Raw genomic sequence first — 70848 nt, forward strand, 5'->3', positions numbered from 1 at the left:
TAGAAGGGCCTTTAAATCAAATGCAATCAGCAAACTTGTCTCTTGCACTTATTCCCAGCTTCACTCCCTGGAATTTGGCACTTGATGGATGCTGGATCTGACTTAAGGCTTTTTCCAAATCCGAGACTTGGGGAATTTTGTTAACAGTGCAATAAAATAACTTCATAGTGTTATAGGAGGCACATTAAAGAAATTGTGTGTGTGCTGCTCTCTCTCCTTAAAAAAAAAAAAAAAAATACAGACAATGTTTCTTTAAAAGACTCCATCTGCAAATCCCATTAGATGTGCATATAAGGTTTCTGATGATTAATAGTTGCCTGCTCGGGTTTTGGTTGGAGGGGATGGTGTGTGTGCTGGTTAACCCCTCCCTCTCCTCTCTCACATTTCACTTCAGAAATTTGTCACTCTCTCCCCACCGCAGGATTTAAAAGTGTGTCTCAGCAGCCCTGGACCAGCTCTCTGCAGGCGTTTGCTGCAGGCTCCAGGACAAGCGCTCTTTAGCTGGTGCGTCTGGGCTGGGACAGTGAAAATGTTGAGTGTCATCAGCGACACATACACGTACAGGGGACCCCAATAGGCAAGCTGGTGCGTCGGGGGGGCCAGGAAGCCAGGAGTGAAGTCTGATAGAGGTGTGTACACACGTGTGTGGAGCCAGCCACCTGTGTGCGGACCGTAAGGAGCGACTTTAGTTTTGGTGTTTGTTTGGGGTCCTGGGTGGAATTTTTCTGTTGAACATTTTTCTCTTCTGTTTAAAAAAAAAAAAAAAAAAAAATTTTTTTTTTTTTTTGCATTTTTAACAAATTGAGTATAAAGTATACCAATCCAGCCTTTGAAAGGACTGAGACGTGGGGCAGACGACAGATGGATCCAGTGGCCAGCAGCTGCATGAGGGGCCCCCACCCCCCAGCCCCGGTCTGGGGCTGCCTTCGAAACCCCCACTCAGAAGGCAGCGGGGCCTCAGGGCTCCCCCACTACCCGCCGACCCCGTTCTCCTTCCACCAGAAACCAGACTTCACAGCGACAGCGACGACAGCGTACCCTGACTTCTCGGCCTCCTGCCTGGCGGCCACCCCGCACAGCCTGCCCCAGGAGGAGCGCCTCTTCACTGAGCAGCACCCCGCCTTCCCACAACCCCCTGACTGGCCCTTCCCTGTCTCGGAGGCCCGGCGGAGGCTCAACCCAGGCCCGGCGGGGGGCTCCAAGGAGATGGGGGCCCGCAGCCCAGGCCTGGTGGACACCACGGGTGGCCCGGGCGAGGACTACGAGGTCCTTGGGAGCAGTGCCAATGAGACGGAGAAGAAGTCAACCAGACGGAAAAAGGAGAGTTCAGGTAGGTGGCTGGGGAACAGCTGACGTTTCCTTTACTGTGTGATCTCGGGGCGGTTGCTTGCCCTCTCTGAGCCTAGGTGCCCTGACCGTAAATTGGGATCTAACCTAATCAGAGGCGGGGACTAGACCAGTTACCTCGGAGTTTCAGGAGTCTCTGGTGATGGGGGCTATGACTATGTCCCCAGCCTTCCTGGGCCCCAGAAAAATGTGCCAGCGAGAGAATGAAACAGGATCCACATCGAGTTGGAGGGCATGTGGGAGGGAGCCTCTGGGTAGAGGCTGGCAAGGGCCGCAGAGGGGCTTTCCTGCATCTGGGCTGCCTCTGGGTCATGCTTCTCCCCACCACACCCCAGCCAGCTCCAAACAGTCCCAGAGCCCCAGGACTTGCTCCCAGGGGCATCAGCTAAAACCGAGACTTGGAAGGTTAAGATCAAGGCTGGGACCCTGGGCAGCCAAGCAGAACCAGAACTCTGTGTGTCCAGGAGGCAGAGGAGCAGGCACAGGGCGGGGATGCAAGAGGCAAGCACTGAGCTTTGGGGCCGACCACCCAGGAGGTACCACCCTACCCAGCAGGCCAGGCCCAGGCCAAAGGGTCAGCTCAGCCTGCTAAGGTCTGGGTGACCCCCAGGGCAGGCTGCCCCTCTGAGGAGCCCTCCAGAGAGAATCAGGGAGGCAGGCAGCAGAGGGCAAGCACTGGATCTTGGCGTGAAGGTAACGCCCAGCTTGGTGCTGGAGCCCCCGAGGCCAGAGGCTGGAGCTGGGCTGCTTGCTAAGATCCCAGCTAAAGTCCATCTCCTCCCCGTGGTGGGGACCTGTTTTTTCCTCATCTCCCAGTGGGACCCCCCCTAGCCCCCCACCACGGGCTTCTCTCACCTCCTGTTCACCTTTGGCCTGGATCCCTCCCCCATCTCACACAGCACAAGACAGTGCCCTGGCCTCCTGCCCCTTCTGCCCCATTGTGTCTTCCTGACAACTGCTTCGGGGTACATCTGACTGTCTGAACCTACAGAGGACCCTTCTTGGGGCTCACCAGGGGCAGGCTGAAAATGAGAGGAGCAGCCAACCAAAGAAAACATGCTCCGCTTTGCTTTACAAAGCGCTTTCAACGTAGCACAGACTTCCCGAGCATCTTCTCTTTGCCAAGAGGCCCTGGGGTTGCAGAGATGAAAAGGCGGTCTCACTCCCACCTCCAAAGAGCGCAAACGGAGAGGGAGGGGAGGTCAGCAGGTGCCTGTCTGGCAGTGGATGTGCTCTGATTCAGGGGGTTCGAGGTGCTGCAGGAAACATACCATAGCTCTTTTGAGTCCCACAGGTTTTCGAGTTTGATACAGCAGGTCTTATCAGTGACTTGATTCTTTAGGCGTGGAAAAGGAGAAACTTAAAAGTTTGAGGGGAGCACTGCTAGCAAGGAGTCAAAACAGAACGACCCATTCATCTCAAGGAAGCCAGGACTTTTCCAGTTTTAGCATTGAAAGTTCAGCACCCCAGGGACAGTTAGTCACCCAAGAAGAAAACTCAAACCCCAGACTTCAGACCCCAAACCCACCCCCTTCGGTAGATTTCAAGCACAATTCTTCATTTTGAAATATTGGGTCTCCAGGCTTGAAGAAGCCTCTCGGTGTGCTTGCAATGAATGATAAAAACCACAGCCCTCCAGGCTGCTCAGTAGACGGGCCCTTTAAGTCCCCAGTCGGCTAAATCCTGACCTATTCCTAGGCTTGGCTGGAGATGTGCCGAGAACGGGGCATTTCTGCTTCTCCTCTCCAAGAAGCTCTCAGCCACTTGGCTCTGCACCTCGTTGAAGAGCCCTCCCCTCTGTGGCGCCTGCCACCGTAGCTCCTCCATCTCTGCCCACATCCACCTTGGCTGCATCCAGGGACCTGGGAGCCAAGGGCACTGGGAAGACTCGGGCAAAGCCAAGGGCTGGATGTAGGCAAGATCATTCCGTGTTTTGGCGAGACCCAAATGTACCGTCTCTCCTTTCGGCGAGTGGCCCATGGATGGCGCTGCTCATGTGCTAAGCAGCTGGCCACCCCAGGGCACAAAGACACCTTCCTCAGAGGGTCTGTCTTTGGTCGGGGGAGGTTCCCAGCCAGGAGGGGCCCTGGGTTCTCCCTCCAAGTCCCCTCAGAAGCAGCAGAGGAGCAGCAGTCACAAAGCAGGGCACAGCAAGTTGACTCTCATTCATTCTCGGGGGGTGGGGGGGGCGCTCCAGACCCGCTCAGGTCAGCATGGAAATCCTCATTGCCCGTGACTTGCATCTTCCTTTGCAATTTAACCGAACGGGAAGGAGGCAAGAAAGATCAGCTTTGAAAGCGCCTGAAGAAAAGGGAAACCAATGAGCAGGGCTCACAACCAACTGCAGGAATCTGGAATTCAGTTCACGAGACACAAACCCACAAAGACTCCCCCACCCCCACCCCACCCTTCCAATCCTGAGCCATTGGCTGGATTCTCTATTCGAAATTTTGACAGTCTGTTCATGGTGGACTTTGGGTATTAATTTTGATTTTTTTTTAAATTTACATTAAAATATTCTTTCTCTTGATTATGTGAGTGCCTCTCGCGCCTCACCCTGGCCCCTGCTAACTATCTCTGGAAGGCTAACCAGCAGTGAGCAGAAACGTTTTTTCCATGGTGCTTCATAGTCAGGCAGCCAAGCTGCAGGATCAGCACGGTCCCTTTGACTGCATGACTTTGGGGAAGCTCTTAACTTCTCGGAGCCCCTGTTTCCCCAGCTGTAAAATGGGACTCTAACGATATCACTTTCCCCATGGAGTCACTGCGAAGGTCAAATGCTGTGATTCCTAAGATTAACCCTGTGCCTGGCATGTGAGTTCCATAAACTGAGTGGTATGAGGTCCATATGTGCAGAACAAGTCAACACTGAATCTGACAGATAGCCCTGTGTTTATGGGGATGGTGCAATTGAATATTTCAAATATGTTGTCTCAGAATTTCCTGAGTCTGGGACGTAAGATGGGGGAACTTCTTGCCATCATTATTGTCCTGAAATCCAGTGGCCACCAGTTAGGAGCCTGGAGCTCAGCGATCTGCTGGAGCGGTTGGGGTGAGGGGGTGAGTTGTGCCAGGTAAATTCATCCCACACCGGCTGACCTGGCCAAGGAGGGTGCATAACGGAGAGGTGTCTCAAGAGGAACGTTCTCTGCTCTCCCCTGTCCTTTGTCTGACAGTCCCCACTGTCCCCCGTCATTGCCTGGCAGTGGAAGTAAAGCCGATTTGCTCAGGAAAGTGGGGCTCCCTGGCCCCCACCCTGAGACCTTCTGTCAGTTCACAGCACAAGACTGATTTAAGAGACTGGTGGATGTTAACTCAGCCCAACCAGTCCCTCCCCAGGGCCAGGGGGGTGTCAAAGACCCCTGCTGGCAGGGACAGCTGCGAGGCCACTATCGTTTGCCCCCAGCCTGTCGTGGCTACCGTGGTCATCCTGAATTTATGGGAACGAAGGATTTCGCGGTGATTTCCTGATGGGGTTCAAGGGAAGGTCGCTCGTGATCAGTTGGGCTCCAGGTGAACAGATCACCCGCCTGGGAGGGCTGGATACCCGGGCTCCGTGCAGCTCTGATCACCGACGCTCTCATGTACTCACTCTGCCTTCAGCAGACTAGCTTTGTCCCCTCGGCAGCTCCAACACGTGTGTCCCCCAGGGCTCCTCCTTCCCCGATTTCCTCCCCACGAGATCTGATCGCCACTTGCACCTGCCCAGCTACGTGCACCCTTTTTCCCCTGAGGCTGAAAAACCCTTCACAGATTGGCCTCTTTCCTACCTGATTTCCAACTCCAGGCTACCCTCCCACTTCCACCTCCACTCACCTCGCTGAGCAGCCTTGCAAACACACCCCGATTTTTCTCCCCATCACACTCCTGTTTTCTCAGTGCTTCCCTCTTACTTCAAACACCCTCTGCCCACTTATTTTGAAAGCCACCTACTCCAAGAATCCATCCTTCCTTCCTTCCTTTCTTTACTTGTACATAGCATCATTTCCGTGAAAGCTGCAGTTTGGAAGTTTCAAATTATTGGAGTTCCTGTTGTGGCTCAGTGGTAAGCGAACCCGACGAGTATCCAAGATCCCTGGCCTCACTCAGTGGGTTAAAGATCCGGCGTTGCCACAAGTAGGGTCACAGACAGGGCTCGGATCCCAAGTTGCTGTGTCTGTGGCTAGGCTAGGCCAGCAGCTGCAGCTCCAGTTTAACCCCCAGCCTAAGAACTTCCATAGGCCAAGGGTGCGGCCCAAAAGAAAGAAAGAAAGGGGAAAAGAAAGTATAGCATTGCTAGAAACTGTACTGATTTTATAAATACAGCTTATATCTTCATAAAGGAGCTCTCCTAAGATTTCTTACCATTGGACATCATGTATTTGAAATCTTTTAAAATTGCAGTCAAAAACACATAATGTAAGATGTACCATCAGAATCTTTTCTTTTTTTGCTTTTTAGGACCTGTGGCATATGGAAGTTCCCAGACTAAGGGTCGAATCTGAGCTACAGCTGCCGACCTACACCACAGCCACAGCAACACGAGATCCTAGCCACCTCTGCAACCTACACCACAACTCACGGCAATGCCAGATCCTTAATCCACTAAGCAAGGGCAAGGATCGAACCTGCATCCTCATGGAGCCTAGTCACAACCATCAGAACCATTTTTAAGTGAACTATATGCATACCGGTTGTGCAACAGATCTGTGGAATTTTTCATCTTCCAAAACTGAAACTATATCCACTGAAAAGCAACTCCTCTTACCCTCTCCGCACAGGCCCTAGCAACCAGCATTCTACTTTCATTTCTAAGAATTTAACTACATACATACCTCATATAAGTGGGAGCAAGCAGCATCTGTCTTTTCGTGACTGGCTTGGTTTACTTAGCACAATGTCCTCAAGGCTCAGCCATGTTGTAGCGTACCATAGGGTTTCATTATTTGGGAAGGCTGAATAATATTCCATGGCATGCATAAACCACATTTTCTTTGTTCACTCATCTATCAATGGCTTGCTCTCTTGGCTATTATGAATAATTCTGCAATGAACGTAGGTATGCAAATATCTCTTCCGGATCCTGCTTTGAATTCTTTTGGATATATACCCAGAAGTGGGATTGGTGGATCATACGGTAATTCTACCTTTAATTTTTTGAGAGCCCTCCCTACTGCTTTCCACAGCAGCTATATAATATTTACAATCCCACCAAGAGTGCACAAGAGTTTTAATCCCTCCACACCCTTGCCAGCATTTGTTACTTTCTGGGATTTTTTTTTTTAAATATTATTGTAGCCACGCTAATAGGTATGAGGTGACATTTCACTATGGTTTTGATTTGTATTTCCCTAATGATTGGTGATTTGAGCATCTTTGCATATGCTTATTGGCCACTTGTATATCGTCTTTGGAGAAATGTCTATTCAAGTCCTTTGCCCATTTTTAAAGTGGATTGTTTGATTTTTTTATTGTTGACTTGTAGGCCTTCTTTGTATATACTAGATATCAACCCCTTAGCAGATATACGAGCCACAAATATTTTCTCCCATTCATTCCATAGGTTGCCTTTTTATTCTGTTGATTCTTTCCTTTGAGGCACAGAAGTTTTTAAGTTTGACGTAATCCTACTGGTCTATTTTTGCTTTTGTTGACTGTGCTTTAGGTGTCGTATCCAAGAAGCCATTACCAAATTCCAACGTCATAAAGCTTTCCTCCCATGTTTGCTTCTAGGAGTTTCCTAGTTTTAGGTCTTACATTTTTAGGTCTTTAATGCATTTTTTGGTGTCTTCTGTCTTTTTAGGGCCGCACCCACCACCTATGGAGGTTCCCAGGCTAGGGTTCTAATCGGAGCTACAGCTGCTGGCCTACACCAGAGCCACAGCAATGCCAGATCCAAGCTGTGTCAGTGCCCTACACCACAGCTCACGGCAACGTCGGATCCTTAACCCACTGAGCAAGGCCAGGGATGGAACCTGCAACCTCATGGTTCCTAGTCAGATTCATTTCCACTGCGCCATCACGGGAACTCCTTTAATGCATTCTGAATTAATTTTTATCTATGGTATAAGATAAGGATCCAGCTTCATTCTTTTGCATATGGAGATTAGTTTTCTCAGCCATTTGCTGAAGACTCTCCCTTTCCCAAGTGAAGCCTTGGCATCTTTGTTAAAGATCATTTGCTCATCTATGCGAGGGCTTACTTCCCAGCCTTTTTTTTTTTTTTTTTTTTTTTTTCCTGTTCTGTTGATCTGTGTGTCTGTTTTTGGTGCCAATACCATACTCTTTTGATTACTGTAGCTTTGTAGTATGTTTTGAAATCAAGAAGCATGAGGCCACCTGCTTTGTTTTTTCCTTCTCAAGATTGTTTTGGATATTCCAGGTTCTTTGTAATTCCATACAAATTTTAGGATAGCTTTTCTTCTATTTTTGCAAAAAAATGCCATTGGGATTTTGAAAGGGATTGCACTGAATCTGCAGATCACTTTGGGTAGTAGGGACATGTTAACAACATTAAGTCTTTCAATCCATGAACGCAGGATGTCTTTCCATTTATTTGTGTCTTTAATTTCTTTCAGCAATGTTTTATAATTTACAAGTTTTTTGCCTCCTTAGTTAGGTTTATTCCTGGGTACTTTATTCTTTTTGATGCTTTGTAAATGAGATCATTGTCTTACTTTCCTATCGGATTGTTCATTTTTCATGTATAGAAACACAAGTGATTTGTATGGGTCGATCCTGTATCCGGCAATCTTGCTGAATTTATTTCTTAGCTCTAAGAGGCTTGTATGCAATCTTTAGCATTTTCCACATACAAGATGTTGTCATCTACAGAGATCATTTTTCCACCTCCTCTTCGATTTAGACACCTCTTCTTTCTTTTTCTTGCCTGATTTCTCTGGCTAGGACTTCCAATATTATCTTGAATAAAAGTGGGGAGGTGGAGTTCCTGTCGTGGCTCAGTGGTTAACGAACCCGACTAGGAACCATGAAGTTGCGGGTTCGATCCCTGGCCTTGCTCAGTGGGTTAAGGATCCGGCGTTGCTGTGAGCTGTGGTGTAGGTGGCAGATGAGGCTCGGATCCTGCATTGCTGTGGCTCTGGCATAGGCCGGTGGCTATAGATTCAATTTGACCCCTAGCCTGGGAACCTCCATATGCCGTGGGAGCGGCCCAAGAAATGGCAAAAAGATAATAAATAAATAAATAAATAAATAAATAAATAAATTTTTAAAAGTGGGGAGAATGGGCATCTTTTTCCTCATCTTAGAGGAAATGATTTCAGTTTTTCACCACTGAGTATGACGTTAGCTGTGGGCTTTCCATAGATGGTCTTTATTATATTGAGGTCATTTCCTTCTATTTCTAGTTTATCGAATGTCCAAGGATCCTTTCATGGCCCGCCTCCCCACACCCATGCCTTGTTGCTATCTCTGTTTTAGCATCAAACCACAGTTGGCCTGTATCCAGAGTTATAGATGCAGATGGCTGCCTTTTTCCTTAAACCCGAAGTGTCTGGAGGGCCGGAATGCCACCTTCCTCGCCTGTGCAGGCTCCCTCGCACCTGCTGAAACATTTTCGCACAGGAGACGCTCACTCAATAGCTGGTCAATAACCTCTGCACGGCAGGCTGGCATCGACTCATTCATCTTCTCACTTTTTGAGATTGGCTCCATCAGCCGGCATGAGGGTTTTCACCATGTGTGATGTGCTTCTGTAAAATGCATCAGGAACTTTTATAGTCTCACTCATGAAAAAGTGTGCAGAAAACCAGACTTCAATCATAAAACCAGCGCGGGGTCAGGGTGAGTGTGAGGGTCAGAAAGATGCATAAACACACCCACATGCAGGCTGGGCTGACTCACAGGAATCCCTCACGGGGTCCTGGGGTCAGATCCCAAGTACTGCCATGGCTGGGAAGCACATGGAGCTGCTGTGGCTGAGCAATAAAGGTGACCCACCATGGCCAGGCAGTTGGGGAGGGGGTCGCTCACGGCGGGGCAGCTAGAGGCCCAGCTGCCACAGGGACAAGGGGCTGTGCTCTCCAGTCTAGAGGCAAGGGCATCTTTTTCTAATTTGCAGAGAGGTCCCTGTGGGCTTGAGTCAGCCTTGCCAAGCACCCCCGTGGCCCTGCTCCCTCTGGCTCCTCAGTGGTAGGCACGGCTGCTACAGGGAATCGGGGGGGCATCTTAGTTTGCTTGGGCTGCCACAACAAAATACCCCAGACTTGGTAGCTTAAACAGCAGACACTTATTTTTCCCACAGTTCTGGAAGCTGGAAGTTAGAGATCAAGACGTTGGCAGGTCTGGTTTCTCCTGAGGCTTCTCTCTTTGGTAAACAGTTGCCATCTTGTCATGTCTTCAATGTGGCCTTTCCTCTGTGTGATACTTCCTCCGTGTTTCTCTTTGAAGACATTAATCAGATTAGATTAGGGCTCACCCCTACAGCACCATTTTTTTTTGTAACTTTTAAATTTTGGGGGCCACACCTGAAGCACATGGACGTTCCCCGAGCCAGGGATCAAATCCCCACCCCAGTAGTGACAATGCCAAGTCCTTAACTGCTATGCCACCAGGGAACTCCAAACCCCAGCCTCATTTTAACTTAGTCACCTCTTTAAAGACCCTGTCTCCAAATATGGTCACATTTGGAGGTACACTGGGGCTTAGAATATCAGCATATTGATGGGGGGGGGCATGATTCAGCCCATCAACAGAGGGTACAGGGACAAGGTGCTAGCAGTGGCACAAATGCTCCAGTTAAAACCCCCTCTGTCAGCCCCTCAGAGGTGCCCACGACCTCAGAGCCAGCCTGGGGTCCTCTGACCCTCCAGCTGTTCCATTCACATGCAATATTGTTTCTGGCTACAAGCAGCTCCCCGCACTGTTATCTAACACCCGTAAGGAGAGAAGAAAAAAGTGGTCTTAGGAGGGACTCTCTAAAGAAGCAGACAGTTTGACAGAGGAAGAAGGAAAGGAGGTGATAACGAAATAAATGGACAACCCCAGTGAGTGTCACCAGGTCACGAGCATGACACTGAGTACCAGACTGGGTGACCTCAAATACACACCCACTCCCTTCCGAGGGCCAGGACTCAAGGCCCCCGAAGACCCCCTGGGACCAGCTCCCCCAGGGCCCACTCTGCTCACAGAATCACACTGCCCTGGCCTCTGGCCAAGATTCCTCTCCCAGCTCCCTCCTTGTATATGTCACGTTTTTCCTTGAATTCAGTGGTGGAGGGACAGTGTAAGCCGTGGGGCCTGGGGCCTGAGGCCTACCCTTCCTTTGGTGACAGCTGAGGTGACATCTGGAACTTATAAACACAAACAAAGCCCAGCGCTGCCCACGCCTCCCCCGACCATCTCGGAAGTTTGCTGCTGCTCCCACCTCTCATCACCACTGCCCTCGACTCCCTCCACGCCTCTGCTCCCCTCTTCTGCCAGCCCCACTCCCCACCTCCTCACCCAGCCCACCCTACTCGCCCTCACCCCCCCACTGCTCCCCCCCCCACCTGGCACTTAAGCCAAGAGGACTTTTTAGCTCTAGGCATGCCCATCCCAGCAAACATTCCTGAATCCCCCAACCCTACTGCTAGGCTCCTCGCAGAGGCTGAGAGCCCTGCCTTGCCTCTTCAGATCCCCAAGGGAGGGGGAAAGGGCCAGGACATTGAGGTGGGGTGGGACCCAGAGAGAAAGGCAGGCCAGTCCCTGGAAGCCAAGGGGGTCTGGATGCAAACGCCCAACTGGCCTTGGGCCTGGCTCTTATCTCTTTTGAGGGTTTGACTCCTCCCTCTGAAGTTGAAAATATTAACACTGGGAGCTCCCACTGAGGCTCAGGAGGTTAAGGACATGATGTAGTCTCTGTGAGGATGTGGGTTCCATCCCTGGCCTCACTCAGTGGATTAAGGATATGGGGTTGCCATGGGCTGCACCATAAGTCACAGATGCAGCTCAGATCTGGTGTAGCCTTGGCTGCGGTATAGGCTGGCAGCTGCAGCTCTGATGCAACCCCTAGCTCGAGAACTTCCACATGCCACAGGTGCAGCCATAAAAGGAAAAAGAAAAAGAAAAAAATATATATATATATAAATTAGTGAGGACATGAAAAGTCTGCACTGTGACAGCCAAGGAGGCTACAGACACCATTTTCAGAGGATTTGCCATCATGCCCCAAATATCCCCTCACACTTCCCTCCCTGGGGAGTCCCGGGAGACCAACCTGGACCCAGACCCAGATAGCATCTCTGAAGCAAGCACAACTCCATAGTCACCAACCCCACAGCGCAGTGTGATATATGTGGTAGCTGTAGTCGGGACTGGTCCCAGGGGACAAGCCATTTCGTCTCTGCATCTTACTTTCTTCATCTGTTCAATGGGCTGATGTATACCTTACCTTCCTCGCAGAATAATTAAGAGGATCCAATAGGAAGCTGCCTAATATTGTGGAAATAGCTTCCTATCAAGGACCCCTGCATTCTCAGCCCAAGTCAGCTGAGAATTTGCTGTGCACCTTCAGGCAAGTCTCTTACCGTCTCTGGGCTGGCTTGTAAAATGACAAGGCCACATCAGGTCATCTCGAAGCCCCCTTCCTGTTCTACTGTTCTATGATCCTGTAGTACACAGGGAAGCCCAAAAGCGGTTCAGGTCTGGGGAGAAGAAATCCACTGTGGACTACAAAGTGCTCCTCGAATACGGGACATGTTCTGTCTCTCGGGGCTTGGATAGAAATTTATGTTAAATGGCTGAGAGGGCTGCGGAGTAGGAATACAGGACTCCAAAAAGACATGTTCCCCAAGGTCTGTCTGAACCTCCTCGTGGTTCCGATAAAGCTGTCTGCTAACTTTAAGAAGGCCTGCCAAATGTGACAGCTATGTATGAAATAATTTTCCTTGGATAATGGTAGAAACCGCAATCACACACACACACACACACACACACACACACACACACATCCTGTTTGCATTTCTCTGCGCGCTGTGGATCGTTCCATCGTGGCTGTGCTCCCTCTGAGGGTGTGCGGGGCGGCGGCGGTGGGGGATGTGGGGGGTGGCCCCTCCTTAACCAGAGCAGCAGCCAGCTCAGCGCCAGCCTCCTCCTTCGGCCATCCTGGAAGAGGCATCCTGAGGAAGAATCAGGGGGACTGATGGGGCTTGTCACTCTGATCAGTTCTGGTCACTGTGCCTGGAAGTGACAGGGGCCAGAGACCCAGATTCGAGCACAGACGTGACAAAGCAGTGAAGGAGGGAAAATAGTTGAAAAGCCAGATATTTCAAAGGCATCCTGGAGTTCCCTTTGTGCCTCAGCGGGTTAAGCACCCGACTAGGGTGTTCCCACCGTGTCTCAGCAGTAACGAACCTGACCAGGATCCATGAGGTTGCCGGTTCAAACCCTGGCCTTGCTCAGTGGGTTAAGAATCCGGCATGGCCGTGAGCTGTGGTGTAGATCACAGGTTCGGCTCAGATCCTGCATTGCTGTGGCTGTGGTGTAGACGGGCAGCTGCAGCTTCCATCCAGCCTCTAGCCTGAAAACTTCCATATGCCACAGGTGCAGCCCTAAAAAGAAAAAAAAAGGCACCCCTTTCCCCCAGCTCTGGAGACAGGGTGCCTGGAGAAGCATCAAACTTTACTTCTGCCTGAGTCATCACTCCCACATCATCTCCAGTAGAACCTCTTCTGATGGTTCTTTCAAAAGGCATCTCAACTGTGTGCCAGGCACTGTGCTAAGTGCTAACACATGTTACCCGCCTCCTTCTACCTCCGCAGCAGCCTTCTGATCACAGTGGGCACAGCTATTCTGTTTTACAAATGAGGAAACTGAAGCTCAGAGAACTTTAAGGGACTTGCCCAAGGTCAGAGAGCTCTTTCTTGGAGCCAGGGAAGGCCCAGGCTCTCTAACGGGTCCTCAGAAATCTCTGCAAACACAGCTCTCCTCCACACAGCTCCACGCTTAGGGAGATTTGTGTGTCAGAGGGAGAGAGAAATTTCCCAGCAACAGCCCTGATCTTTGGGCGGAGGATGTGGGGAAGGCTGCTGAGGGCCTTGGGACGAGACACACACACACATGGGGCCAAGACAAGACTCTCTGAAACTGGGGAGTTCCCAGTGTAGCTCAGTACTAACAAACCGGACTAGTATCCATGAGGACATGGGTTCAACCCCTGGCCCCGCTCAGTGGGTTAAGGATCTGGCACCACCGTGAGGTGTGGTGTAGGTAGCAGATTCAGCTCAGAACCCAAGTGGCTGTGGCTGTTTTGTAGGCTGGCATCCACAGCTCCGATTGGACCCCTAGCCTGGGAACTTCCATATGCTGCCATCCTAAAAAGCAAAAAAAAAAAAAAAAAAAAAAAAAAAAACTACTGACACTGGAAGAGACCTCGGATTCCATGCCAGGCATTCTCAACAGAAGAGGGAGTAGGGAGAGAAGAGGGAGTCAGGGTTGCACACTGGAAAAAAACTCTGACGTCAGCTCCGCAGGAGAAAGACAGCCCAGCCCAATCCCATGCTTCACCCATGGGGAAATTGAGGCCCAGAGAGGAGAGGGGGGTCCCCAACAAACGTGTACTCTCCTGGGATCAAACCATCTTGGGGTTAGTGTGCATACACGCTGTGCATGTGAGCAGGCAGAACCCACGCTCCCTGGCCAGAAGTGGCATGAAAATGCCCATTGTTTTTCTTTCCTTTTTCCTATTTTGATGAAAATGTTGCCGTTTCCTATACTACTGCAGAACCAAAAGAACCATAACTTCCACTTCCGTTGTCCTAGCTTGCTTGCCATACTTCTGGCCCTTTCGCTCTTTCTTTCTTTCTTCCTCTCTTACTTTTTAGGGCCATATTGGTGGCATATGGGGGTTCCCAGGCTAGGGGTCGAATAGAATTGGAACTACACCTGCCGGCCTACACCACAGCCATTGCAACTTGGGATCCGAGCCGCCTCTACGACCTACACCACAGCTCACGGCAATGCCGGATCCTTAACCCACTGAGCAAGGCCAGGGATCCAACCTGCAACCTCATGGATCCTAGTTGGGTTTGTTAACTGCTGAGCCACGAAGGGAACTCCCCTTTTGTCATTTCTTATAATGACAGAAATTCTTATCTTTCTGGGCAGCTGATGAGGGACAAGGCCTTTAGCAGGTGTTGCCCTGAGGTTCACACAGGGATTCAGAATTTGGTTCCCCGCTCACGCTGAAGCCTCAGTACCTAAATCAGGACAATAAAAGATGGGAGTGGAGAATGGATGGAGAGGGTGTGGCCTGGCTGATAATGGTCAGCTGTCCCCATAACCCATCCAAGACCAGCTCCAAAGGGCTCCTCCCCCTATGGGCCCTCCTCTCTCTGAGGAATATGAGCAGGGCTCTGGAGGGGGTTGGGTTGTTTGGGAGGATCCCACAGGCAGCTGTGCTCATCTGAGCAGCCTGGGGAGAAGGGGAGGGTGGGTGTGGGCATCAACCCAGGACAGGACACCCAGGAGCCCTGGGGGTACAGACAAGCAGGGCTGCATGGTCCAGGTCCAGCCCCCAGCCAACTGGCCAAAAGATGGAGAACCTGACGCCAGAGCAGATGGACTTTGCTCTAGGCAGGCGGATCTCAGTGCTGCTGCCCCTTAGCTGGCTGGCACACTGGGCAAGGTCCTGGGCCTCTCTGGGGCAGCTTCTGCCTCTGTATACAGAGAAGGATTTAGCAAGTACCTCCTGTGTGCCAGGTACAGTAGCAAGTGAGAAAAAGCAGTTACATCCCCTGGGAGAGAGAGCTATTAATCAAATTATCACACAAATCCACCCAAGAAAGCCAAAGGGATAATAATAGTACCTACTCCTACGGGTGTTGTGTGGGGAGGATTAAAACCCTGACTGCATCTTAGCTAAGTGGAAGCCTTCGAGAAAGGACAGCTGCTCTTATTCCAGCTCCTTAGATGGCTTCTCAAGGAACTGGAGAATCGAAAGAATAGTTTATATTTGTCCAGCTCTTTGAAGTTTTAAAAGCATTTTCCGCAGCTGGTCCAGGCTTCCCAGCAACGCTGAGAGGTAGACTTCTGGCTGAGAGGGCTGACGCTCAGACTTCTTCAGAGGCTCCAGCAAGAAGGTCCAGGATTCAAACCTCGGCACAGGGCGGGGGTGGGTCTGACACCCCTGCTGCTGCGAAAAGGAAGCGCTGGGCAGCCCTGAGCCCCCAGACAGGGGCGGATGGCAAAGGAGCTGTGTGTCCCGACCTTGCTCTGGGCCCGCAGGCTGGCATGTGCCCCGCCCATGGTCGCCAAGGCTGAGGACTCCTGGGGGACCCGGCCCGGCGGCGCGTACTTCCCTTCCAGCCCCCGCTCCGCTTCCGGAAGGGTCTGGGCAGGCTGCCCCGCCGCGGAACTCGCCCCCTTCCTTCCCGGCCCCCGGGCGCGCCCAGCAGGTGGCCCACCCAGACCGGGGCGGCGCGGGGAGCCAGGCATCGGGGCTGCGGGGGTCGGGGGAGGGGGGGCGCCTTTCTTCCGCCTCCTTTGCTCCCCCCGGGGACGCCGGGCGGGGGCAAGCGTCTCCCACTTCTCTGTCCCATGCGCCTCCTGCTACTCCCCGCCCTTCTCCCTGGCTCCCCGCGGCGCGTAGCACGTGGGCGGAGGACGTGCAAAAGAAAAAATCAAGGGGACAGGCCCGGCTTGCTAACGTCCCCAACGCGATTGCGATTGCGGGGTGGACGAGGGGGGCTCCACATCCCCACCTCTCTCGGCTGCTTCCCTGTCTGTAAAACAAGGGCAATGAAGTGAAAGATTTCTAACTTGCAGAGAGCCCTGCGTGAAAAATATTTCCTGGAGCCCTTCCCCGGCCACGTGGCACGCATCCGTAGCGAATTGTGTGGGTGTGGTCGTCTCGTTCCTGGACGCCTCTCCCCCCACCGCCACCACCAAAGTGAAGTAGAGCCGCCCCTTACCCTGCTCCGGAGATCACCATACCGTCACTTCTGTGTATACCACACTTTACAGTTTGTAAACCCTTCCTGCATATATTTTATCGGAACAGTGTGGGTGTCAAACTGCCTGAGTGTGTATCCTGAGCCTGTCCCTCACTGGCCAGATGAACTGGATGAACTTGGACAACTTGCTTCACGTCTCTGGCCTTGGTTTTCTGGTCTATAAAATGGGGCTGCTCCTAGAACTTAACTGGCTGAGTTATTGCGAGGATTCCGCGGCCGATACATGTAAGGTGCCTGGTCCCTGCAGCCCTGTTAGCAGCTATGATTGAGCCCCTGCGGGGTCTAGCTCAGAGCTTCCTTCATGGATGAAGTTTCCAGACTTGGCCCCTCCAGGTGTCAAAGCCGAGAGAAGGAGAAGAAACATAAAGCAGTTCTTCTCTCTCTCTCTCTCTTTTTTTTAAGGGCTGCACCTGTGGTATATGGAGGTTCCCAGGCTAGGGATCGAATGGGAGATGCAGCTGCTAGCCTATGACACAGCCACAGCAATGGGGGATCCGAGCTGCCTCGTGACCAAAACCACAGCTCACAGCAACGCCAGATCCTTAACCCACTGAGCCAGGCCAGGGATCGAACCTGCATCCTCATGGATACTGGTCAGGTTCGTTACAGCTGAGCCACAATGGGAACTCCGCAGCTCTTCTCAATTTACCAATTTACATGGGCACACAACTCCCCTGGGGATCTTGCTAAAATGCAGATTCTAATTCAGTAGGTCTGAGGTTGGGGGGACAGGGCGGAGTGGGGGCGGGGGAATCCTGTAAGTCTGATCAGCTCCCTCCAGGCCCTGTTGCTGTTGCCACAAGAGCACCCTTTGAGTAACAAGGTCTTAGAGCAGCGGCTTGTAACCTTGACTTTGTGCCAGAATCATATGGAAGGCTTGTTAAAACTAGTAGCTGGGACCCACCCCCAGAGATTCTGGTTCAGCTGGAGTGCAGTGAGGCCCAAAGATTTGCATTTATGAGTTCCTATATGATGCTGATGTTGCTGAGGACAGAAAACCTTTCTTTTAGAGCATCTTGTGCCATCGGCTTAGAGCCACTACTAATGTCAAGCTGGGTGTGGCCTGAGTGGTAGAGATGGTTAAACAGCCCAGGGCAGCTTCTTGTGTTTTGGGAATTAAAAATAGTTTTGGGCCAGGACACTTGAAGTTGGGATCCAAAAAATGTTCTAATTCTCTGAGGGTTAAGACACTGGAAGGAATGATAAAGGGACTCTGTGGGTGCTTTCGAAGCATCCTTTAAAAATAAGAGAGACGGGGAGAGGCTGTGCCATTACTTGAGGACAAAAGACAGGGAACTAAGGTCCCTGTGGCTCACATCTTCCTGTTTGGGGCCCTCTGCCCCTAGACAATCAGGAGAACCGAGGAAAGCCAGAGGCCGGCAGCAAGGCTCGCAAGGAGCGGACGGCCTTCACCAAGGAGCAACTTCGGGAGCTGGAGGCTGAATTTGCTCATCACAACTACCTGACCCGGCTCCGGAGATATGAGATCGCCGTGAACCTGGACCTCTCCGAGCGTCAGGTGCAGCCCAGGGGACCCCCCTCCTGTTCGTTTGGTTGTTTGTTTATCTGTCTTTTATCTTTTTAGGGCGGCACCTGTGGCATATGGAGGTCCCCAGGCTAGGGGTCGAATTGGAGCTGTAACTGCCAGCCTACACCAGAGCCACAGCAACGTGGGATCCAAGCCACATCTGTGACCTACACCACAGCTCACAGCAGTGCCGGATCCTCAACTCACTAAGCGAGGCCAGGGATCGAACCTGCATCCTCATGGATGCTAGTTGGGTCCGTTAACCACTGAGCCACGACAGGAACTCCCCCTTTCTCTTCTGACTATCCCTCCTTTCCTGTGCATTCTCATCCTCCTCCCCACTCCCTCCTCCCAGAACCTTCTTCTTTCTCTTCTTCCTATGCCCAGTCCAGTGGTTCTCAACTCTTGACTGTACCTGAGAATCACCTGTGGACGTTCTAACAGCACCAGGGTCTTGGGCTCCACCTGAGAGATTGTTTTCATTGGTCTGGAGTGGAGTCCAGGCATCAGAATTCTTCAGGGGTCCCCCAGGTGATTCTCACATGCAGCCAGAATTGGAACCTCTGAGCTGGTTAGCCCCAAACTTGAGTGTGCAGTGGAATCACCCAGGCCCTTGTTTAAAATGGAGATTCCAGGAGTTCCTGTTGTGGTTCAGCAGTTTAAGAACCGACTAGTGTCCATGAGGACGCGGATTCGATCTCTGACCTCGATAGTGGGTTAAGGATCCGGCGTCACCGCAAGCGGCAGTGCAGGTTGCAGATGCAACTCGGATGTGGTGTTGCTGTGGCTGTGGCGTAAGCCAGCAGCTGTAGCTCCAATTCAACCCCTAGCCTGGGACCTTCCATATGCTGCAGGAGCAGCTGTAAAAAACTAAACCAAACCAGAGATTCCAGAGTTCTGGAGAGCGACCTTGCAGTAATGATGATTGGAACTAGGAATCTGCATTTCTGCTAAGTTCCCCAGGTCATTTCGATAAGCAGCTTGTTCCTGGGCACACTCTGAGGGGAAAAAAAAAAATCCCTAACCCCTTGTTTGGGGCTTCCCCTCAGAGCTTTTCACCCATACTCACGGGACCCTGGGACCTCTGGGACATGCCTTCGCCTCACCTCTCTGGTCTCCATCTGTAAAACAGGGTCCTAACCCCACCCTGCAGCTTTACCTGCAGGGAAAAGCTGAAGCTCCGATGAGAAAATTCCAGACCAGAGCTATCTAAGCTGAAAAGTGCTTTATCAATGTGCCTAAGGGTGAGGCTGGGGATCCTCTGCTCCTAGACCCTTGGGTAATCGAAGCTAGAGGGAGGGGGTGTTGGCAGAGGAGGGGCGGGGCTTGTGAGAGGGGGTGGGGCCAATGCAGAGCAACTTTCGGAACCCATCCTTCTGCCTGTCAGGTTTCCTTTTTCTGGAGACAGCAGACAGGTCTTTGGTCAGATTTGTGGGTCCTCCCTTTGGTCTCAACTCCTGGCACCTTTAGAGGCATGGGGAGGGACAAGCAGAGTTTCCAGCTGGAGTCCCTGGGGCTGCACCCCAGAGCGTCGGCATAAGGAGGTGGTTGCCCCTGCCCTGAAGTGACTGCGCTCCTGTCTTTCCTTCCTCAGGTCAAAGTGTGGTTCCAGAACCGAAGGATGAAGTGGAAGCGTGTGAAGGGCGGTCAGCCCATCTCCCCGCAGGGGCAGGACCCCGAGGATGGGGACTCTGCCACTTCTCCAAGTTCAGAGTGAGATTCTCCAGGGAGAGAAACACACTGAGGACTGAGCCCCCTACCAACTCTCCCCACCCAGTCCCACCTCCACCTTCTCCCCGTCCAGTCAGGGCAGCCCCTCCTCATAGTGCAGTGACTCTTGGATAGGAAGCTGCCCAGGGTTCCTGAGAGCCTTGAAGTTTCCCAGGAAGTTCCATCCAGCATTGCTCTGTCTTAGCAGCCCTTCCCCAGGGCCTTTGCTTCCCACCATGCTCACGGGGTCAATCATACAGCAGCCAGATCGGACCTGAGTAAATCCGAGGAACAGCTCAGGGACACTGTTTCTTGGTGTCTTGGGGTCTCTTGGCAGCCGCCCATACCACCTCTTGCCACCTTCCTGCTCCACGTGTGGATACCTGGCCTGCTGGGACAGGAGCCTTGGGAACACCTGGTGATTCACGAAAGCAGATGCCCTCAAAGAAAGGAAAAGAGACACTTATTCCTCCTGCACCACCCTTCCTTTCTGCGTCCTGTAACTGAGGCTGTGGGGGCCCTCAGTTATCCTCAAACTCCAGGAGAAACCACCGTGAGGACGTTTGGAGACAGAAACGTAGCTGCTGCACATCAGAAGCCATCCCTGTCTCTAAGCTTGCTGGCTACGTGGGCGAGTTCATGAGCCCTGGCTGGAAGCAGACAATCAGGGGACCAGCCTGGTGGAGGTCTCTGTGGGTCCCCAGAGACCTGGCTTGACTGGGTGACTGAGAATGGACCCACAACAGCACCTACTTCTTGAAAACCCATTCTGAGCTACCCCTGGGACTGTTGAGCAGGGCCCCAGAGCCCTGGAGCAGCTATTCCTTTTAAATCTCTCATTTCTGGACTTGAAAAACCTATCCCGATGCTCACACCCTTGAGATGAGGCCTGGAGGGGGGAGCCATCAGAGTAGGGCTGCTGGGTGAGGGCCTAGAAATGTGGAACCCTGGAGTGGAAGGTTCTAGAAATGCAGTATCCTGTGCTTCAGTGAACTCTTACTACCGAACAGGAACAACAAGAAAAAGTCCCTGTCTCTCTATGGGATGCATCCGAGCCCCTCTGACATGCTCCACAAATGCCATTGTTATGGGAGGAGCTGCCAAGTTTAAGTGTGTGAACTGCCCAGAAGCCCTGGGGTGCCACTCCTGGACTGTCGGCCAAACAACCTGAGGTAACTGAAGCCTTGAGAGAGGCCCTCTGCTCTGTCCCCCAACACCAGCTGGTGTTGCCGAGGGAGGTCAGCAAGAGTTTGGAGCTCTCGTGTGTAGACATAATCACTCACGGGTGAAAAGAACCCCACCTCCCCATCCCAAAAGGACAGACGCCGTGGGAAATGATTGCCTAATGAGATGGCTGCTTGGAGCATGTGTAATTTTTTCTAAAGCATACTTCATCTATTTTCTTTAGATTACATCAAGTTAACTGTGTAAGGTCAATTCACTTAGTAAGAAAACTCTTTGAGAAATAAAATCAATAAAAAAAAAAAGCCACGTTCCCAGGCCTTTTTGCTGGCAGCGCACACAGCTCTGTGGGCCAATCTCTGATGCTGGTGTAATGATGAGCCGGAAAGATCTAGAAGCAATGAAAAAAAGGAAGAAATCCTCTAGATCGAGGTATCCCTTGGTTTTTCAAAAGGTGGGGGTGCAAATGTAATTGATGTAAAAACAAGAAAACTTATTGTCCTTGCAACTCTATTGTCTTCGTTCCCCTTTGTAAAATTTTAGCTTTCCGTCTCCCTAACCTATGGCTTATCAAATAGTCCAAGTTTTGTAAGCAAAAGGTGAACTCTTGTTCATAAAGGAATCTTGACCATAAACTAACCATCCCTAATTTTTAAATTCAATGGGGGGGTTGTTTTTCAAGGTGCAGCAATATACACCAACGGTAATAAAAATGAGATATGAAAAAATGTCCTCAATCCCACATGCTTTTACTTAAAAAAGATGGGTCTCAGCAAGCTGTCCGGGACTGGCTAGAGAGAGGGGAGGGAGGGAGCTCACGGAAGAGACCCGGCTGGGCTTTGGCACCGAGGCAGTCTGGGCTCATTGTGGGCGGTGCCCAGCAATGACACCATCAGGAACTGGCAGAGGAAAGCAGACCCACCAGAATCAAGGTGCCAAAGGGAAGGTCCAGGTTCAAAGCCAAGAAGGCAGACACCCTCAGGCGCTCCAACACCCCTTCCTAAATCAATTCCTGTGGCTTTAGAGGACATCTTCTTGTGGTTTTCTTATCTGTCTAGAAGTTTCCTTCTCTGTCTCGCATGCAGACTCAGTCTCCCGTTCTCCGTGCTTTTGCCCCCACTGCTGGTTCCCAAGCTTTCCTTTTTCTGCCCACTGCTGTTTTCCCCTGCTTCTGGCCCTCCCCAGATGATCCCATCTGCCCACACTGTTTTAATTGTGGTAAAACGTACCCAACAGAAATATTTAGCCTTTTGGGGGAGTTCCCTTCACGGCTCAGGGGTTAACAATCCCGATTAGGATCCATGAGGAGGCGGGTTCGATCCCTAGTCTTGCTCAGCAGGTTGAGGATCTGGCGTTGCCATGAGCTGTGGTGTAGGTGGCAGACACTGCTCCAACCCTGCGTTGCTGTGGTGTAGGCTGGCGGCTGTAGCTCCAATTCGACCCCTAGCCTGGGGACTTACATATGCTGCAGGTGTGGCCCTAAAGAGAAAAAAAAAAAAAAAAATGCCGTTTTTAAGTGTGCCGTTCTGTGGCATTGGGTACTTTCACACTGCTGTGCAACCACTGCCGATACCCATCTCCAGAACGTTTTCATCTTCTAAACGAAACCCTATACCCATTAAGTAATAACCCCCTTCTCTCCTCCTTTCCATCCACCTACATTTATACAGTGGTTATTCTGGGTTGGGCACTGTTCTTAGTACTTTACACATACAAACTAAATTAATTCCCTAACAATCCTGAGAGATAGGGCTGCTATTCCTGTCTTACAGATGAAGTAACCAAAGCAGAGAGAAGTTGAGAAAACCCCAAGAGTTTTTATAGCCCATTAGCAGCTGTCGTAGGTCACTTGGTGGGGCTCAATTATTTTCTTCCCTCTCCACCTGGGAACCCTGACCATTGCCACATCTGTCTCTTCTGTGGAAACAGTGTGTGTCCACACCCCAGTGGCATCAGCCTTGTCCACGTGACCTGTTTTGGCCAATGGAATGTGAGCAGAGTGCCTGTGCCCGGTCGATGCAGAAGCTTTAGAGTCATTGTGTGGCTCTGCCATTGCTCTTTTCCTTTTGTGTGAGGCTGAGAAGGGGGTTCCACCTGCGAATCCAGAGTGAGAAAGATGTGGAGAAAAGCCAAAACCAGCCCGCAACCTTCATCTATGTCAATGAGGATATGAAAGTTTTCTGTTATAAGCCAGGGTCTTTTGTCACTGCTGCACCACCTCACCGACACTGACCACTCCAGGGATGACACTGGAATTTACATCTGGCATTCTGGCACCAGACCCACTTTCCGCTACCCCTGATCTGGGAGCTTAAAGTTTCACATTCTGTGGCCTACTGCCCCTTGCCACCGAGATGACGACAAGCACCTCAACTCAAAATATCTGCAGGGGAACCCTCCCTTCCCGGGATTAGGCTGGCTCTCCTGCCTGCACTCTGAATCCTCTGTTTTAGTTGGCAACGCCACAACCTACCCATTCACTCATGCTAGAAACCGCATTCACTCTTTCCTTCTTTTTTTCTTTTTCTTTTCTTTTCTTTAACATCTGAACCTGTGACGCATAGAAGTTCCCAGGCTAGGGATCAGATCTGAGCCGTATCTGTGACCTACACCACAGCTTATGGCAATGCTGGATCCTTAACCCACTGAGTGAGGCCAGGGATTGAACCCATATCCTCACGGAGACTATATTGGGTTCTTAACCTGCTGAGCCAGGATGGGAACGCTCTCATTTCGTCACATTAGAAACCTGAGACACATCCTTGGTAGACACGTCCTCTTTGCTCTGCGGAACCAATCCATTACTGGGTCCTGCTCAACTCGATTCCCGTGTGGCTATCTCTCACACACACTGCATTCTTTGTCTCCCCATCGCTACTGCCTTTGTTCAGACTGTCAACATCTCACACTTGAATTACAGCCCCTAATAGCTCTCAAAATCCATTCCCCAGAGCACTCACACACAATCAACCTTGTCACCCCTGATTTAAAGTCTACCAGGGAGTTCCTCTCGTGGCACAGGTGTAACGAACCTAACTAGTATCCATGAGGATGTGGGTTCAATCCCTGGCCTTGCTCAGTGAGTTAAGGATCTGGTGTTGCTGTGGCTGTGGTGTAAGCCGGCAGCTGCAGTTTGGATTCAGCCCCTAGCCCGGGAACTTCTATATGCTGCAGATGTGGCCCTACACACACACACACACACACACACACACACACACACACACACACGAACAAATAAACAGAATCATCACCTACAAAACAAAGCTCTAAACCCTTTATAATCCTGCAGGGTCCCCATGCTCTGGCCCCTGCCTACCTCAACAACTTTGTCACACCACCCTCTGCCACACACCCCAAGCTCCAGCAATACCAAGCCACTCAATACTCAAGCACCAGCAATACCAAGCCACTCACCCTTCCATGTAGGCATACTATGTGATTTCTTGCCTACATTCCCATGCTCATTTCCTTCCATTTGGAAAGATCTCCCAGACCTGGACCCCCCAAGGACTTAGGCATTCCATGGGCACCGAAACGGACGACGTGAAAGGCACACAGAGGAAGTAAGGCCTGATTTTCAACAGGAGGCCGATGCCTCACATCGGGAAGCAACATTATCCAATTTCTAAAATCAGTAAAAAAGAATCTCTTTCAATATGAGAATTTTAACTTCGATAAGAGTTAATAAGTCCATCGAGGAGAATCTGATTACGAAATTAAGGTACTGGAGTTCCCGTTGTGACTTAGCCAGTTAAGAATCTGACTAGGGGAGTTTCCATCATGGCGCAGCGGAAACAAATCCGACTAGGAACCATGAGGTTGCAGGTTCGATCCCTGGCCTCACTCAGGGATCCCACGATACCGTGAGCTGTGATGTAGGTTGCAGGTACGGCTCGGATCTGGCATTGCTGTGGCTCTGGCATAGGCCGGCAGCAACAGCTCGGATTAGACCCCTAGCCTGGGAACCTCCATAGGCCATGGGTGCAGCCCTCAAAAGGCGAAGGACAAAAAATTTAAAAAGAGAGAGAGAGAATCTGACAAGTATCCATGAGAATGTGGATTTGATCCTTGGCCTCGCTCAGGGGGTTAAGGATCTGGCGTTGCTGTGGCTGTGGTCTAGGCTGGTTCCTGCAGCTCTGATTCATTCCCCTAGCCTGGGAATGAACCTCCATATGCCACTGGTGAGGCCCTCAAAGGGGGGGGGATTAAAATCACATTCATCAACTGAATTTTCTGCTTTCTTTTGAACACTCCCCAACCCCTCCCACTCTTCAGTGTTGGCATTTGATTGACAAGTCCTGGGTGAAGAGTAGATGGGACCAGCGGCTCCTCACGTTGGTAAAAATCCTCTGCTTTTTTCCTCAGGTGCAAAGTAGTAGGAGGGAAGCAAGGCCACCCGCTGGTGACTCCCTGATGGGAACCAGTGACTGTGACCAGAGCTGGTGGCTGGGTAGGAATCAAAACAACCAAGAATTTCCAGACAGTAACTTCTCATTAATGGGTTTCTCCATCCTTGGGAGAGCATCATGGTCAAACAAGGATGCGGCTGCCCCTTGGGAGAGAGGCGGAGAGAGAGGGGGCAAGGCCTTGAAGCAAGTAGGAAACCCACTTCCAAATGAAGGTCCTGGGAGTCCTCAGGGCTTCAGAAATCAACCCACATGCCTGGGCCAATGCCGGTGATGGATGCATTTCTTTTTCTTTCTTTTCTTTTCTTTTTTTTTTTTTGTCTTTTTAGCACCGCACCGTGGCATATGGAGGTTCCCAGGCTAGGGATCGAATCAGAGCTGTAGCTGCCAGCCTACGCCACAGCTACAGCAACGTGGGGGTCCAAGCTTAATCTGCAACCTACACCACAGCTCACAGCAATGCCAGATCCTTAACCAGCTGAGCGAGGCCAGGGATCAAACGTGTGTCCTCATGGATACTAGTCAGATTCATTTCTGCTGAGCCGCAATGAGAACTCCTTTCTTTTTCTTTTTATGGCCATACCTTTTTTATGGCTGCCTTTTATTTATATATATGTTATATTTTATATGTAATAGTATTATATATTGTATTTTATACATTTTTGTGTTTATATATATATATACAGATATATATATATATATATATATATATATTTTTTTTTTTTTTTTTAAAGGCAGCACCCACAGCATATTGAAGTTCTGGGGCTAGAGGTTGAATCAGAGCTACAACTACCTATCTACACCACAGCCACAGCAATGCTGGATCCAAGCCGCATCTGCACCCTGCAACGCAGCTCACAACAATGCCGGATCCTTAACCAATGGAGTGAGGCCAGGGATCAAACCTGGATACTAGTCAGATTTGTTTCCAATGAGCCACGATGGGAACTCCTTTCCTTTTTTTTTTATAGCAACACCTTTTTTATGGCTGCCTTTTATTTATATGAATATAAATATATTTTATATGTAATATTTTTATATAATGGTATTTTATATAAAAACATTATATATATGTGTGTGTGTGTGTATATATATATATATATATACACACATTTTTTTAGGGCAGCGCCCACAGCATATTGGAGTTCTGGAGCTAGGGTTCGAATCAGAGCTGCAACTACCTATCTACACCACAGCCACAGCAACATTGGATACAAGCCACATCTGCAAAGTACACCACAGGTTACAGCAGTGCCAGATCATTAAGCTACTGAGCGAGGCCAGGGATCGAACCTACATTCTTGTAGACACTATGCCGGGTCTTCTAACTTGCAGAGCCACAAAGGGAACTCCATGGATGAATTTCTGATAGCTCTTCCATTCAGAGAGAAGAACCAGTGTCAGGCAGGGATCCACTCTTTCCTGCCTGGACCTCCAAAATGTCACAGCTCCAATAACCAGGAAAGCCCGTGATGGGGTGGGGAGGGGGCTTTCTTTCCTTCCATTAAGTAGAAATGTTTTCCACTAAGAGCTATATCTTCTCTGGCCAGGCAGAGGGGCCTGTACCAGCTAATCTCATTCAACGTCACCAACGTGGAGATTGCAAATGGTGTCCTGTCTTGGCCACCCTAGTACTGGGCTCTCATCACGTTTCTTCTCTCACTGGTTGTGCCTTCTCAGTTCCATTTGCTACAAAGACTGAATAAACCTTAAAAAAAAATAACTCAAGTCCACGCCCTTCTCTCTAATGCCATCATCATCCTTGGCTACGTCTATCCTTTCATCTGTGTCATCTCAATTTATGTGGGTTTCTTTATGGCTGTTACCACAATTTATAATTCTTTTATTTGTTGTTTGCTTATTTATCCGTGGTCTGTGTTCTAAGTTGGAGGGAAGAAAACAAATTATATTTATCTTGCCATTTTATTCCCAACTACTAGCATAATCCATGAAATGCAATAAGTGTTCACTAAACAGTTATTGTGTGGGTGGACAAATGGACAAATGGATGGATGGATGGATGGATGGATTCAGGGATGGGGAATTGTTAAATTAGTGCTGTCGGTCGGCTTCTCAGCTCACAAGTGCCCATTGCTGGCCACATGGACCACATAGCAGAGTCTCTGGCCAAGATGCTGTCAGCCTGGCTGGCTTGATGCCAGACCATTAGTGCCCACCAAGTCTGGCAGGCTACGCCCTTGCCCAAAAGCAGGGCACTGGACACCCTCTCTGTTTCTCCGGCTCAGCGGCCCTGTCTCTGATTCTAGCCACAGGACCAAGATACTCTGTCCCTCACTGTCCTTCTCCCAGCCCTGAGCCCTGAGATCTAAAAGGGCTGCTTCCTTTGACCCGCAGCGGACAAAGACATAGCGTCCAGGGCCAGCCACAGACAACAACAGCAAGACTCAGAGGCACGCCTGATAAGAGGTTTGCGAGCAGCTCCTGGGAGCCTCTGAGGGTGATGCTTAATAGCTTGAAGGTGACATCAGGGTCGGGACTAATATCCGATTGAACAGAAAGAGACATGACCTAACTCGTCTCTCACCATGGGTCTGGCTACGAGAGCTTCTCTTTCTTTATTCATTTCCTAACCGGAGCTGCTGGCTCAGGACTACAGCCTGTCCCCAGAGCTGGGGCCCACGCCTGGGCTTACCTCCAGTGTTACTGGGAAGGGAGCAGGCTCGGGGGGTCTGGGAGCCCTTGTGAAGGGCGTCCACCATGGAACCTGCTCATCTTGGCCAGAGCCCAGTGCTTGGTTTTCTCCACCACACAGCAGATTTGCCACACTTCGAGAAAATCCAGTAGGGCAAATTTAAGTTTCTAAAGAATTCTTCATGGTACAGGAAGAAAACGTGGCTGCAGCCTCCCATCAAGCTGCAGGCGTCACCAGTGTCTGTAGAGGTTGGTTTTATTTGTCTGTCTTTCTTTCTTTCTTTCTTTTTTTTTTTTGGGGGTCTTTTTAGGGCTGCACCTACAGCATATGGAAGTTATAAGGCTAGGGGTTGAATAGGAACTGCAGTTGCCGGCCTATGCCATAGCCACAACAACGCAGGATCTGAGGTGTGTCTTCGACCTACACCATGGCTGATGGCAATGCGGGATCCTTAAGCCACCAAACAAGGCCAGGGATCGAAGCCACATCCTCATGGCTACTAGTCAGGTTCATTACCATTTAGCCACAACAGGAACTCCTATTTGTGTTTTTAAAAATGATTTAAGGGAGTTCCTGTTGTGGCTCGCCATAACGAACCCAACCAGTATCCATGAGGATGCGGGTTCAATCCCAGGATCTGCTTAGTGGGTCAGGGATCTGGTGCTGCCGTGAGCTGAGGTATAGGTTGCAGACGAGGCTCGGATCCTGTGTTGTTGTGGCTGTGGCGTAGGCCAACAGCTGTAGCTCCAATTCGACCCCCAACCTGGGGAACTTCCATATGTGCCCTAAAAAGCAAAAAGATTTAAAACCACTTTTCCAGGAACACAAATCTTGTCTAAGGCACCTAGAACACCTAGCTAATCCGTCCACCTCTCTTGTGGGACCAGGTTCTCTTTGTGTTACTTTCTTCTAATATGCTCTGCATTGCAGGAGAAATCTCTTACTCCTCATCCCCTTCTCTGCTGCAGCTTCCACCTCCCTTATGCCACACACACACACACACACACACACACACATCGTATTCTAGACAGAGTTTTCTTCTCCTTCTACAGAGAGGCTGCAATCCAGTGACAACAAAAGCACAGAGCAAGGAGATTTTAGCAACCGCTGTCCTATTAGTTTGCTGTGTGACTTTAAGCAAGCTGCTTACCCTCTCTGGGCCAATTTCCAGATCTGATTAAAAAAAAAAAAAAAAAAAAACAGAGCTCTGTTTTGAGCACAAAAGATAAACAGCTATCATGGGCAAAATGTTTTCAAAGCACCAAGCTCTCCAGATAAGAAGCACTGCTGAGGGCAGTCGGGATAGCGTTGAGGGTCGAGGACTTACAGGATGCTACGTCTAGGTTTGCTTCTGATATGCTGGTCCAGAGCAGAACCCCTGCCCACTGCCACACTAGGACCATACCCAACAGCCCCCAAGCAAACCTTGTGATAGTGATTCAGTCATGAAAGCCTCCTTCCCCCCTCCCCTCACCCCAACACATACCCTCCATGGGAGGTATCACTCAGAGCTTGACCCAGTGGCCTGGCACCTGGGGAGGAGCAGCCTCTTTGGAGGGGACAGGGGATGATGGGGCTCTCCTGGGAAATCTTGCGGCGGCTCTCGGCCCCATCAGCCCCTCTCACCAGCCCTCTCTCCGCTCAGCCAGGACCAGGCTCTTTCTGCTCAAGAATCTGTGGCCTGCCATGCAGGATGCGGTGCCTTCACCCCCGAAATCCCCTCTGAGCATCCCCCCATCGGATCTCTGTGGAGCAGATGCCGGGGTGTGGAGAAGGACACAATGGCCCTCTTTGTGGGGGGATCTGGGCCAGCAGGCAGGGGAGGAAATTAGACAGCGCTCCTGACAGCAGGCTGTGTCTGGGGTGTCTGTGAAATATGGGCCAGAGGGGCTCCTTCCAGAGACCAGTTCAAGGCTGCCGACCACCCCCACCCCCGCTGTGGGCAGAGGACACTGCCTGTTTGGAGAGAAATGATATACGACACCCAGCTTCCTTCCCTCCTCCCCGAGGGGCTTAAGGGAGCTCACGGTCTCTCCTGGGAAGTGCGGTTGTATGTGCACGTGCGTACACCTCCATGCATGGGGGGGTGTGTACAGGCATGTGCACGAGTGTAAGGGTGCATAAGTGTGTGCATTGGTTTTGTTTTCTCTGTATGTGTGTGTGTGTCTGCTAACTCTGCGGCCAGAGGAGAGAGTTCAAAATGCTGGACACCCCCCCCCCCCGCAAAAAAAAACACCAATGGAGTTCCCTTGTGGCAAAGTGGGGTAAGGATCCAGTGTTGTCACTGCTATGATGCAAGTTTGATCTCTGGCCCGGGAACCTCCACATATGCCATGGGTGCAGCAAAAAACCAACCAACCAAACAAACAAACTGCTTGCAAAGATGGCCTGTCTCAAGCACAGCTGTTTTTGCCCAGACCGGGGTGAGCGCCCTTGGGACCCAGGGCCTAAATGAATTTATCTAGAGAGCCGTGCTGTGAGGGGACTGGCGGGCAGCTTACTGAGCTGAGCCCCTGCCCTCTGATTCTTCTGGGGGAGGCTCCCAAGCCGGCCACCGCCTGCGGGGCCTCCAGTGGCCCTGGAGCCATTTGTCTTCAGGAGAGGAAATAGGAGGAGGTTCCTACTCACCCACCTCCTTCGTAACCAGCCAGCCCTCCACATCTGGGCCGCAGCTGGTGGCTGAGCTGCCCTTCCAGGCCTGCTCTCTCCAAATGACAAGAAGACAGAGAGCTGTCAGCAGAAGGGCTCTGAAAGGCACTGCAACTCCTTAGCCAGCTGGGAGCCATAAAAGAGCAGCCTCAGTTTCCCCATCTGTAACCTGGGGCCAAAAGGCAAAGGCAGCCCTGCCCTCTGAAAGGTCTGTTGGGAGAATGAAAGAAAATAAGGTGTGGAAATATTCAGGAAACTCTAAAGGGCTGTCCAAAGGGTGGTGACTAATTTACACCCAACAGGTATCTGCCAGGCTGGGCTAGAGTTGCCCCTGGGCTGGGCGCTGTGAGCGTGTAAGAAAGATGCTGATGCTCTATTTTAACATCCGAGCCAAGGAAGTCTCTTCGCTGTTGCTGCCTGTTGAAGTGGGAGGGTGATCTTACACACGTGGTGCAGATGAGGAAACCGAAGTTCTGATTGTTGGAGAAACTCACCCAAGGTCACGTGTCTACTCTGTGTGGGAAAAGATGGCACCTTGCCTTGTGTCATTTGGGCTGTTGTGCAGGAATCGTTGCAGAGCCTTCGGCAAGCCAAGCTGGTCCATGAAGCTGGTCATGACCTGAAATGAGGAACAGAACAGGTGTGAAGTCACATGCAAGGAACCTGGGCTCAAGTTCGTTACAGTCATGCCCCAGCTGTCCCACTTCCCATCCTCTGCCCGGGTCAGCCAGGGAGTTAGGTCTTCAGAGCAAGATCCAGAGTTCCCATGTGGTACACAGGTTTAAAGATCTGGCGTTGTTACTGCAGCAGCTCAGGTCGCTGCTGTGGCTCGTGTTCGATCCCTGGCCCAGGAAGTTCCACATGCCTCAGTCTTGGCGAAAAAAAAAGAAAGCACGGTGCCATGGTTTGCCAGCTCTGCCATTCTGCCTCCCCTGTTCTCAAGTTGCCTGGAGCCTCCCTGCCGAAGGAAGAACCTGGATGGCTCAGTGACACAGGAAGCTGTTATACGACGCAGTGGTGAGAATCTGACCTTAGAGTCAAACCCATCTGGTCTGAATTCTGGTTTCATCTCTTCTTGGCGTGGGAGCTTGGCCAAGCCATGGTTTCTTTTTCTTATTTTTCTTTTTAGGGCTGCATCTGGAGCATATGGACGTTCCTAAGCTAGCGGTTGAATTAGAGCTGCAGCTGCCAGCCTACCCCACAGCCACAGCAACACCAGATCCCAGCCACCTACACCACATCTCAAGGCAACACCGGATCCTTAACCCATTGAACGAGGCCAGGGATTGAACCCACATCCTCATGGATACTAGTCAGATTCATTTCTGCTGAGCCACAATGGGAACTCCCTAAGTCATGGTTTCTAAGCCTCATTTTTCTCATCTGAAATGAGATTCGTCCGTGGCTCTGAGCTGCTAATGTGTGTGAAAGAGCCCAGCTGAGTCAGTGCTCAGGGGGAAGGGACTGCCTTTCTCTTTCTCCAGGGAAGAAGTGGCAGAAGAGATATGACTAATGAGCCCAAGGCAGGAGGCAGGTGAGATCTATTGGCTCTTCCAACCAAGGGGAAAGGGCCGGAAGAAGGAAAAGGGGTGATGCTTCAGTGAGAGGGGCCTAGAAAAGACGGCAGAGAAAACTTTTTGTTTGTTTGTTTGTTTTTTAGGGCATTTGGAGGTTCCCAGGCTAGGGGTTGAATCGGAGCTGCAGCTGCTGGTCTACACCACAGCCACAGCAACGCAGGATCTGAGCTGAGTCTGCAACCTACACCACAGCTCAAGGCAACTCCGGATCCTTAACCCACTGAGCAGGGCCCGGGATCAAACCCGCATCCTCATGGATATTAATTGGGTTCACTACTGCTGAACCACAACAGAAACTCCTTTTTACATTTTTAAAACGTTTTTTTATTTTTATCAGATAAGATTTCTGACGGGGGCTGTGAGTCACCAGGAGAAACAGAATTTTCCTCCCTGGTGGAGGAATCCTGTGAACAAACACCACTGTCTGGCACCGTTGATAGGATCTCAGAGACCAGCACATCCAGCAGCTTTAATCCACAGGGAAACTGAGGCCCAGAGAGAAGGACTAGGTCAAGGTCATACAAAGCGTTCATGACAGACTCCTGACTCCCTCCAGTGCTCAGCTCACCTGCCAGGAGCCCTGGGTGGGGCCCGGGGAGATAACCTGCTCCTGTTAGTCGGAAGTTCAGGCGGGGACAGGAGAGAGAACTGGACCAGGGACCACTGCCAAAGCCTGAGCTCCTGCCCTCTGTCCAGGGCCCCATGTCCTCTTGACGGGTCAGATCTGCCCGAGGACACTGGCTGGCCAGCCCTAGAGGTCCCTATCTGTCTAGACTGCCTGCTGGCCCAACCCACTGAGAAACTCAAGGCAGGCTGGGGCAGGCGGGATGGGCTCGGAGGTCCCCGACAGCTCCGGAAGTCTGCACACAGAGTCTCTGGAAGACTGAGAGGTGTTGTCTCTGCAGAAAAGCCGTCGGACATTTCTGTGTGACGGTGACACAAACCATTCCTTCCTCCATAATCACCCTCGCTGCAGGGCTGGCTCAGGGCAAGACAGCCTGCCATGAATGGGCTTTATTTTCAAATCCCTCTTGCTTTTTTTAAATCCCCCTGAATGCCTGAACGCCCAGGCAGAGGAAAGCGCTCAGATCTGTCCTTGAGTGTGCTGGCGGTGATGTGATGGCTCAGACGGGACCCTCCGAGCTCTGCGGCAGGAACAAACCCCCTGCTGATGTCATTTAAAGGAATAACCTCCCAATTTTCTCATCTCCCTTTGCTGGATACACCTTATCAAATGACAAGAGAAGCCAATGTTTGGTTAAATGGTTCAGAGGTTAATACTCAACAGATGGGAGTTTTTTTTTTTTTTTTTTTTTTTTTTTAACATTTCTTTTCCCCCTTGCAGGAGATCTGGTCTGTTCCTCTTGCTGGATATATGAGGCTGGGGAGGCTGCGGGGACCCAGGGGCATTCTTCCCATCATGCCCTTCGAGGAAGCCCATCTCCCCCCAGCCTCCACTGGCCCTCAGGGCATCTCAGGCTCCGTCCACAGCTTCCACAGAGTCTCCCCGTGGGGGCAGGGCCAGCCAGGGCTGGCTGCGCTCAGGAAATCGAACTGTCTGCCCTTCGAAGTAGCAAGGTGGGACACAGGGCAGGAAACCAACCCATCTCCCCACGACCACAGGAACGCTATTCTCTTGGTTTACTCTCAATTCAGCTATTGTAACTACCCCTTCATTGAACCTGAGTTGGTCGGGGATCAAGGGGTCTCCATCTTGCTTGAAGCCCAAAGGTCCTCAGGACCCTCAGGTCCCTTTAAGCCAAATCGGGACCCGTCTACAAAACACCTACTAGGTGTCAGAGTTTGGCCTCTGAAGATGAACACAGCCCAGACCCTGCCCTCAGAGGTGTCCCATCCCCTGGGGAAGGAGACACAGGACGGACACCGATCATACAAGCCACAGCAGGTACAGGGGAGCAGCTGTGGTTTTGGACTCCAAACTCCTGTTCCCAGTCCCAGATCCACCAGATACCTTTGCAGGAGTCATAACTCTCAGATCACAAACTCCAACATGGGAGAAGGAAAGCTTTCTTTTCTGTAATTCAACTCAGTACCTATTCTCAGCACCTGATCCTGACAGGCTGCGGGGAACTTCAACCTCAGCGTTTCCATTGTCTTCCCCAGGTGCCCAGGTTTTGTGCAACAGACTCAGCCTCTTACCAGGGGGAAGTGGGGCACGTGGACTTCAAACGCCTGTCCTCCCATGTGCCTGCTGAGACATCCATTCTCTCAGTGCCAACTGTGCCCGTGGCACCCTGGAATCTCCACCCGCAAGAGCCAGCTTTCTGCCCGGGGCTCAGCCTCTGCAATGGCCACCCTCTCGGGAAGTTGTTAAAAGACAAATCCGCTGTGGCTCAGCGGATTAAGAACCCGACATAGGATCCGTGAGGATGTGGGTTCAATCTCTAACCTCGCTCAGTGGGTTAAAGATCTGGCATTGCCACAAGCTGTGGCGTAGGTTGCAGATGTGGCTCAGATCTGGGGTTGCTGTGGCTGTGGCTGTGGCTGTGGCTGTGGCGTAGGCCGGCAGCTCCTGCTCCAATTCAACCCCTAGCCTGGGAACTTCCATACGCCACAAGTGTGGCCCTAAAAAAAGGGAGGGGAAAAACTCAGATATTAGAGACACTTGCTGGTTTATAATGGCATTGTGATTTGGGGGAGAGAAATTTTATTCTTGGAAATGTACACTCAAGTATGTTGGAGGGAATTATCATAGTGTTTATAATTATCTTCTTTGAAATGGCTGAAATAGTTTGGCTGTTTCCTGTAAAGTTAAACTTGTACTCACCACATGACCTGGCAACTGTACCCCAGTATCTACTCGAAGTTTCTACTCTAGAGAAAGGAAATCTTGGGTTCACATGGAAACCTTTACACGATTTTTCTAGCAGCTCTATTCACGATTGCCAAACACTGGAAACAACCCAAATCTCCTTCAGGAGGCGAATGAAGAAACAAAGCGTGGTACCTCCATACATTAGAGGACAGCTCAGCCATTAAAAAGGAAAAGCTTTTGACACACTCACTTGGATAAGCTCAAAGGTATTATGCTGAATGCGAGGAGGCAGCTTCAAAAGGTCACATACTGGGGAGTTCCCACTGTGGCTCAGCAGGTTAAGAACCCAACATAGCCTCCACGAGGATGAAGTTTCAATCCCTGACCTTGCTGAGTGGGTTAAAGATCTGGCATTGCTGAAAGCTGCAGCATAGGTCACAGGAAGGGCTTGGATGCCACGTTGCCGTGGCTGTGATATAGGCCAGGAGCTGCAGCTCCAGCTCCAATTCAACCCGAGGCTGGGAAGTTCCATATGCCCCAGGTGCGGGCTTAGAAAAAGAGGGAGGAAAAAAGTTACATACTGTGTGCTGTTTCTCTTTATATGGCCTTCTCAAAAACACAAAATTATAGGAATGGATCAGCAGTTGCCAGAGGTTATCAGTGGGGGGAGGGGATGTGTATACAGTGGTGACACCAGGGGGTTTTTGAAGTGATAGAACTCTTCTGTATCCTGATTGTATTGTGGCTACACAAATCAGTATGTGTGTTGTAATTCATAACTGTACACCAGATTAACTTTGTGTGTGTGTGTGTGTGTGTGTGTTTGCCTTTTCGAGGGTTGCTCCCACAGCACATGGAGGTTCCCAGGCTAGGGGTCAAATCAGAGCTGTAGCCACTGGCCTACACCAGAGCCACAGCAACGTGGGATCCGAGCCACGTCTGCAACCTACACCACAGCTCACAGCAACACCGGATCCTTAACCCACTGAGCGAGGCCAGGGATTGAACCTGCAACCTCATGGTTCCTAGTTGGATTCGTTAACCACTGAGCCACTACAGGAACTCCTACACCGAATTAACTTTAATGTATGATTTGTTAAAACCTATCCAGCTGTCTAAAGAGAGAGAGAGAAGGAAAGTGAACGTGGGAGTTCCCATCGTGGCGCAGCAGAAACAAATTGACTAGGAACCATGAGGTTTCGGGTTGGATCCCTGGCCTCACTCAGTGGGTTAAGGATCCAGTGTTGCTGTGAGCTGTGGTGTAGGTCACAGACGCAGCTTGGATCCTGAGTTGCTGTGGCTCTGGCGTAGGCCGGCAGCTACAGTTCCAATTAGACCCCTGGCCTGGGAACCTCCTTATGCCGAACGTGCAGCCCTAAAAAAGGACAAAAAGATAAAAAAAAAAAGAGAGAGAGAAAGTGAATATGGCAAAATGCTAACTGCCGTCAGGTTCAAGTGGTGGGATGCTAGCGGTATTATACTCATTTTTCTGTTTTTTTCTGCGCATTTGCCATTTTTCTCATACGGAGGAAGACGAGGTGGAAGAGTCTCTGTGAAGAGCCAGCCTGGCTGGGTCTGACTCTGCAACACTGGTTCCCTGTCCCCAGGGAGTACAGGGGAGGCAGCCGTTCCACCCAGGGTTCAGCAGGTGCAATGTCTCAACCTCACCCCTTAGCCCCCAAGAACTGACAAAGTGCTTTCCAGGTCAGCTGCTCAGCGTTTGATCAGAATCTTCTACGGCCAGTGCCTGCCTGGTAGAGGCTGTAGGAATATATGTCTATCTGGCCCCTTACTTTTAACATGCTCGTGCCAGAGATCAGATGGATCATTGTATGATACTTGCTGGGGGGCGGTGCTCCCCCAGGGCCACCCCCCTCCACGCTCCCATTTCACTGGACACACACATGCCCATGGCATTTCTCATTCTTCAGGGTCCCTGCCTCTGGAACAGGAAGAAAACATCCTTATTCCATGATGGGGCTGCTCTCTGGGTGAGCCCTGGTGGAGACAGAGCTTCCCAGGGTGCTCTGCGGCCTGCCTGCCTCACAATCATCAGATGCTGATTAAAAGGCAGCTTCCTGGAGTTCCTGTAGTGGCTCAGCAGTAATGAACCCAACTAGTATCTATGAGGATTTGGGTTTGACCCCTGACCCCGCTTAGTGGGTAAAGGATCTGGCATTGCGTGAGCTGCAGTTTAAGTCACAGACACAGCTTGGATCCTGCGTTGCTGTGACTGTGGTGTAGGCTGGTAGCTGCAGGTCTGATTCCACTCCTAGCCTGGGGACTTCCACATGCCATGGGTGTGGCCCTAAAATAGATAAATAAATCTATCTATCTATCTATATACATATAGAAATTCCACATGCCGTGGGCATGGCCAAAAATAATAATAATAAATAAAATAAATAAAATGTAAAAAACTTTTTTTTGGCCATGCCCGTAGCATGTGGAAATTCCCAGGCCAGGGATCAAACTCACATCACAGCCACGACCCAAGCAGCTGCAGTGACAACACTGTATCCTTAACCCACTGCACCACAAGGGAAACCCTAAAACCCATTTTTAATAGAGATAGGAAGTATATGAATGATTGCTTAGAACTAGGGGAATGGGAGTGGGGAGTGGTGACTGTGAAAGGGTATGGGGTTTCTTTCTTTCTTTTTTTTTTTTTTTCTGCTTTTTAGGACCACACCCACAGCGTATGGAAGTTCCCAGGCTAGGGACTGAATGGAAGCTATAGCTTCTGGCCTACGCCACAGCCACAGCAATGCCAGATCTGAGCTGCATCTGCGACCTATGCCACCAGCTCACAGCAACTCAGAATCCTCAACCCACTGAGCAAAGCCAGGGGTCGAACCTGCATCCTCATGGATACTAGTCTGGTTCATTACTGCTGAGCCACAACAGGAACTCCTGTTTCAGAAATATTCTAAAATTGGAGTGATGAAATATTCTAAAATTGATGGTGGTGATAGTTGCACATATCTGTGACTATACCAATGTATATATATGTATGTATCATATATATATCTTAGCTTCTAGACTGTACGCTTACAGACAGCAGGCAGGGTTTTGCTCCTGATATAGCTTGCTGATAATAAGAAACATTTAACCTAATAAGGCTGAATGCTCCACATAATAAGAAAACACTGTAGGGGTTGGGGGTGTGGGGTAGGTGGAGAGAGGAGATGGGAGGAAAGATCTGGAGGAACAGCTTGAAGACAGACCAATGTCTACACCTGAGAGCTAGTTAAGCAGGCAGGGAATGGCTGACAGCTGTCCAGGTCAGGGGTCCCAACCTACGGTCCATGAACCAAATCCCACCTACCACCTCTCTTTGTAAGGCCTATGAGTTAAAACTGAATTTTTCTTTTCTTTTTCTTTCTTTTTTTTTTTTTTTTTTTTTTTTTTTTTTGGCTGCACCTGCAGCATAAGGAAGTTCCTAGGCCAGAGATCAAATCCCCAGGCTGTGACCTATGCCACAACTGTGGCAACACCAGGTCCTTAACCCCCTGTACCACAGCAGGAACTCCATTAAAACTGACTTTTACAGATGATTGTCTGCAGTCAGTTTGATAATAGGGAAGGCTGACTTTGAATATCAATTAAGCAAAATACTATAACCCCCCCAAAAAAATGCCATTCTTCTCGTTAGTAGACCTGCGTTGCAAAGAAATTGACTCAATTATTATGCTTTGAATTTCTTTAATAAAAAAAAATTATGAAATACGCTTTCTCTGTCATTACATAAGTATATACATAGTACGCTTGATTTTTGCCTGTTGGCCCGCAAACATACAAAATATGCATGATTTGGCCCCTCACAGAAAAAGTTTGTGGACACCTGGTCTACCAGTAGTTGATTTTCAATTTCAAATGGCTTCCTGTCTGGAAACCCCATATCATCTCAAACCTGGTATGAGAATCTGTGAAACAAATAGCAGCCCCACATTAGTGGAATTTTGGTGACCATGGGCAAGTTGAAGGAGGCCCCAGAGAGAAGTGGGCAGAGTCAGGGGGTGGAGCCAGGAGAGAGCCCGGAGGGACGATGCTCAGAGAACCAGGTGACCCAGGAGCCCAGGGAGACAGCGCACTCGTCCTGAATATTCTAGAGGAAGCTGGTTCTGGAGGAAGATCCTCCTGTTACCTGAATGGGAACAGAGAGTTGATTACTTTCCCAGGAGGTCAGTCCCCCAAAGTGGGAACTGTGTCTTACTCATCTGTGTTTCCACAGCATGCCCAGACTGGCATTTAATCAACATTGGATGGGAGTTCCCAGCACGGCTCGGTGGTAAGGAACCTGATTCGACCCCTCGCCTGGGAATTTCCACATACCATGGGCATGGCTCTAAACAACAAAATAAATAAATAAATAAAAATGAAGAAGCATTTGGTTGAATGAGTGAATGAACTGTTAGATTTAGTTGGCCTGAGTAAAGAGATTGCTTTGAGGGTGACTTGAACTAGCCTCTTATATGTGCTCCCAGCCCCTCTCCAAGCCACTGACAAGTTTTAATAGCATTTCCCAACTTATGGCTCTCAAGATGTTAAAAGGTGAGGGAAAAAAATGTTTTGAGAATAAATCTGTTTATAAAGCACTGTCTAATGATCCCTTTCCTGGACATACCTTTTTTTTTTTTTTTTTTTTTTTTGGCCTCGCCCTCAGCCAGGGATCAAACCCAGGCCACAACAGTGACAACGTCAGATCCTTAACCTGCTGAGCTACCAAGGAATTCCTGGACAGTCTTGATACAACTACACATCAGCTTATTAAAGGCCCTGAGAAGTCCTGCACCCCAGCAGTTTGGACTGTCAGAGGCATCTGGGACTGTTTCTCAGATTCCCAACCTACCTGCCTTAGTTGAGCACTCACTCATTGCCCCGGAAGTTCCAGAGGGTCCTGAGGCCCCCATTCCTGAAATTCAGGCAGTGAACATCAGATTGGTTCTCAGCTTTCCCCAGAGCTGGTGTAAGATTTGTTTTCTTTTGCTGCATAGTGTTTCCTCTCCTGCTCGTCTTACTCTTGTGGGTTCGTGCCTTAAAAACAAACAAACAAAAAATGTATTTAAAGCGGGATTTGGGTCTGGGAGGGAGCAAAAGTTGGTATGTGTGCATTCATCTGCCACCTTGAAACAGAAGAGAAGGGGTCTGCAGGAGGGTCGTGTCAGGCACCAGGAAAAGCCTGGGAGACAGGGTTTGGGAGGAGAAGCTGTGCCCGCCTTCCCTGAAGCACATGGAATGGTGGGGGCGGCAGGGGTCTTTTAGGCTGATTGGCCAAGTGCCCTCGAAGAGCAAAAATGTAAAACTATGAAGACGATTCCTCCTTCAAGGGTTTAGTAGGTGAGAGGTAAGTGGAGGATGAGGGGGAAAGTGATGGATGCACTTGATAGAGACAAGCTGAGGGGGCTATAGGAGCCCCTCCGAGAAGTGTGTGTGTGCGTGTGTGTGTGTGTGTGTGTGTGTGTGAAGGCTTCCTGGAGGAGGGAAGGCAACGGGAGCCACATTTTGGAGGCAAGGGACAGCAGCACAAGGAGCACAGGGCCACTGGACAGTGCAACACAAAAGGACACTGTGACACCAGAGGTGGGAGAGGATGCCGTGGAAGCACAGGAGGGCCTTGGGCACCACCTGGGAGCTCGGGCTTTATCCCCTGGAAGCTCTGAGTATGACTCAGTGGCTAGCTTGGGCAGCTGGGTGGAGGATGGGCCCGAGGCAGACGGCTCGGGAGTCCAGGAGGCCACTTAGGCAGCTGTCACAAAATCTGGTGAGAAACACTGAGGCTCGAACTCAGGCAGTGAGTGTGCTCATGATGGATCACCAGGAGCAGAGTCAAGGAGCTGAAATCCGTGCTGCGCGGGCTGGGGCGAGGGAAGGGGCGGGTGGCCACCTGGAAGTTGCCCAGGTTTCCAGCTCTTGATGGCTGCTGCGGGGAGGGGACGGCTTATCCCTTCCAGCACCCCCGCTCCTCCTCCCCAAAGCCCAGCCTGTCCCCCCTAGACCATGAAAAGTGCGTTGGCTCCCCTCCCTGCCCCATCTTCCCTCCTCCAACTGTTTGCCTGGAGTCCCCAGAGAGGAGAGAGAGAAGGAGATGAAATCATGGAACAAAGAGGATTAGAGACGCATTTCTTCCCTTCTCTACAATGGAAAACTCTAGGTTTGTTGGGAGAGGGGAGCCTTTAGGGGGGCAGAGGGGGAGCTTGATGAGGTTATGGTTTTGAAATAGGAGCTGTGGGGAACTGCCAATCTGACAGGCGACAAGCTTCTCATTTTTCTTTCCTCTAAGTAGGCGCTCCACTTGGCCGACCCCCGTTTAGAGCCTCCTCTGCTGGGCTGAGCCTGTCCGCTGTATTCGCAGCCTGCATGCGCCCCTTCCACCTGGCTCCCCGCTCAGCCTGGGCACCCACGGGGGAGCAAGGCACAACCTTCTCAAAGAGAAGGGGCTCCCATGGCAGGAAGGGGGTTCAGGGAATAGGAGGAACCAGACGTGGAGTTGGAGAGTTTAATTTCGCATCCAGATTCTGCCACTTTCCCCAGCGATACAGACTCGGGCAAGTGTCTTAACTTCCCGGAGCCTCCGAGTCTTCATCTGTAAGTGGAAATGATCAGACTCAGCTCACAGGCTAAGAGCGGATAAGAAGTGCTTTGGAAACCAGTTCCCCCCACCCCACCCCTGCCCCCAACAATTGCAGGGCCTGGGGCAAAAGTATGAGGGGTGGCGGGCACCTGCATGTGTCTAAATTCTTGAGCTAAAAAATCAAGCGTAACAAATTCATAAATGTGACACATTTTATCCTCCAACTGTAATTTTTAATATAATTTCATAACCTAGAAGGCCGGGTCTGAATTCAGAGTTCCTGGATCCCTCGGAGTTCAACTGGGAACACCACAGCATGGGGACGCCAGTCACTGCCTGCTCCCCCTTCCTTTCCCCCCGTGATCCCATCCTGCACAGTGGGGACTGCAGAGTGAGGGCTTCATGCAGATGCATGAGGACAGCCCAGCCCTAACCTGGAACCTGCACACACACACAGACACACAGACACACACACACACGCGTGCGCGCATACACACACCACACTGCAAACACCTCTGGACCTAGAGGTCCATGCACTGAGGACACCTGGGAAGGATGGATTTGAGGAAGAAGCCCATGCAGATCCTGGGAGAGGGTTTGGACATTCCCAGGTCCCAGGTACACCCAGAATGGTGCAAAAGTGTGACATTAGTGCCAGGTGTGCGTGTCCCCTTGGTCCCACCCACTGCTCATCCCATAGAGAGGAGTGTGGCTGGGGGAAGCTGAGCACACAGATCAGGGGCCCCTTTAGCCTGATCTAAGGTGGCAGGTACTGCTCTAAACTCTAAAGTGACTACGAATAGGAGGAATTATTATTATCTCCCCAAGGTTTTGGTATTTCTTTCCTCCCTCCCTCTCTCTCTCTCTGGTTCCCCACTCTTCTCTTTTCCATTTCTTTCCTTGGGAAGAATTGGGGGATGATTTACACGCCAGCTGGTAAGAGAAGTGGGAGAGAAGATGCCTTAAGGGACAGTTGAGCCAGGATGCCAGCAACTCTTGGGTAATGTCCAAAGCTTCTTCAGGCCTCACTGTTGCTAAGCTTCTCCCTTCCCACATCTCTGGAAGACTTAGAGGCTTGTAATTTATTGTCTGAAAACAGGGAATCTTTAGAGCCTTAGACAAGAGCATGGCCAAAAACCTGGGGGGGGGGGGGCGGGAATGCTCCAAGCACTCACCAAGCACAATGAAATACACAGTGCTGATCGAGGACATTTGGAGAGGCTCAGTGACGCCCACCTGGACAGGAGATCCAGGAGGAAGGCTCCGCTCAGACCCTTCCTGTCCCTGCCCCCACCTCGGGTGAGCTGGAGCACCCAGGCCCTGGCAAGCCTGGAGTCAGAGGAAGAGGCCACAGGGAGCAACACAGGAAGGACTGAAGTCTGGACCGGGAATCAAAAACTCCAGTGCCCGGAATTCCCGTGTGGCTTGGGGATTAAGAACCCAGCATGGTGGCTGTGGCGTAGACCGACGGCTACAGTTCCGATTAGACCCCTAGCCTGGGAGCCTCCATACGCCGTGGGTGCAGCCCTAGAAAAGACGGAAAAAAAAAAAAAAAAAAAAAAAACCAGCCTGGTGTCTGTGAGAATTCAGGTTCGATCCCTGGCCTCACTCAGTGGGTTTAGGATTCGGCATTTCCATGGCTGTGGCATAGGTCACAGATGCAGCTCCGATCCAGTGTTGCTGTGGCTATGGCTCAGGCCAGCAACTGAAGGTCCGAGTTGACCATGGGCCCAGGAACTTCCATATGCCTCAATTGCAGCCATTAAAAAAAAAAAAAAAGATCCAGTGCCTGGGCCTGGGTGAAGGGCTGGTGATCCTTGCGGAGAAGAAGATCACAGACTCCAAGACCCCAAACCTTATGCCCAGCAATGCTCATCCCAGCTAAGCCAAGTCCCTTCCCTCTCTGCGCCTCAATTTCTTCATCTGTAAAATGAGATAAAGGGTGGGTTTCGTCACAGAGCAGCGTGAGGTTTTAATTAAAGCATGAGATTGGCTGAGCCATGTGCCTGGAGTGGAGAAAAGGATGGGTCCGTGTGAACCACGTGAATGTCGCTTTGATCACAGAGCCTGGAAAATACACGGCAAATGCTAGTAGAACTTGGATGACTTGCAGCAGATCATGTCCCATTTAGGGGCCTCGGTTTCCCCCTTTGAAGGATTTCTTTTCTTCTCTAGACACAGTTCACTGTCAATACTCAGAGCTCCCTTGACACAAAGAACAGCTAACACTGGCAGAGCACTGGCTGGGGGCTGGGCCCCGTCCAAAGCGCTTCACATATGTGGCATCATTTCACCCTCCCCATCCCCTTTGAGGGGTCTTTTATTATTTTCCATTTGGCAGATGAGGAAGCCGGGACAGAGAAAGGTTAGGGAATTTGCCGCATGTCACCCAGAAAGACTCAGGCAGGCTGGCTGCACTTTCCAGCCTGGGATTTGAACCCAGGTCTCTCAGTGAGCCATCCTGATGGCTAATCTGTCTTCCTCCCTGGGCCAGATGTGGGCCATGCCCACGATGGCGCCACCAGGCAGCACATTTTGGCCAATCCCGCCTGTCAATCAATCCAGTCCACTCGCTGGTTTGGCTGGTATTCCCCACACTGAAAAGTTATGGGGCCAAATTAGTCATTTTTGGCCCTTGAGTCAATGATTCTGCTTCTTCAACGTGTTTAGACTTTCTGACAGTGACACGTCCCTCCGCCTCTGGGTTTGAGAGACTCGGTGATAGAAAACACTGATTTTGAATGAAAGTGGGAACGTGGCCATTCCTGAGAAAATACTGACCCACCTGGTCTCCTGGAAGACTCGCCATCATGCAAGGAGATACACAGGCTGGGAGGGTCACCCCATCTCACTGATGAGGAAACCCAGCCAGGACAGAGGGGTGCAGTCGGTTGCCTGGGATGGCACAGCCTGCTGGCCGGCGTGGAGCAGAGGCAGGATCTGAACCCAGGTCTCCGGATGTGCCTTCCAGCATATACCCTGCGGCCTGGACCATTCCGCTAATAAGATTCTCTGCAGGGTCTGGAGCCCCCAGGCGCTCGTGGCATCACCGTGAAGGGTGGGAATGGCTGCAGACCATTTGGCCGGGCCGTTCCCATTTGCTCTGCCTTTTGGCAGCGATCTGCAAGGCTACATTAAGCGTTCTTTTCTGAGTTGTTTGTGGGCAGGAGAAGCCTGGAAATTACAAGGAACTAAGGCACCTGGCTCCCTGGGGACAATTTCGGAGTCCGTCTCCTCACCTTGTTTATTTGTAAAATGAGAACACAGACACAACTGGTGTATGTTTTACATTAAACCGAAGAGGAGCTTGTGGCGTTTCTGTCTGCACTTGAGACATGTTTATACTGCTGGGTCCATTATGAATCTGTTTAATATCCTCCCAATTCTCCGAGTCCTTCCATCCCTGCAGCCAGGAAGTGGGTAATGTGCACATAAGGGAGAAATTTCCAGGCACTTAGGTCTTTAGGTAAATGAGGACTTTTTTTTTTTTTTTTAAGGAGGAAAAAATAACCTGATACAGAAAAATTAAACTCTTCCTGTTCAAAATGATTTTTCCAACGACCCTTTCCTCATAGGAAATCTCTCAGGTCCTAAAGAGATACCAAGGGAGCCCCCCAGCTAAGGGTACCTGTGGTCCACGGTAGTGAGAGCAGCATCCCTTTGCCTGGAGAGGGCCAGGGAGGGGGACATGCAGATGAGGGACCCTCCAGAGCTGAGAAAGACAGCTGCGATGTGCAGCCAGAAGCCTGAGGTCATCTCAGAGCTGCCTTGCCTGCTGGGGGGCTCCTGAGAAGCCAGCATGAGACTAATCCTGCCGGCCTGGGGACAAGCTTCCCACAGGACTGCTGGCAGGAGCAGCTCCCTGCTTGCTGGCAGAACAGAGAGGTATTATTTTAGGGAGAAAAATGAGAATCCTGTTATTGCTTTATTCCTCCTACAGAAATGTTGGTGTGTCCCATCCAGCGCCAGGATGGGATGCGCGTCGGTGCCAACAGAAGAATGAGCTCATCGCATGTGGGGATCTGAGGTGTTTCCAGCAAGGCACAGAGTGGAACAAAAAGCTCCCTGCCTGGAATCCCAAATCCCTTGTCAAAGCAGAACCCTCTGACCCTCCCCTCACCTCCCTCCTCTGTCAGCTGGTCTGTCCATCACCTTCCCTCTCCATCATCTCCCTCCTGCATTATCTGGGTCCACTCCCATTGCATCACTGTAACTCCCAGCATCTCTGACCAGACACTCCCTCAACACCCTGGGGCATCTATGCATGTGCTTGTTTGGAGACCGCAGGAGGGAAGACCCCCGGCTTTGGAATCTGAGAGAGCAATTTCCTTCTTTTTCATGGCTGAGTAGTATGCCATTGTGTATAGAACATGTATCACATGTTCTATATCCATTCATCTGTCAGTGGACACTTAGGTTGCTCCCATGATCTGGTTATTGTGAATAGTGCTGCTATGAACATTTGGAACCCCACTTCTTAATTCTGGGTTCAGTTCAGAGTGACTTATCTCAACCTGAGGCCATGCCAGGACGCCGATGATGAAAACAACAAATAGTTTGTGACCCCATAATTCCAAGAACCCTGTGGGAATTTGACATTCGTAAGCCCCAAAGTTTTACAATTCTTTTTTTGGCTTTGCCCACAGCATATGGAATTTCCCAGGCCAGGGATTGAACCCTAGCCACAACAGTGACCTGAGATGCTGCAGTGACACGCCAGATCCTTATCTCACTGCGCTACAAAGGAACTCCTTACAATTCTTTACCAGCCTACACCACAGCCACAGCAACTCAGGATCGGAGCCACGTCTGTGACCTACATCACAGCTCATGGCAACCCCAGATCCCTAACCCACTGAGCGAGGCCAGGGATCAAACCCGCATCCTCATGGATCCTAGTCAAGTTCGTTGACTGCTGAGCCACGAAGGGGACTCCATTTTTTTTTTTTTAAGGGATTCTTTAATCATATAATATCCTTTGCTTTCACAGGAAGGAAGGGAGGAAGGAAATACTACATGAGTATCCACTGAGTGATAGGTATTTCCTCTCTCTCTCTCATTTATTTATTTTGCTTTTTAGGGCTGCACTTGCAGCACATGGAAATTCCCAGGCTAGGGGTTGAATCAGAGAGGCAGCTGCTGGCTTACACCACAGCCACAGCAACACCAGATCCTTGTCTGCAACCTATACTGCAGCTCAGGGCAACTGCTGGATCCTTAACCCACTGAGTGAGGTCTCATGGATACTAGTCAGGCTCATTACCAACAAGCCACAATGGGAACTTCAGTATGTTTTCATTTGCTCTCCCATCTAACAAGGTAACAGATGAGATGAGAGAGGAGAGGCCCAGAGAGGTGCAGGCCCTCGTTCAGCATCACATGGCTAGTAAGTGGCAGGGCTGGGATTTGAACTGAGGTCTCTCAGATTCCAAAGCCAGGGGTCTTCCCTCCTGCGGTCTCCAAACAAGCACAGATGCCCCAGGGTGTTGAGGGAGTGTCTGGTCGGAGATGCCGGGAGTTACAGTGATGCAATGGGAGTGGACCCAGATAATGCAGGAGGGAGATGATGGAGAGGGAAGGTGATGGACAGACCAGCTGATGGAGGAGGGTGGTTTAAAAAAAAAAAAAAAAAAAGGAGCAAGGGTTCCAGGAAGCTAGAGAGGACTTTCCTGGTCTTGGCCAAGAAAGAAATGATGTGGCCAGGAGCCTGGGCCAGAGATGGCAGGAAAGGCGATGATGCTGGTTGGGTTGAAGTAGACTGAAGGCTGGGAAGCAAAAGACTCCAAAAGTGGCCACAAAGTTTCACCAGGTGGAAATTCTGAAAGTCAAGGGTGAAAAGGGGCAGGGCCCATGGAGTGAGTCACTTCTGGTGGGACCCAAAGCTCTAACTGGCATTTGGCTGCCTCAGACCAGGCCTAAAACACACCCTCAAGCTAACTTTGATTTTCCATCTATGAATCACGAAGGGGATGTTATTTACAATGGGCCCCAAGAAGCTTCCTATGGAAGAGCCAAATCCCTCTGTTTCTGTCACTGAAGGAGCCTATGGACTATCGGTCTGTATATTTCACAACATCTGACATTTTATCACTTTCTGGAGTTGTTGTTTTAGATTTTACACCCCCTAAATTTCCGGCTCCGTGGGCAAACTCCAGTCAGCTGGCCCTGGTCATGGCTGCAGTTGGGTAAGTTACCCTCATGATAGAAACTGGATTGGTTTAGGCTTAGCTTCCTGGATTTTGCTTCTCCTTTGACTTCTCTTTGTGTTTCATGAAATCCCCTTTTTTGAAGAAACCCATCTGGTCTCAGTTTTGCTAAGGAAAATTAAGAAAAGGGATATGAGTTCACATTTTGGTGAATGAAGGACAAAGAGTGGATCAGAGGCCTTCAGAGGCCAGGTAGCCTTGCAAAGAGATGGCAGGCACGTGACCTTGTGGGGGTTAAGATACAGGCTGAGATTCTGGAACAGACCAAAATATGGTATTTCGGGAGTTCCTGTTGTGGCTCAGCAGTAACGAACCGCACTAGTATCCATAGGACTTGGTTTTGATCCCTGGCCCTGCTCAGTGGATTCATGACCCGTCGTTGCCATGAGCTGCGGTGTAGGTTGCAGATGAGGCTCGGATCTGTCGTGGCTGTGGCGTAGGCGTAGGTGGCCTCTGTCGGGAGACACGTTTCTACAATCTTTTCGTAGCATCTCTGCTTCCATTTTCTACGCGGAAAACTCCATCTTGTCTTGCTTTACCTTGACCCTATATTCCTGCTTGAAAAACCGTTGCTGGGCTGGTAAATCATTTAAGCTTAAGAACAAAGACCAAAAGGCATAAGTCATCCATGCGGCCAGCTGAATGAGGACATGATGCATTGGTCTAGGCACGCAGGACCTATGCAGATAGGCATGCCATGTGCACAGCATGATATGTCCTGTTAAGATAAGAGGAAGATGAGCCTCATGGCCCCAAGGGGTTTAGGAGGGGTCGTTAGCAGGATACGCATCAGCAAGGAGAACAAGGTGCAAACCTAGGCACGCTGGGTTGCTGCAGATAGGCAGATAGGCACACTGTTTTGCGAAGCACAATGGTGCTTCTCTAGATGCTATGCATAGATAGCTGATGCCAGACTTGCTCAAGACACATGATTGTTAAACGCCTAAAGGTCAGAGTAAAAGTTTAACCAGCTACGTGACTTTTAAAAAACTGTATTCTGCACCTGCAGCCCCCTCCTCACTTGACGGAATCCTAAAGAGCACAATAATAAAAACAGTGTGGTTCCTTGAGGTGGCCCTCTTGGTCCACGAGATCTTGAGTCCCCAGGTTCCCACCTTTGATTAAATTAAATGCCTCTGTGTCTGGGTTTTATGTTAACCTTTTCTTAATTTCACAGCGCCCATTCTTCAGCCCTCACCTGCTGAGCTGGTCTCGGCAGGCACGTGTAACTCCAATTCGACCCCTAGCCTGGGAACTTCCATATGCCACAGGTGTGGCCCTAAGAAACACAGAAAATACCCCCCCAAAAAAAACCAAAAGTAAAAGAAGAAGAAATAAGTAATGCATAATAGGGACAGTTGTCACTTCTTGCATTATACCCCAAGAGAAAAGTGATATCAGAGCCACAGGCAGGATTCTGGGACCAGCAGGGACTCATCTAGAGAGTCTCCGTAAGGAATAAAGGAAGTCCAGGGCTTTGTTTTAAGAGAGGCTGTGGTAGACGGTCCTTCAGCTCTTTGTTCTCACGTATCTCATGAACTTGGGGCAGGAGAAGGTTCAGAACGTATTTCTCCACCCCAATAACATTGGGCTTGGCCCTATGACCAGTTTGAGCCTAAGGGATGAAGGAGCGGAAGTGGCAGGGTGCCAGTTCCAAGGCAAAGTCTGAAGGAGCACATATGTTTCTGCTTCTGCCGTTCACCGCAGGAAGGACCCGAACAGCAGCTTCCCCAGGAAAATGAAGAAACCTGTGGAGCATCCCTGGGCGTAAGCCTGGAGTCCGTGCTGCTAAGCCCAGCAGAGCAAACCAGTCTCAGAACTCCTGAGGCGGCCCAGTGGCTGTGATAGGGATGGAATAGGATGGTTACCCAGATAGTTGTGGAAGTCCCAGCAAGGGACCGCGATAGAGAGGAAAACCTAGCGAACTTTGGGAGATTCCTGTAAGTTAATAATTGCTCAAGAGCTAGTGGAGGCACAAGATATGCCTCAGGCCCCTGGGTGGGGCCTGCTTTCAGGTTCAGGGAAAGGGCAGAAGTTGAGAGACCACCCTTCTGTGGGTCTGAATCCAAATTTAGTTTTGGTCAGATTTCTCTTACTGAGAAGCTACTACACAAAAATGAGGAAAAGGCAGTCTTTTCCCACCTCCGCTCCCCTTGGATCATAAAAGGGTAGCCCACCTAAGCCCCCGGGGCAGAACCTCCTTGCCTGACCGTTTGCATCTCTCACAGGCGTCCTATCTTAATAAATCTATTTCTTGCCTATCACTTTGTCTCTCGGTGATGAATTCCTTCTGCCCAGAGGTGCAAAGAACCTGAACCTCAGTAAGTCCAGATACTGGGTGAGTGATTCTAATTTAAAAATTGTGGGTGGAGTTCCTGTCATGGTGCAGTGGTTAACGAATCCAACTAGGAACCATGAGGTTGCGGGTTTGGTCCCTGCCCTTGCTCAGTGGGTTAACGATCTGGCGTTGCCGTGAGCTGTGGTGTAGTTTGCAGACACGGCTCGGATCCCGCGTTGCTGTGGCTCTGGTGTAGGCCGGTGGTTACGGCTCTGATTCGACCCCTAGCCTGGGAACCTCCATATTCTGCAGGAGCGGCCCAAGAAATAGCAAAAAGACAAAAAAAATAAAATAAAATAAATTTAAAAAAAATAAAAATTGTGGGTTCGGGGAGTTCCCATGGTGGCACAGCAGAAATGAATCCAACTAGGAACCATGAGGTTGTGGGTTCGATACCTGGCCTCACTCACTGGGTCGGGGATCCGGCGTTGCTGTGAGCTGTGGTGTAGGTCACAGAGGTGGCTCGGATCCAGCGTTGCTGTGGCTGTGGTATAGCCCAGCAGCTGTAGCTCCAATTAGACCCCTAGCCTGGGAACTTCCATATGCCTCAAGTTTCGTCCTAAAAAGCAGAAAAAAAAAAAAAAAAAAAAAAAAAGAATGTGGGTTCAAGTCCCAGTCTGGGTTTAGGCTGGGTTCGAGTCATAAAGTGCTATCAGTATCAGTTGTGAGCTAGTGTTTGGGGATGCCTTGTCATGAAGCATTACTGCAGGAAAACGGACCAGCACAGAGGCCATGACACCTTCTAAGCCCTAGTCCTGTCCCCATCCTTCCTCCTACCCACGCTTCTCCAGTTCATTAACTCACCTAGTCAAAGGTCATTTATAAGATGCCCAGCCTGTGCCAGGCCCTGGTCCAGGTGCTGTGGCCACAGAAGCCTTAAGGCCAATGATGATGCTATGATGTGGTGTGATAGTATGATTTATAAGAAGAAATATGTATTTGGTCTTTGTCTATTTCTTGGCAAGGAACTCTTAAAAACCCTTGGAATTTCCTAAGAGAGGAGAGTGATCTGTGTGCCTTTTGTTATGTTAATGAAGTGATTCTTGAAAAGTTTGTGGGTCACCTAAGGATGGGGGCTGGTCCACAGAGGAAACCATCCTGTGATTGGAGAGCTGGAACTTTCAGCCCCACTTCCCCTGCCCTCTGGAAAGGAGAGATGGTGGAGATTGAGTTCAATCCCCAATGGCCAATGATGTAACCAGTCATGTCTATGTATGAAGCCGCCAGAAAACCCCAAAAGGACAGGGTTTGGAGAGTTTCTGGGTTGGTGAACACATGGAGAGTCACAGAGAGTCGGGCCACGCTTGGAGACTGTGGAAGCTCTATGCCTTTCCCCACGCCCGGCCCTGGGCATCGCTTCCATTTGTTCTTGAGTTATACCCTCTTATTATAAGCCAGTAATTGAGTAAGTAGAATGTTTCTCTGAGTCCTCTGAGCCACTGCAGCAAATCAAAAACCCAAGAAGGGGATTATTGGAACTTCCATTCTTTTTTTTTTTTGGTCTTTTTGGTCTTTTCTCTTTTTAGGACCATACCTGCGACACATGGAGGTTCCCAAGCTAGGAGGCAAATCAGACTTGCAGCTGCCGGCTTATGCACAGCCACAGCAATGCCAGATCCGAGCCACACCTGCAACCTACACCGCAGCTCATGGCAATGCTGGATCCTTAACCACTGACCGAGGCCAGGGATTGAACCTGCGTCCTCATGGATACTAGTCAGGTTTGTTAACCATTGAGCCATGATGGGAACTCCCAGAGCCTCCATTCTGTGGCCAGCCAGCCATCTACACGTGACAAGTGGGACTTATGACTGGCATCTGGAGTGGAGCAGTGAGCGACATTGGACTGAGCCCTTGACTGTGGGATCTGATGTTATCTCCAGGTAGACGGGGCCAGAACTGAGTCAAATGTGTGCACCTGGTCATTGTCCTCGGAGAGCTGTTTAGGGAAACAGACAAACCCCGCACATATCATAACGGTAAGCGCTGTGGTCGGGGTCTGTGCAGGCTGCTGGGTGAGCTCAGCACAGGGCTGGAGAATGGGAGGACCAGATCAGCTCCGCTTTGCTGCCTTTTGCCCCCAGCCCCTACCCACAGCCCTTGTAGCCAACCAGAAAGTCAAGACTTGGCCCAGAGCGAGTGCAAGACTCCAGGATATGCTACAAAAACAGCTGCGAATCACAGACAGTTGCTGTTCTTTCACAATATCCAGGGCTTCTTGGGCACTGACTAGGTACTATGGTGCCAGAGAGGAGAGTCACATGCCCTGGTTTCAAGTTCATCAGCACCGCCGCCTCCGGCGGAGGAGGGGAGGGGGGTGACACTCAGCAGACAAGTGGTAATAATCAGACACCATGTAAAAGTACATCCGCGGCTCTGGGGAAATAACTTACCCACTCTGAGCTTCAGTTTCCTCTTTTTTTTTTTTTTGTTTGTTTGTTTGTTTGTTTGTTTTGCTTTTTAGGGTTGCACCTGCAGCATATGGAAGTTCCCAGGCTAGGGGTCGAACCGGAGGTACAGCTGCTGACCACGGCCACAGCCACAGCCACAGCAACATGGGGTCCAAGGCGCATCTGCGAACTACACCCCAGCCCACGGCAATGCCGGATCCTTAACCCACTGAGCAAGGCCAGGGATCGAACCTATGTCCATGTGAATACTAGTTGGGTTTGTTACCACTGAGCCAAAATGGGAACTCCAGTGTCCTCATCTTTGAAAAGACATCCATTTTATGGGGTTTGGCAAGGATTTGATGGGAGCACGTATATGACTGGTCTGGCACCGTTCACAGCACAAACTTGTTTGAGGCAAGTGGTATAACCAGGCACCTCCCTCATAATTGAGACGGACAGGTGGAGTCATGTGACCTGCAGGGCAAATATTAGTTATTCGCATGACCGGACTTTTAAGATTTTGCTGGTTGATGTCACTGCTTGTACTAATGGACAACCTCCTGTGTGCAGCGTTTCTCTTCTTTTGAATTATTTCCTTGGGACAAACTCAAAATCCTTTCTCCAACCCTTTCTGCCTTTGTCAGATCCAAAAAAAGCAGGTAGCAGTAAATCCCATAGCAGCTGAGGCCCAGGACCAAGTCATGGCAGATCCCCTGCTAGGAGCCGCCTGCAGCGGGTGACCCACAGCTGCTCATTTGAGCAGAGGCCCGTGTGCCAGAGGTGATGTCATCAAGGAAGACAGGTTTTCAACAGTAGGGACGGGAGGGCTGAGAATAGCAGGGTTTTTTGCCTCTTGGGATTGCCATCATCCTGAGGGGGAGGGAAACTGGTACAAATGCGGGAGAGAGCTTTGTCCAGTAGCTTTGAGAACGGTCCAGAAAATTCCCATGGAAGTGTAGGCGTCAATCAGAGCGGACTTAGACGGGGCCAAGTGCTGGGGTTGGGGCCTCAGCCTTGGAATCTGCTGCACAAGAGGAAATGCGCCACTAGGTGTGGAGGAGCAGGGTCCAGATGGGAGCTCTCCTCTGGCTGGGTCTCAGGGGATCCCGAGCCCTCAGGATGGTCTGAGATACTGTGTGTGTGATCCGGACGTCCAGTGGGACCCCCGACCCTTCGTGTTGCAATCAAGTCAGTGCCTACCGCATCCTACACGCACCCTCCTGGCCCCAACAGGGCTTCTGGGATCTAGCTAACCACTGTCCGGTTTATCGCTGACTCTGTGGTCTTCCAGATTGGTTGAGCATCTCATCACCCTGCAGATACTGCCCCGGTTCTACCCAGGATTGAGCTGGATGTGCAAATCGGCCCCCCTCTGTGACTTCAGTACACACAGAACGTCACGCATACACAAGTGTATTGAAAACTGGGCTAATGATTCAAGAGCCAGCAAAGTGAGGTAGACATTCGTTTTGTGGTTTTGGGGTGTGGTTTGGTTTGGTTTTTCTTTTTACAGCCGCACCCGAGGCATATGGAATTTCCTGGGGTTGGGGGTCAAATTGGAGCTGCAGCTGATGACCTACGCTGCAGCCACAGCAAACCTGGATCTGAGCCGAATCTGCCACCTACGTGGCAGCTCACCGGCAATGTCGGATCCTTAACCCACTGAGCAAGGGCAGGGATCAAACCCACATCCTCAGGGATACTATGTCTGGTTCTTAACCTGCTGAGCCACAGTGAGAACTCCGGCATTCGTTTTGTTTTGATGGTGTTTGTGCATGCTTTGTGTGTTTGTCTTTCATCTGCCTAGGGTCTTTTTCACCATCCAGGAAAGAGAGAGAACCGCTTTTCCCCAACTCCATGTTTCTGAAAGTGTTGCCATACACAGTATCCCAGCCCACCAGCCACAGGGCAAGTACCTGACCTAGGCCTGGCCAATCCAATTAAGGGCCCTGACCTGAGACTGGGATGACTGAGCTGGTTTGAGGCAGGCCTGGGCTGTTGGGACCATCTTTTCAACTGTGTGGAAGAGGCCGTTCAAAGAGAATGAATCCAAGACCAAAAGATGCCCAGAGAGACAGGGGACAAGAAGGGTGGTGTCCTCCAAGTCCCTGGATTCCTTTGAGCTGTCACAATGTGAGCAGTGTCCCCTCGAGCTGTACAACTCAGTGGGACCGTAGCTCCACTGTCAACTTCCCAGCTAGGGACACATTTCATTTTTCCTGCTTTTTTTTTTTTTCTCTTCCTGAAGTAATGTGACTTGAGGTTTAATCATTTGCTACCAAAAGTCTGAATACAGGAAGGGTTTCCGTCTGCTCTTCCTTGCTGGTCCTCAACCCTTTGGCCAAGTCTGCAACTCATTTTTGGTTTGTTTGTTTGTTTGGGGTTGGGGGGGTTGTTTGGGTGGGGGTTTGGGAGGCTTTTTGGGTTTTGTTTTTATTTTTTGCCGTACCCAAATCATGAGGAAGTTTCGGGCCAGGGATTGAGCCTGCACCACAGCAGCCACCTGAGCCACGGCAGTGACAACCCCGGATCCTTAACCCACTAGCGAACTCCTGCAAAGCACTGGTATTGACGTCAGGGAGGAGGCTGATTTCCAGTCTGAGACAACCCAGAGCAGAAAGAAGACAGTACCTCAAGGCAGTGAGCCTCTCTGAAAACAGTAGCTTTTTTTTTTATGCATATGGAAGTTCCCAGGCTAGGGGTTGAATAGGAGCTGCAGCTGCCAGCCACAGCCACAGCAATGCCAGATCCAAGCTGAATCTGCGACCTACACCACAGCTCCGGTCAATGGCCTGATCCTTAACCCACTGAGCGAGGCCAGGGATCCAACCCGTGTCCTCATGGATACTAGTCGAGTTCCTTACTGCTGAGCCACCAGAGGAACTCCTAACAACATCAGATCCTTAACCCATTGAGCAAGGCCAGGGGTCAAACCTATATCCTCATGGATACTAGTCAGGTTCTTAACCCACTGAGCCACAGTGGGAACTCCCCGGAACCATTTTCTTCTAGGCACAACGTCATCATCCCTTTGTTCTGCTCCCACTTTTCACACCCTGCTCTGGGGCCTATTGCCCCTTCACGTCCTTTTCCAAGGGAAGGTGCTTTCTTTCCCAAGAGGAATCTGAATGCTAAAACGGTTATATTTCCATAGGGTGTATATATTTTTTCTATATGTATTTTTCTGGAGAAAGATTGGTAGGTTTCATCCCTTTCTCAGAGAGTTCTGTGACTCAGAAAATGGGACAAAAGAGAAGAAAGTGATGGAAGCAGGGAGGGCGAGCCTCACACACAGTACAGGAGGGAGGAAGACGCTGCCCGCCCCAAGCCGGAGTCAGGTGCTTCGGGGCAGATCGCACACGGCTCCAACCCAGAGTTCCAAGAGGTTTTCAAACATTTTCAGCCTCAGCACCCTTTGTTTACACAAAATCTGACCTGAAAACCCAAAGGGTGAAACAGACAAAAGGAGGAGAGGAAGGGGGAGGGGGAGGGGAGCCTTGACCCACAAAGACCCCAGAGAGACCCTAAGGAAGATACTGTGAAATCTTTAAGTCTCCTCAATGGACATTTTGGAAAATCCCTGGATCTAGGCTCATCGACGCATTTTACAGATGGGGAAACTGAGGCCCACCAGGAAGTGAGTTGCTGGAGTTGTCCAGCTAGTTGTAACATCACTGGGACTAGAACCTAAAGACTCCCCGGCTCCAGATCTGTGCTCTCCTTCTGCCTGGGAAAATATGAAAAGTGCACTTTCTACCCCCAAAGCTCAGGGTGCTTGGTCTGTCCCAAAGCCACACCGGGGCGCGTCCAGTCCCGTAACACCCCCCCCCCCGGCCCCTGCACCCCACTCCAGCCCTGTGGCCTTCCTGGCCTTTCTGGGCAGGACACTGGGGACCTTCTTCATCCAGAAGAGAGCTATGGAGGAGGAGCCGGAAGACACCTCCTCGCTCAGCTGGCACCACGCGTGTCCAGGCTACATGTCATCTATCAGGCCCCTGGGAGGAGCCAGTGTGAACCCTCGGCCCCAGGGAGCAAGAGCTGCTCAGGGCGGTCCCAAGACCTCTCACTTTACAAGGATGGAATTTCATGACTTGTGTATTTTAATTAAATTTTTATTTTTATGGAATTTTAGCTAAAGTTCCCTCACGCCTGCAGATTGCTCATTGTTATTAAAAACCACGACAAGAGGAAGAAAAAAAAAATAAAACATCAGAGTGGTAAAAATGAAGCCACCTCTTAGAAAAAATCTAATGGTGTTATACACTTGAAACCCACTCCCAGCCTTCGGATGCTGATTCCGCCCCCGTGACTTTCACAGATCAGATTTTAAGTCTGTGGCTTATTGCTTTCTGAGCCTCCTGGGGCTTATAGGATTATTCTGGATTTAATCCTTTAATAATTTTTCCTGCCTCCTGTCTAAGGCCTGGGTTTTCCAGCTGAAATCAACCTGGGTGAAACAGCTTGCTTCCAGCCCTTCTCAGCCTGCTGTCCTCTGTGACCATAAGAAAATTAAAGACGGGATCTGGGACTTACAACGTTTAAGGTCCCTGTTCTGAAGCTCTGGTGGTGAGGGGGAGGCAGCCATGCCAAGGCCTGTACCTGAAACCTGGCACACGCTATCTTCTTTATTCCTTACTTCAGACTTGGAAGCAAGCGTCGTGATTCCCATTTTACAGAAGAAGAAACTGAGACTCAACGACAAAAATAACTTGCTTGGGAGTTCCCATCGGGACTCCCCAGAAACAAATTTGACTACTACCCACGAGGATGCAGGTTTGATCCCTGGCCTCGCTCAGTGAATTAAGGATCCAGTGTTGCCGTGAGCTGTGGTCTGGGTCACAGACATGGCTTGGATCTGGCTTCAACCCCTAGCCTGGGAACCTCATATACCGCAGGTACGGTTAAAAAGATTGAAAAAATGATAATAAAATAAAATAAGTAACTTGCTCAAGTTGCCACAGGTGGGAAGAAGCAGAACTGGGCTTTGAACTCTCTGCTCTTGGACGTGGGAGTCTCTGGGCACTACTCAGTTCCACACCAATCTGCTGTCCCTTTCAGCCGAGCGCATGTGCGGCTAGACAGGGACAAGCCTCCGCTCCCTGGAGTGGGGAGTTGGGGGAAGGGAGACCCCTTGCTCAGCCAAGCAGCCCTGGTGGTCAAAGAATCAGCGAGGCCCCAGGCTAATCCCCCTCACCAACACGTTCTCTGAGATGAGCCGGTGCAACCCAGTTCAAACTGCCCTGACTGAGCACCCACTTTATTATTATTATTATTATTATTATTTGCTTCTTAGCCACACCTGCAGCATATAGAGGCTCCCAGGCTGAGGGTCAAGTCAGAGCTGCACAGCCACAGCAATTCAGAATCCGAGCCAAGTCTGAGACCTACACCACAGCACACAGCAATGCCAGATCCTTAACCCACTGAGCAAGGCCAGGGATCGAACCTGCATGCTCATGGATACTAGTTGGGTTTGTTACCCCTGAGCCACAAGAGGAACTCCTGAGCACCCACTGTAAACCAGAAAGGATGCTAAAGGTGGGAGAACAGAGGAGGAGAAACAAATGCCCCATCCGGGGCAGGAACAAACCCATGTGAACCAATATAACAGGCCATTTGGGAGCCCAGAGGAGGCACTAAGCCTCTGACCTGCACAAAGGTGGCACATCTGGACTCGGCCTTGAATGGATGCCTTGGATGTCGACCCACAAAGAAGGAACAAGGGGAGTGCTGAGCAGGGGTGAGAGCACGAGCAAAGGTGTGAGCAATGGAAGACTCGGTGCCTTGAGGAAACTAGAGGAAACGCAGGTCTAAGTGTGGAGGAGGAAGGTGATTAAGGCACAGGATATGTCCTCAGAGTTTAGGGCAGGGGGGCTGAGCCCTCACGCGGCCGTGTGGCAGAGCATGAGTGGCAGGAAAGGCAGCTGTCATCCAGACTGTGCTCGAGGGAGGGACAGAGGGTCTCCGTGTCCTTTCATCATTTGGGCATTCCCCCAGGGCTCGAAGTGGGAAAATCAGCTTGCAACCCTGACTCCCATTCCTCTTCTGGCATCTCTGGCTGGCAGCTGAATCAGTGACCCTCTTGTTTCAGGCTTTCTGGGAGACCCGCAGAAAGTGGGGGGTGACCCCCACTCATGACCCGGAGAACCTCCGAGAACCAGGCCTCCTGCTCGTAGCACACCCTTTGCACAAGAGCAGCCAGGTCCTTAAAGGACTGGCTCTCTCTCCTGCCCTCTTCCCCTCCGCTGAGCTCTGTGAGCAGCAGATTGGTTCTGCATCTACAATTCATTCCATCAACAAATCTCCAGTGGGCAACTTCACTGTGCATTGGGATGGAGAGCTGAAAAAGACTGTCCCAGTCCTCCCAGCAGAAGGAAACTACAAGTAGGGGATAGCAACCCAGGAGGATAAGTTCTATCACTGGAGGTGCTTGCCTGGGGCCATGGCAGCATCAGCATCTCTTATAATCTTCTTAGAAATGCAAATGTGTGGCAGAGTCCCCTCGCCTGTCCACTTGTATCTGTCACAAGCATCCTATATTAATAAACCTGCTTCTGGAGTTCCTGTCGTGACTCAGCAGAAACGAACCTGACTAGTATCCACGAGGATGCAGGTTCAATCCCTGGCCTGGCTCAGTGGGTTAAGGATCCAACGTTGCCCTGAGCTGTGTCATAAGTCACAGACGCAGCTCGGATCTGGTGTTGCTATGGCTGTGGTATAGGCCAGCGGCTACAGCTCTGACTCAACCCCGAGCCTGGGAACTTCCAAATGCTGCTGGTGTGGCCCTAAAAAGACCAAAACAAAACAAAACAAAATGAACAACTCCTTGCCCATCCAAAAAAAAAAAAAAAAAAAAGAATAAAATGCACACTTGCAGGTCTTGGTCCAGACCTGCTGATTCAGAAACTGAGGGTGGACCTAGCAATCTGTATTTTAACAAACCCTCCAGGCTCATGTTTGAGAATCAGCGAATGAGCTCTAGTTAAGGGGTGGCACTTAACTCTGAATGGACTGATGGGGAAGGCTTCCTGGAGAAGTAACTCTTGCAATGAATCTTCAAGAACAAGGAGCCTGGAGTTCCCACTGTGGCATAGCAGGATGGGAGGTGTCTCTGCAGCACCAGGATAGACGTGCGATCCCCGGCTGGGCACAGTGGGTTAAAGGATCTGGCATTGCTGCAGCTCCAGCATAAGTCTCAACTGCAGCTCAGATTTGATCCCTGGCCTGGTAACTCCATATGCAACGGGGTAGCCAAAAAAAAAAAAAAAAAAAAAAAAGCCACATGAAGGGGTAAAAGTCCTCCAGGTGGATGAGGCTGTGTGTGCAAGGGCCCAGAGGGTCAGGCAATGGGGTGGCCGTGATGAAGCTGGAAGGGCCAAGAAAAGAAAGAGAAAGAATAAGATTTCAGAGCTTCTGAGAGAAGGAAGGGGAGAGAGTTTGGGTGTGCAGGTGGACGGGGTGTAAACAGCCCAGCCTGAGCCAAGCAGGACAGATACCCCCAGAGTCTTGGAAGCACCCCCCTGCCCCTGACAACGAGCTTGATCCCCCCCGCCCCCCGGCCCCCCACCAACTCCTCCTGTTAACCAAAAAACGGCATGACCTCATGTGTTATGGCTGCAAAGGCGCGGGGAGGCCAGATCCGGTGTTTGTATTGAAATTAATTGGGGGCTCCGTGGATGATGGAGGCTCTGAGGAATGTGCAGCCCCCCCCCAAGTGATCTCTTGAACAATGGTGTCGCTTACGACCACCTCGGCCCCCAGCGGCTCACATCTGCACGTCCAGAGCCCTTCCCGATGAAATCATAATCACAGACAGATATGAATATTTAAAATCCAAAGCAAATACCAACAGGGCTTTGGGATGGGAGGGCTCAGGCCAGTACCCCAGTGCTATTTTTAGCCTAGGAAACGGAGCCCTCATTTTACCAGGGTAGCAGCTTGTCAATCAGGAAAATCCCATTGCTCGCCCCCAGCCCTGATTTATGGTGATTCAGAGGGGAGATGCTGCCAGGAACAGGGCTGGGGCCAGGAAAATTTCATCTGTCTGGAATCCGACAGGAAAAAAGAGGCCTGGAAATTTCAGAGGAAGCTGGGATCTGTGCCGCCACAGCGCCTCTGTTTGTGTTCGCTCAGCTGGCTCCTGTTAGCGAGTTAAGGGTCCGCTGAGGAAAAGCGTCAGGCCAGGTTTTTCCATCACTCCAGAACCTTGAGCTTGATCCCCAGGCAGCGGCTGCTCCTGTGACCTCCGACCCCGAACAACAGGAGCCTTCACCAGGTCTCCCCCGGGCCCCCAGCCCTGGGCCGCATCTTAAATCAGCATCTTTGTTTTTTTTTTTTTTTTCCTCTCTCTTTTCTCTTACAAAAAAAAAAGTAGCTAAGTGACTATCTTTTTGGTTGTTTGTTTAATCAGACTTAGCACACTCAAGAAGCAGAGTTCAATCCAAAGGCTAATTAATTCAATTTCATTTGCATTTCCTCCCCTGGAGTGGTCCAGCTCTTCCAAAGTGTCTTCTCATGCGTCCTCCCTGTTGCTGGGGCACCAGGAACCCCCTAACTTCCAAATCGGATGCTCCGAGCTCTAGAACGAAAGTTTTGAGGGCTCTGCTCAAAATCTTGCTGTGTGGCAAACAAGATGATGCCCGCTCCACTCACACATTCGTTGGTGCGGTCAGAGCCTGTTTTGTGCCAGGACCTGTACTGAGGGTGTGGGGCTGGACCCAGGGACAGGGTTCACGTGTAAGTAAATGACCATGTTGCAGAGGAATGAATGGGAGGTGGGCAGAGGAAAGAGAAGACCCTTGCGCTGGTTCAGGGGACCAAGCATCCAAGGGGAAGGAACCATATGGGCAAAGGCAGAGAAGCAGGAAAGAAGGGAACATACACGTAGCCACATCCTGAGGAGTCTGGTGGGATTCGGGGGCCAGGCTGGCTCAGGAAGGGGGCTTGTTGTGTTGAGACTTATTCCCAAGGCACTGGAGAGTTTAGCTGGGGATCACTGAAGTGAGATGTGTACTTTGACCCTGGTGCTGCTGGGGAAGCTGGGGTGCAAAGGGTGAGTCTAGAGGCAGGGGACCAATCAAAAGAGAGGACAGGGCAAAGAAGGCAGGGCAGAGGGGGCTAGAGGGGAGGGCAGGTCTAGCAGGCATTTAGAAGCCCAGTTCTCAGAGTTCCTGCAATGGCGCAATGAGAATGACTTTGACCCTGCAGCAGCATCCCTGGCCCGGTGCAGTGGGTTAAAGACCCAGCATTGCACACCTGTGGTGTAGGTCACAGCTCCGGCTTGGGTTCAATCCCTGGCCTGGGAACTCCATATGCGGAAGGGTAGCCAAAAAAGGAAAGGAAAAAAAAAATAGAATCCCAATTCTGTTACCCCCAGTGGTTGGCAGAAGGGAGCTGTTCGTTCGACAAATGCCAATGGGCAGGGGGGAGACCTAACTTCCTAAGAAATCCAAAGCAAAACCTCATGCCACAATTTGCAAAGGACAGAAAATGTCCAGACCTGCAGCTCCTTCATACAGGCTGACGGGCACCGTGGACAGCAGGGGACCTAGAGGAAGTGAGCCCCGGCAGTGCTGGCTGCAACCTACAGCTGCCCGTCTTGGGACTCAGGGTCTCCAGGATATCGGCGGAAACCCTGGAAGATCAGTGAAGTACTTGCCTGGGGCACAAAATATAAGGGGGTGCCCCCAAACTCAGAAATCCAGATAGATAAAATTTTAATGCAGTATTTTTAATCAAAATGAATGCAGAATAAAGACAAGATCCAACCTTGCACTTAGGCCACTGCCTCATCCACCTCACCCTAATCCCAGTCCTCGTGCCAACAAAACATTATTTTAAAAAGAAGGCAGGCGTTTCCGCCATGGCACAGTGGGTTAAGAATTCAACTGCAGGAGTTCCCGTCGTGGCGCAGTGGTTAACGAATCTGACTAGGAACCATGAGGTTGCGGGTTCGGTCCCTGCCCTTGCTAAGTGGGTTAACGATCTGGCGTTGCTGTGAGCTGTGGTGTAGGTTGCAGACGCGGCTCGGATCCCGCGTTGCTGTGGCTCTGGCGTAGGCCGGTGGCTACAGCTCCGATTCAACCCCTAGCCTGGGAACCTCCATATGCCGTGGGAGCGCCCAAGAAATAGCAACAACAACAACAAAAAAGACAAAAAAAAAAAAAAAAAAAGAATTCAACTGCAGTGGCTTGGGTCACTGCTGTGGAGGCTCAGGTTCTATCCCCTGCCCAGCACAGTGGGTTAAGGATCTGGTATTTCCCTCAGTTTCGGCAAAGATTCAATCCCTGGCCTGGGAACTTCCACGTGCCATGGGTACGGCCATAAAAAGGAAAAGAAAAGGCAGGCAGCCAGCCCATGGGCTGTAGTTTACTGATTTAAAATAATAATAATATACATTATATATTTATATAAATAACATACATAGTGTGTGTGTGTGTGTATAGTATTAAATTGTATTTCTCTCTCTCTCTCTCTTTTTTTTTTTTTCGGTCTTTTTGCCTTTTCTAGGGCCCCTCCCGAGGCATATGGAGCTTCCCAGTCTAGGGGTCTAATCAGAGCTATAGCTGCCAGCCACAGTCACAGCCACAGCAACGTGGGATCCAAGCCGAGTCTGCGACCTACCACAGCTCACAGCAACGCCGGATCCTTAACCCACTGAGCAAGGCAGGGACCGAACCCGCAACCTCATGGTTCCTAGTCAGATTCATTAACTGGTGTGCCACAACAGGAACTCCTAAATTGTATTTCTCTGATTTCTGAGTTTTTTGGTGCCTTGTTATATTTTAGGCCAGTAGCAAGTGCCCACTCACCCCACCCTAAACCTGGGCCTGTCACAGAGAACCCCTTCCTGGAGTCGACACCCTAAGGAGAACGTCAGGCCTGCAGGGAACAACACACCCATACGAATTCGGCTTGAGATCACTCTCATCCCGTGTGCGCTGAGGGCTCCGTGCCGGTCGGTCAGCAACTCAAAACCAAAGGGGTTCCACAGATCCTGGCGTCCCGTCGCTTGGAAAATCTGATGCTACCGTGTAGCTGGGAAGAGTATGGCAAGCTTTCTAAGTTCAGTTGCCTCATCTGTAAAATGGAGAGAGGAATGCTTATCTGGGGCTTTTCAATTCCAAGAAAACCAACTCAGTCCTAACCCAGCACCTTTTGTACATCTGATCCACCCACGCTCTCATCCAACAACCCCGCACCATCCTAGGCAGATGGCGATAAACAGCACTGAGAAATGTATTCCCAACACCCTGCTCCCCACCCCACCCCCAAGGCAGCTTACACCCACAGATTAGAAAGGGCTAGGCCCAAACATGGACCAAAATCACTCATTCATTTGTTCAGTCATTCATTTCTTCCTTCAATAACAGACGTCCCCTGAAAACCTATATACGCCGGATGGTGCCAGGCGTTGGTTGAATCGGACGTGATCCTTGGCCTCAAGGTCCTTACAACCTAGTCGAGGCAGGCAGACGAAGAGAAATAGCTGCAAAATAAAGTGATGTGTGTTCTTTAAAGACAAAAGAAGGTGGGCATTTAGGAGGACAACGATTTAACTGACAGTGGGGGGAGGTTTTGCAGAGCAGGACCTTGAATTCCAACCAAGCAGAATCGCGCCAGACAGAAGGACCAGCACTCTCGGACAAGGACCTTGTCTTGGTTTACCCAGGCCGCTATAACCAAAATATAACAGGTAGGTGGCTTTATAAATAGAAATGTATTTGTCACAGTTCTGGGGGGCTGGGAAGTCTAACACCAAAGTGCCAGCAGATTCGGTCTCTGGTGAGGACCCACTTCCTGGTTCATCAATAGCTCTTTTCACCATGACCCTCCACGGCAAAGGGGGCGAGGGAGCTTTCTGGCATCTCATTTTATTCTCTTTTTTTTTTTTTTTCCTCTTTTTTGGCAGCATATGGAGTTCCCAGGCCAGGGATCAGATCCAAGCCACAGTTTCAACCTACATTGAAGCTGCAGGAACACACTGTGCAGGCTGGGGATTAAACCTGCGTCCTGGTGCTCCAGAGATGCCCCTGACCCCCCGTTGTGCCACAGCGGGAACTCCTGTGGCCACTAATCTCATCATGATGGCTCTGTCCTCATGACCCAGTCAGCTTCTAACTGCTCCACCTCTAAAGACATCAGTTTGGGGATCAGGATTTCAGTGTGACTCCTGGGGGGGGATGTAAGCACACAGACCATGGCAGACTTGTATGTGAGAAGGCAGAGCGCAAGCAAAGGCAGCATGGTTGAAACAGCAAGAGGCATGGAGGGCAGACCAAGTGTGTGAGAGGAGCAACGGCGAGGGAGGCAGGGGGCAAGATCAACTCGGCATAGACCATGACAGGCCCTGTGTGCTACAATAAAAAAATTGGATCTATTGACAATGGGAAACCGTTGGAAGCTTTTAGGCAGAAAATGGCATTCTTGATCTGTTTTTAGAAAGAGAATGCTGGCAGCCACAGAGAGGAGGGGTTGAAGCTGGAATTATCTAGAGGTAGAACGTCAGCTGGGATGTGGAGCAATTATCCAAGGGAGAAATGATGAACCAAGACAGCAGGGGCAGGCACGGAGAGCAGGGGTGGCGTTAAAGAGATTTCTGAAGAGAAGCTACACAACTTGGTGACGAAGTTGACATGAAGGGCGAGGGAGAGGGAGGCGTCTCCATTGATTTCCAGGTTTCTGTTTTAGGCAGAAATGTGCATAGTGGCAACAGCAAATAAAACAGGGAGGAGTTCCTGCTGCAGCACAGTGGAAGCAAATCCGACTAGGAACCATGAGGTTGCGGGTTCAATCCCTGGCCTCACACAGTGGTTAAGGATCGGGCATTGCCATGAGCTGTGGTGTAGGTCGCAGACACGGCTCGGATCTGGTGTTGCTGTGGTTCTGGCATAGGTTGGCGGCTACAGCTCCGATTGGACCCCTGGCCTGGGAACCTCCATATGCCACAGGTATGGCCCTAGAAAAGGCAAAAAGACAAAAATAAATAAATAAAAATAAAAATAAAAAACAGGGAAATGTGGGAGTTCCCGTTGTGGCTCCTCAGGTTAAGAACCTGACACAGTGTCCATGAGGATGGGGTTCGATCCCTGGCTTCACTCAGTAAATTAAGGATCTGGCATTGCCACAAGCTGCAGTGTAAGTCAAAGGTGTGGCTCAGATCCCATGTTGCCGTGGCTGTGGCATAGACTGCAGCTGCAACTCAGATTCAGCTCCTAGCCTGGGAACTTCCATATGCCAAGGGCACAACCAAAAAAGGTGGGCTGGCAGGGTGAATATGGAGGCGAGGCAAGCTGGGGAACAGAGAAGGTGCTCAGTGTTGGATGTGTTGACTCTGAGTGAATGGAAGATATTGAGATGAAATATCCAAATGAGATGTAACGGGTTCAGGGGAAAGTTTAGGCTGGAGATATTGCTGTGTAAGCCAAGAGTAGATGGGCTCAGATGAGCTTAGCCACAGGGAGGATTTAGGGAGAAGAGAAATGAAGATGAGAGGCTAGCAGACTAAAAGTGGAAAGAGATGAGGGAGACCAGGGGCCAGCGAGGAGATAGGGAAGAGGAAGGGCCCAAAAGCTGATAGACGAAAGGACGAGAAAGGGTTCCGTGCAGGAGAGTGGTGAGGGCACGAAGACGAGAACCAAACAGTGGCAAGAAGACAAGGACTCTAGTAAGAGCCCTTCAAAATCAACAAAAATCTCTGGATGCAACTAAAGATTCTCATTCTAAGTGAAGCAAGTCAGAAAGAGAAAGACAAAGACCATATGACATTATTTATATCTGGAATCTAATCTACATAAATGAACATTTCTACAGAAGAGAAACAAACTCATGAATTTGGAGAATAGACTGTGCTTGCTGAGGGAGAAAGGGAGGGAGTGGGATGGACTGGGAGTCTGGGGTTAGTAGACGCAAACTATTGTATTTGAAGTGGATAAACAAGGTCCTATCTTATAGCACAGGGAACCATATCTAGTCACTCACGATGGAACATGATGAAGGATAATGTGAAAAAAAAAAAATATATATATATGGCTGGGTCACTTTGCTGTACAGCAGAAATTGCCACAAAATTATAAATCAACTATACTTTAATTTTAAAATTCTAAATATGAAAACTTAAAAAAATAATCAACCAAAATCTGCAGCCACACTAAACCCATGGATATCACATCCATTCCCATGGAATGATGGGAAGATGGTTGAGGAATCCATGGGAGGTGAGGAAGCAGGTGGCTCCCTTAAGAATCTGGGATGGGGAGTTCCTGTCGTGGCGCAGTGGTTAACGAATCCAACTAGGAACCATGAGGTTGCGGGTTCGGTCCCTGCCCTTGCTCAGTGGGTTAACGATCCGGCGTTGCCGTGAGCTGTGGTGTAGGTTGCAGACGCGGCTCGGATCCCGCGTTGCTGTGGCTCTGGCGTAGGCCTGTGGCTACAGCTCCGATTCAACCCCTAGCCTGGGAACCTCCATGTGCCGTGGGAGCGGCCCAAGAAATAGCAACAACAACAACAAAAAGACAAAAAGACAAAAAAAAAAAAAAAAAAAAAAAAAAAAACTGGGATGGGAGTTCCCCTTGGGGCTCAGGGGGTTAAGATCCCAAAATGGTATCATGGAGGATGTGGGTTCAATCCCTGGCCTCACTGAGTGGGTTAAGGATCTGGCTTTGCCTAGAGCTGTGGCATAGTTCGGAGACGGGGCTCAGATCCAGCATTGCCGTGGCTGTGGCGTGGGCCGGTGGCTACAACTCCAATTCCACCCCTAGTCTGGGAATTTCCACACGCCATAGATGCGGCATTAAAAAAAAAAGAAAAAAAAAGAGACTCTGGAATGGAATGAAGATGGTGCATGTGGGACAGGCGGAGTCCGGAAGCAGTGAGAAGGTGAGTAGGTTTTGTAAAGAGAGAGATGAGTAGGATTTTTAGGATCAAGAGGAAAGACAATGGAGAGACAAGTGAGCTCCCATTCAGGCTGCACAGGGGTGCCAGGTTCAGCCCCCAACCTCAGAGGCTCTTGTTCAACTGGTTCTTTCAAGTTCAACCCTCATCTTCCCACAGTGTTTAGTTCCGCAACCAGAACCCCAAAACCTGCATCACCCTTAAGCCACCAGAAGCATAATATAAATCATGCATGAGAATGTATTCCTTGTCCTGCTTGGAGCCTTAGAGGATCTCTCACCATCTTAAGGATGCTGGAAGGAGGGCACTGGGCTCCCAGATGCCCAGTACTGTGGACATGGACGGATGGACCTGTACTGTGATCTGCCTCATTTATCTGCAAGGAACAGCAATCACTTAAGTCACCCCAAGGAAAGAGAAGTTTGTGACAAGGATGTTTATAGTCAGAGGTCTAGAACCAGAAGGCAAATGGAAAAGCTGCAGAGAAGGTGGCAGCATTTCGCCCCTTTCTTGGGGCGGCCGCGGCGGGGGGTGCTCTGTTTCCCTCTGGGCATCTCTGCCATTGTCTTCTCTCTCTCTGCCAACTCTCTTCCTCCAGCTCCCTTCTAACTTTGGTCTGCGAGAGGCTTTGGCTTTTCATCGTCAACGACACAGAATCCCCACCAGCTACTATCCCAGTTGCCACCAGGTCCAGCTTCTGTTTCTCAGCTAAGATGCAAGACAGGGAGTTGATCGGCTTAGCTCCTGGCTCGGGCCAGGCCTTGGGACAGTAGCCAGTCTACAGTCACCTGGCTTTAGGCCAGGGGCCCACCCTGCTCCAATCACTGGGAGGAGCAAGCAGAGACTCAGGGACCCACGCCATTGCCATTCTGTAAGCCCAGGATTTCCTACAGAGGCTGGAATGAGAGCTGGGCAGGCAAGCCCCCCAAAACCCATCTGGCACAATAAACCTATGTTCCTTTCCAAACCAACTGAGATGGTCTGAACTGGGGGAAAGACTTGGGGTGGGAAGGGATGAGGTTTCCAACCACCACTGAAGGGCTCTCAAGGCAGCCACCACCTTGTGTGGAATTTTGAGATGATCACATATACACCAGGAAGTAGATTTGTAGCAGAAGGATGATAAGGAAGATGCTGATGGCTTCTTCGTGAAAACACCACATGGCGGGTGACCCTGGTGCTGCTCCAGGGCCCGGAGGCCCCAGGGACCCTGACATGGGAGGCCACAGAGCCTGAGGGGGCAAAGCCGAGGACAAGGAGTGGCTCCCTGACACCACCCTGGGCCACCTGGTCAAAGACATGAAAATCAAATCTCTGGAAGAGATGTCTTTTCTCTGCCCATCAAGGAATCTGAGATCACTGACTTTTTCCTGGGGGCATCCCTCAAGGATGAGGGTCTGAAGAGCATGCCTGTGCAGAAGCAGACCCATGCTGGTCATCGGACCAGGTTCAAGGCATTTGTTGCCATTGGAGATTGCAAAGGACACGTCGGTTTGGGCGGCAAGTGCTCTGAGGAAGTAACCACGGCCATCCAGGGGGCCATCACTCTAGCCAAACTCTCCGTCATCCCTGTGTGGCGAGGCTCCTGGTGGAGCAAGATCCGCAAGCCCCATACCGGCTCTTGCAAGGTGACTGGCCGCTGTGGCTCTGTGCCCGTGTGCCTCTTCCCTGCCCCCAGGGGTACTGGCATGGTCTCAGCCCCTGTGCCCAAGAAACTACGGATGATGGCAAGAATTGACGACTGCTACACCTCTGCCAGTGCCTGCACGGCTGCCTTGGGCAACTTTGCCAAGGCCACCTTTGATGCCACTTCCAAGACGAACGGCTGTCTTACTCCTGATCTCTGGGAAAGAGACAGTGTACACCAAGTCTCCCTATCAGGAATCCACTAACTATCTTGTGAAGACACGCGCCAGAGTTTCCGCGCAGAGGACTCAGGCTCCAGCTGTGGCCACCACATGGTTTTACATGAGAAAAATAAAATGAACAGTGCTGGTTAAAAAAAAAGAAGATGGTGATGAATGCTACTTACTCCCATGACACATATTCTGGCTCCCCCCACCCACACATAGAAGCCCCCCCCTTTTGTTTTCTGCCCCAGCCACAGGCAACGCAGGAGCCACATCTGCAACCTACACCACATCTCACAGCAACACCAGATCCTTAACCCACAGAGTGAGGCCAGGTCTCGAACTCACATCCTCGTGGATACGAGTCAGGTTCGTTACCATTTGCCCCCTTAATGCAGTGATGTCTGGGGGCTCAGGGGAGCTCCATGCCCAGGCTTTTCCTGCCTACTGACTTGGCGCTGGCCTTCTGCAGGCCTCTTCCTGCCAAAACATGCAAGGCCTTGGGAGTCGTGGGTGGAAGCCTGAGGGTATGCTCTGGACCTCTGGCCTCAAGCCCACCCAGCCGGGGTGGGACACTCTGTCCTCAGCCTCCCCCTCCTTCTCCCCACGCCTCTGCCCAGCTCCTGACCCAAACAGACAGCCTGCGGAGAGCTCTCCCAGAAGCCACTGGCTATCCTTTCAAAAACAGCCAGAGCTCCAAAACCAAACTCCAAATGCCTGACCTCCCACATCCTCCCACAGCCCCATCCTCTCCACCTCTTGGAACAGAGACTTCGAATCCAGAAGCGAGGAAATGACATCAGCGGACCGTGATCAGACCTGAACCAGAAGGGAAGCGGGTCTGTGGAGGGGGCCTAAGAGCTGGGGCCTTCACTGACCCATCGCCCCCCTCTCCCCCCCCTGAGCTCTTTCTCCCCCAAGCCTTTGGGCCTCCAAAGCCTTCGCTGCAGAGGAAGAGACTGTCTTTCTTAAAATGGGAGAGGGAATTCCCATCGTGGCTCCGTGGTAATGAGCCTGACTAGTATCCATGAGGATGTGGGTTCCATCCCTGGCCTCGCTCAGTGGGTTAAGGATCTGGCACTGCCGTGAGCTGTGGTGTGGGTGCAGACGCAGCTCGGATCCCGAGTTGCTGTGGCTGTGGTGTAGACCAGCAGCTACAGCTCTGATTCGACCCCTAGCCTGGGAACCTCCATATGCCATGGGTGTGGCCCTAAAAAAACAATAACAACAACAACAATAAAATGGGAGTAATGCTCACCTCCGCTATTACCAGAACCTCCGGGAACATTTTATTTATTTGTTTGTTTGTTTGTTTTAGGGCCGCACCCACGGCATATGGAGGTTCCCAGGCTAGGGTCGAATCAGAGCTGCAGCTGCAGGCCTACGCCACAGCCACAGCTATGTGGGATCCGAGCCATGTCTGCCACCTACACCGCAGCTCAGGGCAATGCTGGATCCTTAACCCGCTGAGTGAGGCCAGGGATCGAACCCAAATCTTCATGGATACTAGTCAGGTTTGCTACCCCTGAGCCACAATAGGAACTCCAACATCCGGGAGTTTAGCTGAAATTTTAACTATTCCAGTTGACCAGGAAGGCAAGCAAAATCAAGACCAACTGTGATGCTGCAAATAGAGACACACACAGGAAAAGACAGAAGCGAGAGGAAGACAAAGGCTGAGGACCGATGAACCAGGGGAACCCAGGACAATTCTCCTCCCAGCTTGAACTCGGTGTCCCTGCCTCTCAGGAGACCCTGGGCTACCACCCCAATATTCCACTTCTCCCCAGATCTCCCCATCCTGTCTCACTGCCCCTCTGCTGTCCCCAGCCGCAGA

General features: G+C 50.6%; 1 protein-coding gene, 1 long non-coding RNA gene and 1 pseudogene across 3 annotated transcripts; 2 read left to right on the top strand and 1 right to left on the bottom strand.

Moving 5' to 3' along the window:
• Positions 392–21425, top strand: MEOX1 (mesenchyme homeobox 1). Of its 2 annotated transcripts, XM_003131376.5 has the most exons (3): positions 398–1330; positions 17624–17796; positions 19400–21425. In XM_003131376.5, the coding sequence occupies exons 1-3, from the start codon at positions 862–864 to the stop codon at positions 19520–19522; spliced, it is 765 nt and encodes a 254-aa protein (XP_003131424.2). In that variant the 5' UTR covers positions 398–861; the 3' UTR covers positions 19523–21425. The 2 variants fall into 2 exon arrangements, with proteins under 2 accessions (XP_005668827.1, XP_003131424.2); XM_005668770.3 differs by lacking the exon at positions 17624–17796 and having other exon boundaries at positions 392–1330.
• On the bottom strand, positions 60653–65058 carry LOC110255997. The gene is made up of 2 exons (XR_002337099.1): positions 63169–65058; positions 60653–60847 (listed from the first exon to the last, which is right to left on the bottom strand). It is a non-coding gene; the product is annotated as an uncharacterized LOC110255997 (long non-coding RNA).
• Positions 66464–70022, top strand: LOC100737636 (annotated as a pseudogene).

Source organism: Sus scrofa, chromosome 12 (assembly GCF_000003025.6).
Source record: "Sus scrofa isolate TJ Tabasco breed Duroc chromosome 12, Sscrofa11.1, whole genome shotgun sequence".
Lineage (NCBI taxonomy): Eukaryota > Metazoa > Chordata > Mammalia > Artiodactyla > Suidae > Sus > Sus scrofa.

What these genes read in the sequence shown, in the direction of transcription:
- MEOX1 (XM_003131376.5), top strand. Translation starts at nt 862, where the DNA reads ATGGATCCAGTGGCCAGCAGCTGCATGAGGGGCCCCCACCCCCCAGCC. An exon ending in ACGGAAAAAGGAGAGTTCAG is followed by an intron (nt 1,331 to 17,623) that starts GTAGGTGGCTGG and finishes CTCTGCCCCTAG; the next exon opens with ACAATCAGGAGAACCGAGGA. An exon ending in TGGACCTCTCCGAGCGTCAG is followed by an intron (nt 17,797 to 19,399) that starts GTGCAGCCCAGG and finishes TTCCTTCCTCAG; the next exon opens with GTCAAAGTGTGGTTCCAGAA.